At 59.5% G+C, this 67,451-nt stretch overlaps 4 protein-coding genes across 5 annotated transcripts; 1 reads left to right on the top strand and 3 right to left on the bottom strand.

Annotated features, from left to right (window-relative positions):
• Positions 1–11,281: 11,281 nt before the first annotated feature.
• LOC144248006 (uncharacterized) lies at positions 11,282–24,237 on the bottom strand. Its single transcript, XM_085564609.1, has 7 exons — positions 22,512–24,237; positions 22,314–22,435; positions 21,246–22,101; positions 18,286–20,837; positions 16,257–16,303; positions 13,201–13,371; positions 11,282–12,243 (listed from the first exon to the last, which is right to left on the bottom strand). The coding sequence occupies exons 1-4, from the start codon at positions 23,020–23,022 to the stop codon at positions 20,581–20,583; spliced, it is 1,746 nt and encodes a 581-aa protein (XP_085420735.1). The 5' UTR covers positions 23,023–24,237; the 3' UTR covers positions 11,282–12,243; positions 13,201–13,371; positions 16,257–16,303; positions 18,286–20,580.
• A 589-nt stretch (positions 24,238–24,826) lies between these two features.
• On the bottom strand, positions 24,827–28,356 carry CD79A (CD79a molecule). The gene is made up of 5 exons (XM_085564608.1): positions 27,743–28,356; positions 26,107–26,532; positions 25,759–25,877; positions 25,228–25,296; positions 24,827–25,112 (listed from the first exon to the last, which is right to left on the bottom strand). The coding sequence occupies exons 1-5, from the start codon at positions 27,831–27,833 to the stop codon at positions 25,002–25,004; spliced, it is 816 nt and encodes a 271-aa protein (XP_085420734.1). The 5' UTR covers positions 27,834–28,356; the 3' UTR covers positions 24,827–25,001.
• A 1,094-nt stretch (positions 28,357–29,450) lies between these two features.
• Positions 29,451–55,954, top strand: ARHGEF1 (Rho guanine nucleotide exchange factor 1). 2 transcript variants are annotated; one of them, XM_085564607.1, is made up of 31 exons: positions 29,451–29,603; positions 29,916–29,965; positions 30,769–30,840; positions 30,933–31,046; positions 31,301–31,399; positions 31,492–31,534; positions 32,077–32,182; positions 32,741–32,881; positions 33,609–33,638; positions 33,792–33,894; positions 35,878–35,959; positions 36,160–36,198; positions 36,794–37,142; positions 37,687–37,698; positions 38,174–38,311; positions 40,073–40,248; positions 41,674–41,820; positions 41,938–42,020; positions 42,987–43,112; positions 44,069–44,183; positions 46,248–46,348; positions 47,304–47,381; positions 47,809–47,884; positions 49,526–49,693; positions 50,593–50,680; positions 51,223–51,330; positions 53,541–53,599; positions 54,021–54,152; positions 54,344–54,508; positions 54,905–55,005; positions 55,416–55,954. In XM_085564607.1, exons 2-31 carry the CDS (start codon positions 29,939–29,941, stop codon positions 55,470–55,472), a joined length of 3,135 nt encoding a protein of 1,044 aa, XP_085420733.1. In that variant the 5' UTR covers positions 29,451–29,603; positions 29,916–29,938; the 3' UTR covers positions 55,473–55,954. The 2 variants fall into 2 exon arrangements, with proteins under 2 accessions (XP_085420733.1, XP_085420732.1); XM_085564606.1 differs by lacking the exons at positions 37,687–37,698; positions 38,174–38,311 and having other exon boundaries at positions 29,583–29,603.
• A 1,147-nt stretch (positions 55,955–57,101) lies between these two features.
• On the bottom strand, positions 57,102–64,259 carry ERFL (ETS repressor factor like). The gene is made up of 5 exons (XM_085564539.1): positions 64,196–64,259; positions 62,520–62,754; positions 60,695–60,872; positions 59,384–59,528; positions 57,102–57,469 (listed from the first exon to the last, which is right to left on the bottom strand). The coding sequence occupies exons 1-5, from the start codon at positions 64,257–64,259 to the stop codon at positions 57,102–57,104; spliced, it is 990 nt and encodes a 329-aa protein (XP_085420665.1).
• Between the last annotated feature and the right edge of the window lie 3,192 nt (positions 64,260–67,451).

The following is a 67,451-nucleotide window of genomic DNA, read 5'->3' as shown; positions in this document are numbered from 1 at the left end:
TGTGCTGCCCTGAGAGACCCAAGGGAGCCCTACAAACTGACATCAGGAACCTGGACTGCTGAGTTTTCTTTCCCAGGGAAAATGGCCAAAGGATGTGCCCAGGGGCCCGTCGCCCTGGGCAGGGCCCTCACTTCAAGAAATCCTTATATCGAAGGATGGACCCCACACCGAAGTTGTCCCCACCTCAAACTTGTGCTGCCCTGATACACCCAAGGGAGCCCTACAAACTGACATCAGGAACCTGGACTGCTGAGTTTTCTTTCTCAGGGAAAATGGCCAAAGGGTGTGCCCGGGGGCCCCTGGCCCTGACTGCAAAAAATCCTTATATCGAAGGATGGACCCCACACCAAAGTTGTCCCCACCTCAAACTTGTGCTGCCCTGATAGACCCAAGGGAGCCCTACAAACTGACATCAGGAACCTGGACTGCTGAGTTTTCTTTCCCAGGGAAAATGGAAAAAGGATGTGCCCAGGGGCCCCTGGCCCTGGGCAGGGCCCTCACTGCAAAAAATCCTTATATCGAAGGATGGACCCCACACCGAAGTTGTCCCCACCTCAAACTTGTGCTGCCCTGATAGACCCAAGGGAGCCCTACAAACTGACATCAGGAACATGGACTGCTGAGTTTTCTTTCCCAGGGAAAATGGCCAAAGGATGTGCCCGGGGGCCCCTGGCCCTGACTGCAAAAAATCCTTATATCGAAGGATGGACCCCACACCGAAGTTGTCCCCACCTCAAACTTGTGCTGCCCTGATACACCCAAGGGAGCCCTACAAACTGACATCAGGAACCTGGACTGCTAGGTTTTCTTTCCCAGGGAAAATGGCCAAAGGATGTGCCCAGGGGCCCCTGGCCCTGACTGCAAAGAATCCTTATATCGAAGGATGGACCCCACACCGAAGTTGTCCCCACCTCAAACTTGTGCTGCCCTGATAGACCCAAGGGAGCCCTACAAACTGACATCAGGAACCTGGACTGCTGAGTTTTCTTTCCCAGGGAAAATGGAAAATGGTTGTTCCCAGGGGCCCCTGAGCCTGGGCCCCTGACCCTGACTGCAAAGAATCCTTATATCGAAGAATGGACCCCACACCGAAGTTGTCCCCACCTCAAACTTGTGCTGCCCTGATAGACCCAAGGCAGCCCTACAAACTGACATCAGGAACCTGGACTGCTGAGTTTTCTTTCCCAGGGAAAATGGCCAAAGGATGTGCCCGGGGGCCCCTGGCCCTGACTGCAAAAAATCCTTATATCGAAGGATGGACCCCACACCGAAGTTGTCCCCACCTCAAACTTGTGCTGCCCTGATAGACCCAAGGGAGCCCTACAAACTGACATCAGGAACCTGGACTGCTGAGTTTTCTTTCCCAGGGAAAATGGAAAAAGGATGTGCCCAGGGGCCCCTGGCCCTGACTGCAAAGAATCCTTATATCGAAGGATGGACCCCACACCGAAGTTGTCCCCACCTCAAACTTGTGCTGCCCTGATACACCCAAGGGAGCCCTACAAACTGACATCAGGAACCTGGACTGCTGAGTTTTCTTTCCCAGGGAAAATGGAAAAAGGATGTTCCCAGGGGCCCCTGAGCCTGGGCCCCTGACCCTGACTGCAAAGAATCCTTATATCGAAGGATGGACCCCACACCGAAGTTGTCCCCACCTCAAACTTGTGCTGCCCTGATAGACCCAAGGCAGCCCGACAAACTGACATCAGCAACCTGGACTGCTGTGTTTTCTTTCCCAGGGAAAATGGCCAAAGGATGTGCCTAGGGGCCCCTGGCCCTGGGCAGGGCCCTCACTGCAAAAAATCCTTATATCGAAGGATGGATTCCACACCGAAGTTGTCCCCACCTCAAACTTGTGCTGCCCTGAGAGACCCAAGGGAGCCCTACAAACTGACATCAGGAACCTGGACTGCTGAGTTTTCTTTCCCAGGGAAAATGGCCAAAGGATGTGCCCAGGGGTGCCTGGCCCTGACTGCAAAAAATCCTTATATCGAAGGATGGACCCCACACCGAAGTTGTCCCCACCTCAAACTTGTGCTGCCCGGATAGACCCAAGGGAGCCCTACAAACTGACATCAGCAACCTGGACTGCTGAGTTTTCTTTCCCAGAGAAAATGGAAAAAGGATGTGCCCAGGGGCCCCTGGCCCTGGGCCCCTGGCCCTGACTGCAAAGAATCCTTATATCGAAGGATGCACCCCACACCGAAGTTGTCCCCACCTCAAACTTGTGCTGCCCTGATACACCCAAGGGAGCCGTACAAACTGACATCAGGAACCTGGACTGCTGAGTTTTCTTTCCCAGGGAAAATGGCCAAAGGATGTGCCCAGGGGCCCGTCGCCCTGGGCAGGGCCCTCACTTCAAGAAATCCTTATATCGAAGGATGGACCCCACACCGAAGTTGTCCCCACCTCAAACTTGTGCTGCCCTGATACACCCAAGGGAGCCCTACAAACTGACATCAGGAACCTGGACTGCTGAGTTTTCTTTCTCAGGGAAAATGGCCAAAGGGTGTGCCCGGGGGCCCCTGGCCCTGACTGCAAAAAATCCTTATATCGAAGGATGGACCCCACACCGAAGTTGTCCCCACCTCAAACTTGTGCTGCCCTGATAGACCCAAGGGAGCCTAACAAACTGACATCAGGAACCTGGACTGCTGAGTTTTCTTTCCCAGGGAAAATGGAAAAAGGATGTGCCCAGGGGCCCCTGGCCCTGGGCAGGGCCCTCACTGCAAAAAATCCTTATATCGAAGGATGGACCCCACACCGAAGTTCTCCCCACCTCAAACTTGTGCTGCCCTGATACACCCAAGGGAGCCCTACAAACTGACATCAGGAACCTGGACTGCTGAGTTTTCTTTCCCAGGGAAAATGGCCAAAGGATGTGCCCGGGGGCCCCTGGCCCTGACTGCAAAAAATCCTTATATCGAAGGATGGACCCCACACCGAAGTTGTCCCCACCTCAAACTTGTGCTGCCCTGATACACCCAAGGGAGCCCTACAAACTGACATCAGGAACCTGGACTGCTGAGTTTTCTTTCCCAGGGAAAATGGAAAAAGGATGTGCCCAGGGGCCCCTGGCCCTGACTGCAAAGAATCCTTATATCGAAGGATGGACCCCACACCGAAGTTGTCCCCACCTCAAACTTGTGCTGCCCTGATAGACCCAAGGGAGCCCTACAAACTGACATCAGGAACCTGGACTGCTGAGTTTTCTTTCCCAGGGAAAATGGAAAAAGTATGTGCCCAGGGGCCCCTGGCCCTGGGCCCCTGGCCCTGACTGCAAAAAATCCTTATATCGAAGGATGGACCCCACACCGAAGTTGTCCCCACCTCAAACTTGTGCTGCCCTGATAGACCCAAGGGAGCCCTACAAACTGACATCAGGAACCTGGACTGCTGAGTTTTCTTTCCCAGGGAAAATGGAAAAAGGATGTGCCCAGGGGCCCCTGGCCCTGACTGCAAAAAATCCTTATATCGAAGGATGGACCCCACACCGAAGTTGTCCCCACCTCAAACTTGTGCTGCCCTGATACACCCAAGGGAGCCCTACAAACTGACATCAGGAACCTGGACTGCTGAGTTTTCTTTCCCAGGGAAAATGGAAAAAGGATGTGCCCAGGGGCCCCTGGCCCTGGGCAGGGCCCTCACTGCAAAAAATCCTTATATCGAAGGATGGACCCCACACCGAAGTTGTCCCCACCTCAAACTTGTGCTGCCCTGATAGACCCAAGGGAGCCCTACAAACTGACATCAGGAACCTGGACTGCTGAGTTTTCTTTCCCAGGGAAAATGGAAAAAGGATGTGCCCAGGGGCCCCTGGCCCTGACTGCAAAGAATCCTTATATCGAAGGATGGACCCCACACCGAAGTTGTCCCCACCTCAAACTTGTGCTGCCCTGATAGACCCAAGGGAGCCCTACAAACTGACATCAGGAACCTGGACTGCTGAGTTTTCTTTCCCAGGGAAAATGGCCAAAGGATGTGCCCGGGGGCCCCTGGCCCTGACTGCAAAAAATCCTTATATCGAAGGATGGACCCCACACCGAAGTTGTCCCCACCTCAAACTTGTGCTGCCCTGATACACCCAAGGGAGCCCTACAAACTGACATCAGGAACCTGGACTGCTAGGTTTTCTTTCCCAGGGAAAATGGCCAAAGGATGTGCCCAGGGGCCCCTGGCCCTGGGCCCCTGGCCCTGACTGCAAAGAATCCTTATATCGAAGGATGGACCCCACACCGAAGTTCTCCCCACCTCAAACTTGTGCTGCCCTGATACACCCAAGGGAGCCCTACAAACTGACATCAGGAACCTGGACTGCTGAGTTTTCTTTCCCAGGGAAAATGGCCAAAGGATGTGCCCGGGGGCCCCTGGCCCTGACTGCAAAAAATCCTTATATCGAAGGATGGACCCCACACCGAAGTTGTCCCCACCTCAAACTTGTGCTGCCCTGATACACCCAAGGGAGCCCTACAAACTGACATCAGGAACCTGGACTGCTGAGTTTTCTTTCCCAGGGAAAATGGAAAAAGGATGTGCCCAGGGGCCCCTGGCCCTGACTGCAAAGAATCCTTATATCGAAGGATGGACCCCACACCGAAGTTGTCCCCACCTCAAACTTGTGCTGCCCTGATAGACCCAAGGCAGCCCTACAAACTGACATCAGGAACCTGGACTGCTGTGTTTTCTTTCCCAGGGAAAATGGAAAAAGGATGTGCCCAGGGGCCCCTGGCCCTGGGCAGGGCCCTCACTGCAAAAAATCCTTATATCGAAGGATGGACCCCACACCGAAGTTGTCCCCACCTCAAACTTGTGCTGCCCTGATAGACCCAAGGGAGCCCTACAAACTGACATCAGGAACCTGGACTGCTGAGTTTTCTTTCCCAGGGAAAATGGAAAAAGGATGTGCCCAGGGGCCCCTGGCCCTGGGCAGGGCCTTCACTGCAAAAAATCCTTATATCGAAGGATGGACCCCACACCGAAGTTGTCCCCACCTCAAACTTGTGCTGCCCTGATAGACCCAAGGGAGCCCTACAAACTGACATCAGGAACCTGGACTGCTGAGTTTTCTTTCCCAGGGAAAATGGCCAAAGGATGTGCCCGGGGGCCCCTGGCCCTGACTGCAAAAAATCCTTATATCGAAGGATGGACCCCACACCGAAGTTGTCCCCACCTCAAACTTGTGCTGCCCTGATAGACCCAAGGGAGCCCTACAAACTGACATCAGGAACCTGGACTGCTGAGTTTTCTTTCCCAGGGAAAATGGAAAAAGGATGTGCCCAGGGGCCCCTGAGCCTGGGCCCCTGACCCTGACTGCAAAGAATCCTTATATCGAAGGATGGACCCCACACCGAAGTTGTCCCCACCTCAAACTTGTGCTGCCCTGATACACCCAAGGGAGCCCTACAAACTGACATCAGGAACCTGGACTGCTGAGTTTTCTTTCCCAGGGAAAATGGAAAATGGTTGTTCCCAGGGGCCCCTGAGCCTGGGCCCCTGACCCTGACTGCAAAGAATCCTTATATCGAAAGATGGACCCCACACCGAAGTTGTCCCCACCTCAAACTTGTGCTGCCCTGAGAGACCCAAGGGAGCCCTACAAACTGACATCAGGAACCTGGACTGCTGAGTTTTCTTTCCCAGGGAAAATGGCCAAAGGATGTGCCCAGGGGCCCCTGGCCCTGACTGCAAAGAATCCTTATATCGAAGGATGGACCCCACACCGAAGTTGTCCCCACCTCAAACTTGTGCTGCCCTGATAGACCCAAGGCAGCCCGACAAACTGACATCAGCAACCTGGACTGCTGTGTTTTCTTTCCCAGGGAAAATGGCCAAAGGATGTGCCTAGGGGCCCCTGGCCCTGGGCAGGGCCCTCACTGCAAAAAATCCTTATATCGAAGGATGGATTCCACACCGAAGTTGTCCCCACCTCAAACTTGTGCTGCCCTGATAGACCCAAGGGAGCCCTACAAACTGACATCAGGAACCTGGACTGCTGAGTTTTCTTTCCCAGGGAAAATGGCCAAAGGATGTGCCCAGGGGTGCCTGGCCCTGACTGCAAAAAATCCTTATATCGAAGGATGGACCCCACACCGAAGTTGTCCCCACCTCAAACTTGTGCTGCCCGGATAGACCCAAGGGAGCCCGACAAACTGACATCAGCAACCTGGACTGCTGTGTTTTCTTTCCCAGGGAAAATGGAAAAAGGATGTGCCCAGGGGCCCCTGGCCCTGGGCAGGGCCCTCACTGCAAAAAATCCTTATATCGAAGGATGGACCCCACACCGAAGTTGTCCCCACCTCAAACTTGTGCTGCCCTGATAGACCCAAGGGAGCCCTACAAACTGACATCAGGAACCTGGACTGCTGAGTTTTCTTTCCCAGGGAAAATGGCCAAAGGATGTGCCCGGGGGCCCCTGGCCCTGACTGCAAAAAATCCTTATATCGAAGGATGGACCCCACACCGAAGTTGTCCCCACCTCAAACTTGTGCTGCCCTGATAGACCCAAGGGAGCCCTACAAACTGACATCAGGAACCTGGACTGCTGAGTTTTCTTTCCCAGGGAAAATGGCCAAAGGATGTGCCCGGGGGCCCCTGGCCCTGACTGCAAAATATCCTTAAATCGAAGGATGGACCCCACACCAAAGTTGTCCCCACCTCAAACTTGTGCTGCCCTGAGAGACCCAAGGGAGCCCTACAAACTGACATCAGGAACCTGGACTGCTGAGTTTTCTTTCCCAGGGAAAATGGCCAAAGGATGTGCCCAGGGGCCCCTGGCCCTGGGCAGGGCCCTCACTGCAAAAAATCCTTATATCGAAGGATGGACCCCACACCGAAGTTGTCCCCACCTCAAACTTGTGCTGCCCTGATACACCCAAGGGAGCCCTACAAACTGACATCAGGAACCTGGACTGCTGAGTTTTCTTTCCCAGGGAAAATGGAAAAAGGGTTTGCCCGGGGGCCCCTGGCCCTGACTGCAAAAAATCCTTATATCGAAGGATGGACCCCACACCGAAGTTGTCCCCACCTCAAACTTGTGCTGCCCTGATAGACCCAAGGGAGCCCTACAAACTGACATCAGGAACCTGGACTGCTGAGTTTTCTTTCCCAGGGAAAATGGCCAAAGGATGTGCCCGGGGGCCCCTGGCCCGGACTGCAAAATATCCTTATATCGAAGGATGGACCCCACACCAAAGTTGTCCCCACCTCAAACTTGTGCTGCCCTGATAGACCCAAGGGAGCCCTACAAACTGACATCAGGAACCTGGACTGCTGAGTTTTCTTTCCCAGGGAAAATGGAAAAAGGATGTGCCCAGGGGCCCCTGGCCCTGGGCAGGGCCCTCACTGCAAAAAATCCTTATATCGAAGGATGGACCCCACACCGAAGTTGTCCCCACCTCAAACTTGTGCTGCCCTGATACACCCAAGGGAGCCCTACAAACTGACATCAGGAACCTGGACTGCTGAGTTTTCTTTCCCAGGGAAAATGGAAAAAGGATGTGCCCAGGGGCCCCTGGCCCTGACTGCAAAGAATCCTTATATCGAAGGATGGACCCCACACCGAAGTTGTCCCCACCTCAAACTTGTGCTGCCCTGATAGACCCAAGGGAGCCCTACAAGCTGACATCAGGAACCTGGACTGCTGAGTTTCCTTTCCCAGGGAAAATGGCCAAAGGATGTGCCCAGGGGCCCCTGGCCCTGGGCAGGGCCCTCACTGCAAAAAATCCAAATATCGAAGGATGGACCCCACACCGAAGTTGTCCCCACCTCAAACTCGTACTGCCCTGATAGACCCAAGGGAGCCCTACAAACTGACATCAGGAACCTGGACTGCTGAGTTTTCCTTCCCAGGGAAAATGGAAAAAGGATGTGCCCAGGGGCCCCTGGCCCTGACTGCAAAAAATCCTTATATCAAAGGATGAACCCCACACCGAAGTTGTCCCCACCTCAAACTTGCGATGCCCTGATAGACCCAAGGGAGCCCTACAAACTGACATCAGGAACCTGGACTGCTGAGTTTTCTTTCCCAGGGAAAATGGAAAAAGGATGTGCCCGGGGGCCCCTGGCCCTGACTGCAAAAAATCCTTATATCGAAGGATGGACCCCACACCGAAGTTGTCCCCACCTCAAACTTGTGCTGCCCTGATAGACCCAAGGGAGCCCTACAAACTGACATCAGCAACCTGGACTGCTGAGTTTCCTTTCCCAGGGAAAATGGAAAAAGGATGTGCCCAGGGGCCCCTGGCCCTGGGCAGGGCCCTCACTGCAAAAAATCCTTATATCGAAGGTTGGAACCCAGACCCATGTTGTCCCCACCTCAAACTTGTGCTGCCCTGATAGACCCAAGGGAGCCCTACAAACTGATGCCAGGAATCTCGGCTTCTGAATTTGCTTTCACTATATAGATTACCCTCATTCATTGGCAGGGCCCTGCGATCCCCTTGGTTTTCAGGTCTCACGTTTCCTTTTGCCTCCTCAATGTCAAAACCTCACTGGATTTCCCTCATCTTGCATCTCCCACCCCCAAGTACTCTGGGATTTTTTTTTCATGCCGAATACCTGTTGTAATCTGACCATACAAAGCTTCGGCTTGATTTTTTCTGTGCTGGATTTCTCCTTGGGAAATCTGCCACCATATAACCCTAACCACAACCACTTTGCTTTGCTCAGAATTCACAACCTTCAGACCAGCATCATGGCACCTTACCCTCTGGCCCTCCACTGGCACCTTCCCAAAGCATTCCAGTAATACTCCACATTTTCAGTGGGCATCCTGTCTCACCCTCATCCTGACCATAAAAATACACCAAGGAATTCTAAAATAGCCATTAGGAAGGTATAACAATTCTCTAAAAGATGCCAGAGAAAGCCTTCAAAAATCCCCTAAATATTCCTAATAGCCCTGCAAAAAAAAAAACACTCAAGGAAGCCTGCTCTGCCTCCAAACCCCTTCCTGTTGCCCTCTAGCCCACAGATGTCATCCCTACCTTTTCGCAGCAGGTCCTGTTGTCCTCTGAGGGTTCTGGCGTTGTCCTGGTGCGAGGGTCGCTGCCCTGTCCCACTGGGAGGCTTCCGGTGTGGTCTCGCTGTCAGGCTTGCTGTGCTGCTGTTGTTAGGGGTGAAAAGGGAAATGGCTGCTTAGGGTGAGGTTAGGGCTGGGTGAGGGGTGCCGCACCTGTACCCTAACTTGCCTCCTAAGCTGTACCCTGTAGCCCTGATCTCCACTGGACTGTCCAGCCCTCAGACCCTCTCCCTTCACCCCTGACCCCTCCCTCAGCCCCCCAGCCTCAGGCTCTGGCTGTCACCCTTGAACCCCCCTTTGCCCCTCAAGCCCCTCTCAGCTGCCCCTCAGCTCCTGTGTGCCACCCTTAATCCCTCTCCTCTGCCCCTCAGCCCCCAGCTTCTCTGTGTCACCCTCCAGCTGCCCCTGCCCCCCTCAGCATCTCTCTGTGTCACCCACTGTCCCCTCCCCTGTTCCCCCCTCAGCTCCCAGCCTCTGTCACCCTCAAGCTGTCCCTCAGCCTCTATGCCATGAAAAGACCCTAAAAAACCCACAAAAATGCCCTAAAAAACCCCTCATCTTCAAAATGTCTTAAAACCCCGACAAAAACATGAAAATAGCCTCAGAATGCCCTTAAAATACAATAAAAATACTCTACTTTAAAAAGCCCCTAAAACACCCCTAAAAACCCCCAAAGAACCTTTAAAAAATATCTCTAAATATTCCTAGAAGAGCTCTAAAAATAGCCCCAAAATCCTTAAAACACATTGATGAGACCCTAAAGAAACACCGCAGCGAGGAAGGCTGGAGAACGCGAAGCCGCGCTCCCGGCCCCGGGTGCAGCGCGGCTCCGGCAGGAAAGCGGCTCCTCCGGCAGGCAGAGGCGGCGCCGCGCCGGGAGACCCCCGCCCGCTGCCCCCGGCCCGGCGGGGCCGGCACCGGGCCCGAGGGGCCCCGGCAGCGCCCGAGCCCCGCGCCCGGAGCGGACGGAGCGGCGGCACCAGCCGGCACCGGCGCGGCGCCCGCGCCGCCTCCCCCGCCCGCCAGCCCGGCCAAAGCTCCGCTCGGCTCCGCACGGCTCGCACCGGCGCGGCTCCGGCGGGCCCGCGGCAGCCCAGCCGCGCCCAGCTCCCCTTCCACCCCGGCCCTGCCGGCAGGGCTCCGCGCCGGACCCTTTGCTGCCGGGCCGGGGGCAGAAGAAGCGCCCCGAATGCAGCGGCACAGCCCGATCCCCGCCCTGCCAGCGCTGCCACGGCTGCAGCTCCCTTCCTCTGAAGCCCCGACACTGATGCCACGCTCCGGCGCTCACCTCACCCCAACAAGGGAAAAGAAATGTAGGCTTCCCTTCAATCGTGTCCCCTAGAAGAGAAGAAAAGAAGTGGCTTTCCTCAAATGATGGCAAAAGGGGGCTTTTTACATCAGTCCAAACCCCTTAAAAGGTGGGACCACAGGACTGCCCCCTCCAATTCAACCCCAGGATGACGAAATTTCAAAGGGAAAGGAGAAAAGTCCCCGCTATAAAGGCACAGCACCGGCTCACCTGCTTGGCTGCTGCTTCTCGGCACAAAGGTTTGTCCCTGGGCTCCTCCTTTGAGCAATGCTCCACGTATCCAAGTGGGGATCCAGGTGATCCCCCGGACCCTGTCCGAAGCGCTCACCGTCCTTCCAGGAGACAGCCCCGCGAGCCCCCCACAAACTCCTCTTCTCCAGCAGCTCTGTGCAAAACCCGGCTGAGGCAAAGCCTCACCCTTAAATAACCTCCCCCCGGAGGGACCCGCCCCTCCTCCTCATCATCTTAACAGCTCGCACCTGTGCCTGCTCTGAGCCCTCATCATGCTAACAGCTCGCACCTGTGGCTGCTCTGAGCCCTCATCAACTTAACAGCTCACACCTGCTGCTGTTGCCACTCTCCAACAGCGTCTCTTGGTCTCTCCCTCTCCAGCACACAGCCCACTTCTCACAGACACAGATCCAACAAAAATCTGCTACAGGTGTCGGCTTTTCTTAATCCACCTGTTTACACGATTAAAACACATATATGCATTGATGGTCATTGAGAGAAAGCTTTCCCCTGGAGAAAACAGTCCTTTTGCTGGCACACTTTGATACACCATGGCAAAAAGCAGAATCTGCACCAAATCCTAAGACCCCTGCCGAGGAACCCAGCCCTGCCTGGGACACCCAAAGCAGCAGACCTCGAAAAAGGAGGGGAAAAGTCAAGCTTGGAGTGGAAAAAGAGGATAGAAGTACAGCAGCCTTTAAAAATGCCTGCACAGAGCAATAGTGGGAACCAGACACATTTATTCTTTCCTTGCTTTCTGTGATGACATAAATAGGAAGTAAGAACACGTTAAACAAAAGGCAGAGCTAGGATTTTACAGGTCTTTATTTTGGCAGGCTGCATGACAAACGCCTCTTCCAGGACTGCGATGCCTTTTGGGGAATGGCAGAGAACGGAGGCAAAAGGTGCCGGGAGCCCTTTCTGTTCCCTTCAGCCCCTGCAGCTGCTCCGCTGGTTTCAGGGCACTCGCTTGGTTCGTTCCTAGAGAAAAAGGCTAGGGCATGATTTTCAAAACTACTGCCCGTCCCCAGTCAGAGTTTCCTACATTCCTGGGTACAAATGAGTGGATGGAGAGAGTGGATGGATGCTGTCCAGCAGTGTCCCCAGGGGCATCTGGAGTGTTCACACTGCTGAGCTGAGAAAAACTCACCAAACCCAGCCCAGGGGCCTGTGATCCTCCACCCACCCGGGGGAACTCCGGTCGCTGTAAACAGAGGCCACAGCACACACCAGGCTCTGCTGTGCCCGGTGAGGAGTCTCTGTATGAGCCCTGAGCCCTGGCATCGCCTCCCAAACACCACCGAGACCTCTTGTGTCATCAGAGAAAAGCCCTGGAGCAAACGTGTGTCCCCAGCACGATCAACAAGAGATGCAGAATTACCTCCTCAATAAAAACACTGTTTCTGATGGAAATGTTACCTCTGTCAACTGTGAGGATTTTATAGGAATACTGGCCCAAGAATTCAGTGACTTCAGGGATTCCATACCACAGGTGCCTGGGACTGCTTGGGCATCCAGAGTCTATAGTATTGGTTAAACTGGTAGAGCTGAGGATACTTAGCAGCTTTCAGGGACTCGGGATCTTTGTCACAGAGCTGGAACGTCACGCAGGGAGCAAGGGGTTCTCTCGGAGAGTGCAGGAGGCCAGTGAAAACAGCACCAAGGTCCTCCACGACGTCTGCTCCTAGAAAAGCCAAATAAATTAAACTATTGACATGAGCACGGACACTGGGGCAACCTTCCTTACTTTGGGCCTTGCCAGCAGCCCACAGAGCCTCACGCAGAAAAGAACTGATCGAGATCAAAAAGTGTTCCTAGTGACCTAGACAGGTGCTCCTGGCCGCTGAGGTACCTGAAAAACCCTCCAGACATCATCAGCTCTTGCTGAAGCAAATAATCCACCTTCACTGTGTTGTGCCAAAAACACGCCCGGCCCTTAACAGGGAGAGACCCTGCCAGGCACCGCCTCAGAGAAGAACCGAGCTGTACTGGGGGGACACACCCAGCCAACGTGTACGAGTTAAACAGAATTTTCTCTCAGAACTGGGACTTTCAGCACCCCCCAGGTGCTACTCGACTGCCACAGACACACAGAGGGCTTCGTGAGGTGCTCTGGGGTTGGCCAGTCCTGCTCCAAGCCCTGCTGATGCCCCGGTGGTTTTAAGGATGTCCTCAAGGAGGTGGTAGAACCTCACAGTGTTTGCCCCTGGAGCTTAATTTCTGAAGTTTTCCTTGGGAAACGCATCCACTTCCTACTTAGCAATGCAGTCCCCTCTCCCTGATCTCGGGAAGAGCTGCCCACAGGCACGGGAACCACCTTCCTCTCCTGATCGCCACGCTCTGCCCTTAAAACGCTGTGTTACTGAGGCCAGCTACTTCCACACCAAGACTGTCCATGCAGGGACAGTGTCCCTTCTCTTCAGGGTCAGGGAAAAAGGGCAGAAGCACCTACAGAGCTACAATGCCCCTCTTGAGCACAAAGCACCGTGAATCTGAACCTCCTGCTGCCTGCAGGGAAGATAATAAAATGCCTCAAGGTAAAAAATTATAAACGGTAAAAAATTATTACAAGAGGGTAGAAGTGATGCCGCTTTCACTCCACTGCTAGAAATGACACATAAAACAAAAAAAAAACCTGTACCTGTTCCGTTTTCAGACTGAAACAACAGCATATTCCTGGCTGCTCATGCAGCAGGGACAACAGCACTGAAGGGAAATGTTTGGATAATCACGTCTTCATTTAAAGAAAACCCAATTCCTTCATCTAAGCCATCACTGCCCTCCATCAGAACAGCCAGCACATCCATGACATCTAATAAGTGAAGGAAAAAATGTAAGCAGAGGATCCAGACTGACTGGGAAAACAACAGAGGTAGAATGCAACATTCCAGGAACACAAGGTAGCTTTTTAGTCACAAAAAAATGAAAAAAAAAAAAAAAACCACCCAAAAAAACTAAAAAAAAAAAACCCAAAAACCCCCAAAGGCACATTTGCCAGGCAATACAATGTTAGGGGCAGCACAAAAATCACAGCTGTACTTCACTCTGCCTTTCAAAGCTGCTGTCCAGCACAGGTTGCCCACAGAAGCTGTGGCTGCCCCCGGATCCCTGGAAGTGTCCAAGGCCAGGCTGGACAGGGCTTGGAGCACCCTGGCATGGTGGAAGGTGTCCCTGCCCATGGCAGGGGTGGAACGGGACGAGCTTTAAATAAAGGTGCCTTCCCATCCAAACCCTTCTGGGATTCCACGATTCTGTGAGCAGCCCCAGGCAGAAGGACTAGATTTCCATTGTGGTTCGGAAATGCTGCTGCAAGAGCACAAACAGATTTCAAATACTGTTCAAGTGGCACAACCACATCAAAAATTACGTCTGGGGGTAAAGTGGCAACTCTGCAATTCCAGCCTCTGATACCAAGGACACATGGAGGGCTGAATCCGGGGGGAGTTCGGGGTCCGAGTCGGGGTCGTCTTCATGAGCCACCAGCCTGGGGACCCAAAAATTGAAAGGAACCCCAAATCATGGGGGGGACCCAAAATTGGGGGGGTCCTGGGGGGCTCTGGAAGGTCTTTGGGGCATCCCAGGAGGAATTTTGGGGTGTCAGGGGGTTTTTGGGGAGTCATGAAGGGAATTTAGGGGGTCTCAGTGGAGTTTTGGGGCTCCCAGGAGGAATTTCAGGGACCCTGATGGGAATTTTGGGGGTCCCAGGGGGGCTTGTGGTGTCCTGAGGTAAATTTTGGGGGTCTCGGGTTTTTTGGAAGGAATTTTGGGGGTCCCGAGTAGAATTTTGTGGGTCCTCGGGAGGGGTCTGGGGTTCTGAAGGGAATTTTGGGGGTCTCAGGGAGTTTTTGGGGGGTGCCAGGAGGAATTTTGGGGTCCTGAAGGGAAATTTGGGGGTCCCAGGGGGGGTTTTGGGGTCCGAAAGGAAATTTTGGGAGTCCCAGGGGGGGTTTTGGTGTTGTGAAGGGAATTTTGGGCTTCCCAGGGGGTTTTTGGGAGGAATTTTGGGGGTCCTAAGTAGAATTTTGTGGGTCCTAGGGGGGGTTGGGGTCCTGAAGGGAATTTTGGGGGTCTCAGGGGGTTTTGGGGGGTCCCAGGAGGAATTTCGGGGACCCTGATAGGAATTTTGGGGCTCCTGGGGGGGGTTTTGGGGTCCCGAAGAGAATTTTGGGCGTGCCAGGGGGGTTTTGGAGTCCTGAGGAGAATTTTGAGGATCTCAGGTGGTTTTTGGGGGGAATTTCGGGGGTCCCGAGTAGAATTTTGGGGGTCCTTGGGGGTGTGGGGTTCTGAAGGGAATTTTGGGGGTCCCAGGGGGGTTTTTGGGGTCCTGAAGGGAATTTTGGGTGTTCCAGGGGGAGTTTTGGAGTCCTGGGGAGAATTTTGAGCGTCTCAGGGGGTTTTTGGGAGGAATTTTCGGGGTCCCGAGTAGAATTTTGGCGGTCCCAGGGGAGGTTTTGGGGTCCTGAAGGGAATTTTGGGCGTCCCATGGAAGGTTTTGAGGTCCTGGAGAGGTTTTTGGGGGGTTCTCAGGGAGTTTTTGGGGTCCCAGGAGCAATTTCAGGGGTCCTAAAGAGAAATTTGGAGGTCCCAGTGTGGAGTTGCGTTATTTGTATGTTTTATTATCCCTGTATTATGTATTGGTTTATTCCTTTGTACCCCCATGTACAACTTGGTTTATCCCCAGTTTTCCCGCCTTGTCCTCCCTTCCCGCCTTCCCAGTATCTATCCATCACCCTGAAAGAGGCATTTTACCCCCCCCAGGTGCCTTGTCTATCACTCAGTGCCCCTTCCCATCCATCCAGAAGCTTCTACTCAGGGCACCGGGTGATTGGGCGAGGACCTGGGGCTCCCCCCATATCCTTCCCCCATTGGACCCCACCATATTCCCCCATCCCGGAGCCACCCCCTATCCCTATCCCCATTGGTCGTTGGATACCCCTCCCTTACAGTTTATAAGCCAGTGCAAGCACCTTGTGCTTGTTCCTGTTGGCTGGCACCGTTCTAGGACATTTGGCCCCGTTGGGCTACAATAAACTCGGACTTAGCCCCCAGCAGGATCCGCTCTTCATTTACCACCGCGAGGCTTGCTAGCGCTGCTCGGGGCCCACAAAGGCACTCTCCAAACCCCAGCTGGGAGCGGCGGAGGGTGCCTCCATCGCCCGCCCTCGCCCCACAAGAGCTAGCCGGGGCTGAGAGAAAAGGGATTTGGGGCGGGAGCGCGGCAGCTGGCGCCCAACGTGCGGCCCCGTTTTCGCGGTGTTGGACCCCTCATTTGAGGATTGTAGGGTCGTGCGGACCCGAAGATCCCAGGACGTGTTTTGGGGTCCTGAAGGGAACTTTGGGGCTCCTGGAGAGGTTTTGGAGTCCTAGGGAGAATTTTGGGGGTCTCAGGGGCTTTTTGGGAGGAATTTTGGGGGTCTCGAGTAGAATTTTGGGGATCCTGAGGGAGGTTTGGGGGTCCTGAAAGGAATTTTGGGGATCTCAGGGGGTTTTTGGGGGTCCTAGATGGAATTTCAGGTGTCCTGGGGCCTATTTTGAGGGTCCCAGTGGGGTTTTGGGGGTCCCAGGGCGATTTCGGGGTCCCGAGGCTGATTTTGGGGGATCCTGCTGGGTTTTTCTGGGGGTCCCGGGAGTGTTTTTGGGGGATCCCGCTGGGTTTTTTTGGGGGTCCCGAGAGTGTTTTTGGGGTCCCCCTCTCACCAGTCCATGGCCGGTTCCACTCCCTGGTTCCCGGTCAGCGCCAGGGCCTTCGCCCTGCGGGACCGGAGGGCTCCCGCTTATTTTTGGGGGGGTTTTTGGCCTTTTCCCCATTTTTTGCCTTTCCCACATTTTTGGGCTCCTAAACCGTTTCTTTGTGTGATTTTCCCACATTTTCAGATCTTTTTCCCACTTTTCGGCTTTCGCCGACTTTGGTCACTTCCCCCCCATTTCCAATCCCATTTTCGCCCTTTCATCCCCAATTTTTGGGCTCTTTTCCCATTTTTAGTCACTTTCCCCCCATTTCCGCGTTCTCCCATCCCGACTCCGGGTTCCTTTTCCCGCTTTTTGTCCTTTTTTTCCCGTTTTTTCACTTTTTTCCCACATTTTTTTGGGCACTCTCCTGGCGCAGTTCCCGCGTCCGGTCCCTCGTGGCAGCTGCGCACGCGCAGGAGCCACCACAGAGACAGTCCATAGAGATGAATGGGAGGTCCTCCAGGAGCATAGAGACGAGCCGGAAGTTCCATGAAACCATAGAGATGAACAGGAAGTCCTCCAGAAACCATAGAGATGAACCGGAAGTTCCATAAGATCATAGAGACGACCAGGAAGTCCTCCAAAAACCATAGAGATGGGCTGGAAGTTCTATAAAACCATAGAGATGAACCAGAAGTCCTCCAGAAACCATAGAGACTAACCGGAAATTCCATAAAACCATAGAGATGAGCCGGAAGTCCTCCAGAAACCATAGAGACGAGCCGAAAGTTCCATTTTTGTGGAGAAATGATGGGAAACAAGCCCATTCTATAATGTCAACAAGTTTCAGTTTATTCCAAGCACACATGTACAGTTATACCCGTTATAATGAAGCTCATACATATTGCAAAACTGAGGGTCCTCATTGGTGTCTCTAGAACAGGTCAACCCCGCCTTTGGGGCTTTCTATGCTTGCTTTGTTTTCCCTCACACTTATCTCTTTGCTGACCATTCTGCTGCTGGGAACCAGCTCACCCAAGGACGTAAGGCGCCACCGCTGAGCTGCCTGCAGCCCAAAACCCACCCAAAAATACCCAAAAATTGTCCTAAAAACACCCCCAAAAAACCCACCCAAAAATACCCAAACCCTCCTAAAAATACCCAGAAAACTCACTATAAAATCCCCAAAACCAGCCCAAAACCCTCCCAAAAATACCCCAAAAAATCCACCCAAAAATACCCTAAAACCCACCAAAAAATACCCCAAAGCCATCTCAAGAATACCCAAAAACCCTGCCCAAAACGACCCTGAAACCCCAAATTAACCACTCTGAACCCCAAAATATCCCTGAGCTCCCCAAACCCCAAAATTTCTTCCCCAAACCCCAAAATTCACCCCTGACCCCCAAAATTCACTTCTGGGTCTCGTCCTCGGGGGCCGGTGGCTGCCGGGGCCCCCCCAGGCCCGAGGGCAGCGCTCCGAAACCCGGCGGGAGTTTGGGGTCCGAGTCGAGGTCATCCTTATGAGCCACCAGCCGGGAGACCCAAAAACCTGGGGAAACCCCGAATTGGGGGGGGACCCAAAATGGGGGGGGGGGGGGGGGGGGCGTGGGGAGTTCTGGAAGGTCTTTGGGGCATCCCAGGAGGAATTTTGGGGTGTCCAGGGGTTTTTGGGGAGTCGTGAAGGGAATTTTGGGCGTCTCCGGGAGTTTTTGGGGGGACCCAGGAGAAATTTCAGGGGTCCTAAAAGGAAATTTGGAGGTCCCAGGGGGTGTTTTGGGGTCCCGAAGGGAATTTTGGACCTCCCAGGGGGCGGTTTCGAGTCTTGGGGAGAATTTTGGGGGTCTCAGAGGGCTTTTGGGAGGAATTTTGGGGGTCCCGAGTAGAATTTTGGGCTTCCCGGGGGGCTTTTGGGGTCCTGAAGGGAATTTTGGGGGTCTCATGGGGTCTTTGGGGGTCCCAGGGGGGGTTTGAGATTCCAAAGAGAATCTTGGGGGTCCCAGGGGGATTTTTGGGGCTCCTAAAGGGAATTTTTGGCTTCCCGGTCAGCGCCAGCGTTGCGGTACGGACAGCTGCTGGCGCGGGACAGAAATCCGCAACGCGTGGTGGCATGGACAGTGGCCGGCGAGGGACAACAAGCCTCCCTCGCCGCTGCCATCCTTCTCCGGCGCCGCCGCTCAGCCGCCTTCAGCCCTCCCCTCTACTCACAGACTCGCCGCTCGCTCCCGCCCCTCGCCCGTCCCGGTGGTTTGGGGGTCGTGCCGGCTGCGGGGCTGCAGTACCACCCTGTGTCCACAAGGCGGCAGCACTTGTCCAGAGGGTCCGCGACAAGATGGCGGCCCGTGGGGACCTTGACGGAGAGAGGTGTTTTTTGCCGATGCCTGTCAGCTCCCGCCAAAAACCCGCACGCTCGCGGCGCTCCTGACCCCACAGCCCGTGTGCACGGCATCGGAACCGCCGCGGAAAATCCCGTCGGGGGGCGCCGGCGGTGCGGGCAATTCAGGCGGTGTAAAAAACAGACACGGGTCCTCGAATTTCAACGTCCTCGCCACTCCCAAGATGGCGGCCGCGGGCGGCGGGCTGCAGTGCCGCTCTCTTCCCACACGGTGGCAGCACTGCGCCGTCAGCAGCGAATGCCCCAAAGATCCGCGCGGGAAAGAACGGAACAAAAAACCTGCCTCGGACCCGATAGGAACCGAAAGAAAAAACCTTTCCTCTTAAACTGCATTTCAACAGAGTTTATTTTTACATTTTCACATTTATATTCACATTCGGATTTGTAATGTGTATTGATGTATAATTGTATTTTTATAATTTCTTACATTTATTCCTATTATATTTTATTCCATTTTATATTTTTATACGTATGTTAATATATTGCTTACATATTTCTATAGTTATATTTGTATTTCTAAAAGGTCAGTTATTGAGTTAAAAGGGAAAATAATCCCTGCGTCCTTTCTTAATCGGACAGTTTAGTCTTGAAAAGACCTTGCAACAAGAGTTAATTAGCTGTTTTGTGCCTTGCTAAGGGAAAAGCTGCCGAACTCGGGGCTGTGAGATGGTGTCACTGGTGGGAAATAATAAACACCCGAGTCCCAACACGGAATGCGACTCCCAGCCAGAGCCCTGGCAGCTTTCATGCTGGAGAAATGTGGAGAAATCCTGGAGAAATGTGGAAAATCCTCCAAAATCCTGGAGAAATGTGGAGAAATCCTGGAGAAATGTGGAAAATCCTCCAAAATCCTGGAGAAATGTGGAGAAATCCTGGAGAAATGTGGAAAATCCTCCAAAATCCTGGAGAAATGTGGAGAAATCCTGGAGAAATGTGGAGAAATCCTGCAAAGCCGGCAGGTTCAGGAGGCAGAGTGGCCCAAGGGACAGGGACAGGGCTCCTCCTGTCCGTGTGCAGCAGGAGAAACCTCCACGTCCAGTGGGATGGACTGGGACAAACTGGGATGAACTAGGACGAGCTCCCTCCCCTTCTCCCTGCCTCTCCTGGTTTAGGGTAATTTTGGGAGAAAAACCTCCAAAGGGGCTTCCTCTGGAAAAACAAATTCAAGCGGCCCCTCCCGTCAAGCTGGTTTGGGAGAAAGATTTCCCTGGAGAAAAGTGGGGAAAAGCTGGTTGTTTCGCAGGTAAAGCATTCACCGGCACCCAAAAACCCTAAAAATATCAAACCAAACAATCTCTTGCCGCTCCAAAAGCGACGACAAGCCCAGAAACGTCCCCCAGTGTGCTGCAGCCCGGCTCGGCCTCTCATCAGTCCCTCAGGTGGGCCAGGTGTGAGGAGGGGATTTTAAGGGTTCTCTTTTGTCAGGGGTCTGGTTTTGTTATCGGTACATTTAATTAGTGACCCCAATTTATCTGCTATCCATAAATTTGATTAGTGACTGACTGGAGCCAGCTTTGCCCACAATGGTGTTTGTGTGGGAAGGGGCTTGAGGGGGTTTTGGCAGGAAGGATTGTTGGGGTGTATCGGGGGGGATTTGGGGGAGCTGAGGCTTCTTGGGAGGGATTTGGGGACCCCAAGCCAGAGGCACCGGGAGACGCAAGGGCGGTTTGGGGGGGATCTGGGGGTCTCCAGAGTGTTTTGGGGGTGTCTCCGTGGAATTTGGGGTCACCGGGGCCTCGGGGGGAGCAGAAAGCACAGCAGGACCGCAGGGCGTGACTGAACAGCGTTTATTGGGGGGTGGTCGCCCCGTCACGGCCCCCCGTGACTGAGCAGGATTTATTGGGGGGTGGTCGCCCCGTCACGGCCCCCTGTGACTGAGCAGGGTTTATTGGGGGGTGGTCGCCCCGTCACGGCCCCCTGTGACTGAGCAGGGTTTATTGGGGGGTGGTCGCCCCGTCACGGCCCCCCCTCATCCCGACCCCCCCCCCCGCAGAGGCACCCGCAGCCCGGCGGGGCGGGGGGCGAGGGGGGTCGCCCCCCGACCCCTCCCCAGCCGGGGCGGCGGCGCTTCGGGGGCTGCGGGCAGCAGCGGGGCGGGTCGCGACAGCGACAGCGACAGCGCGGCTCGCGATGGAGAGCGGCGGGGCGGGGAGGGTCGCGATGGAGCGTGTCGCGATGGAGCGTGTCGCGATGGAGCGGGTCACGATGGAGCGGGTCCCGATGGAGCGGGTCGCGATGGAGCGGGTCGCGATGGAGCGGGTCGCGATGGAGCGGGTCGCGATGGAGCGGGTCCCGATGGAGCGGGTCCCGATGGAGCGGGTCGCGATGGAGCGGGTCCTGATGGAGCGGGTCGCGATGGAGCGTGTCGCGATGGAGCGGGTCACGATGGAGCGGGTCATGATGGAGCGGGTCGCGATGGAGCGGGTCGCGATGGAGTGGGTCGCGATGGAGCGGGTCACGATGGAGCGGGTCCTGATGGAGCGGGTCCCGATGGAGCGGGTCGCGATGGAGCGGGTCGCGACGGGCAGGGTCGCGATGGAGCGGGTCGCGATGGAGCGGGTCCCGATGGAGCGGGTCGCGATGGAGCGGGTCCCGATGGAGCGGGTCCCGATGGAGCGGGTCGCGATGGAGCGGGTCGCGATGGAGCGGGCGGCGCTGGGCTGTGTCGCGACAGAGCCGGCAGCAGCAGCATCGCGGCGGCTCCGCGTCCTGGGGGGCTCCGGGGGGCTCCGGGCTCCAGGGCCGGGGGTCCCAGGGGGGCTCCGGGCTCCAGAGCTGGGGGGTCCGGGGGGACCCGGCTGGGTCTAGGGGGGGCCAGGTGGGATCTGGGGAATCCCAGAGGGGTCCCGGGACACCCGCGGGGTCCTGGCGGGGTCTCGAGGGGTCCCAGGGGGGTCTCGGGGGCTCCGGGTCCCAGAGCTGGGGGGTCCGGGCGGGCCTGGGCAGCTCCGGGCTCCAGGGGCTGGGGTCCCACGGGGGTCTGGGGGGGTTCGGGGAGTCCCACGGGAATCTCGGGGCGTCCCACGGGGATCTGGGGCGGTTCGGGGGGTCCCACGGGGGTCGGGGGGGGACGGGGGGTGCCTTGCGGGGCTCGCGGCTCCAGAGCTGGGGGGCCCGGGAGGGTCTGGGAGGGGCTCGGGGTGGGTCCGGGGAACCCCAGGGCAGTCTTGGGGGCTCCCAGGGGGCGCGGGAGGGACCCGGGGGGTCCCAGGGGGTCTCGGTTCTCCAGATTTTGGGGGCCCGAGGGGGTCTGGGGGCGCGGGGGACTCTCCCGGGTGGAGGGTCCGGGCTGAAGGCTGGGGGGGCCGTGGGGGTCCAGCCTGCATCCCCCCCCATCTTCTCCTCCTCCTCTCCATGGGGCAGCTGTGGGGACCCCCAAAAGGGGGAGGGTGGCGGCGGGAGCCCCCCGGGGCCCCCCCAGGTCTGGGGGAGCCCCCCGGGGGTCTCATCCTCGGCTGAGCTCCAAGAGAAAGGGTTCTGGGGAGAGAGGGGGGCATCAGCAAAACGCCCCCAAAAGCAGTGGGGGCTCCCCCGGACCCCCCAAACCACACACTCACCTTCCACTCTCCGAGGGCTCCGAAAATGGGGCTGGGGGCGCGGGGGAGCTGCAGGGAGAGGTGGGGAGCAGTTTTAGGGGTAAATCTGGAGCAATTTGGGAGCGTTTGGGGGGCGCTTTTTGGAGCACTCACTGTATCCACAACACCGAGTGGGCTGGGGGTCCCAGCAGGGGGGTCCCCCGCATCCCACCCCCCCAAAATGAGCGCTGGGCCTGGGGGTCCTGGCCTCGCCTCTCCCTGCGGCGCGCCCTGACCTGCTGGAGACAACGCTTTATTTGGGGAGGGAAATACAAAGGTAAAAAAAACCCCTTTGTGGTAAAGACCCGGTACCTGGGAGCTGGGCGGGGGTCCGGTGGGCCAGCAAGACCCCCAGGTCCAGGGGTCCCCGCTGGTGCCTCCTGAGCGCGGCCACGAGCCCGCGGCGCCGCTCGCTCACCAGCTCCCGCCCCACGAACGCCCCGAAGCCCACCAGCAGCGAGCCCAGGCCGGCTGCCAGCTCCTTCAGCGGCTCGCCCGGGACCCCCTCCTCAATTTGGGGGGCTGGCGAGGGGCTGTCCCCGCTGGGGCTCAGCAGGCGCCGCACGTCCAGCGACTTGACCATGTGGTTAAACATGCCGCGGTGGGACAGGCGGTTCTGGGTGATCACCACGGGCTTTGGGGGGCGCAGGGGGCTCCCCAGGGCGAGACCCCTGCCCGGGCGGGGCAGCAGCCAGGGGGGGGCCCGCTGGGAACCCCCCACGGGCAGCCTGGGGCCAAACTTGGCGGCGTTGCGCTCCCGCTTGGTCCGCAGGCGCTTGGATTTGAGGGGGATTTTGGCCGGGGCGGCGAGCGGGCGGCTCATGGCGGCGGCTGGGGAAAAGATGGGAAAAAGGAGGTGTTTGAGGAGTTTTCACCCTTCAGGTGCCACCCACCGCCTCCAAGGATCCCCGTTCCCTCCATGGAGCCCCTTGGCACTCACAGGACACCAGTTCACCCAACAACCCAGGACCTCACAATTATTCCCCAGATTCCCCTCATTTCCACCTCAAAACCCATCATTTCCCCCTCAGATACCCCCCAAAATCCCCAGTACCCCCTGAAGGGCTCTCAGACCCCATTCCAACCCCCATTTCCCCCTCAGGGTCTCCCATTACCCTTAGGACGCAGAGTTCCCCTCAAAACCCCTCATTTCCACCTCAAAACCCCTCATTTCCCCCTCAGATACCCCCCAAAATCCCCAATACCCCCTGAAAGGTCCTCAGACCCCATTCCAACCCCCATTTCGCCCTCAGGGTCTCCTGTTACCCTTAGGACCCAGAGTTCCCCTCAAAACCCCTCATTTCCACCTCAAAACCCCTCATTTCCCCCTCAGATACCCCCCAAAATCCCCAGTACCCCCTGAAAGGTCCTCAGACCCCATTCCAACCCCCATTTCCCCCTCAGGGTCTCCCATTACCCTTAGGACCCAGAGTTCCCCTCAAAACCCCTCAGTTCCCCCTCAGACAACCCCAATACCCCCGAAGAGCTCTCAGGCCCCACTCCAACCCCCATTCCCCCTCAGATCTGCCCCCAGAGCCCCTCCATTCCTCTCCAGGACCCGTATTTCCCTTCAGCACTCCCAAATTTCCCCATTTTTCCCCCAATTCCCCCACCCCACCTGCCCCCCCCCCCCCCGCCTCACGGTGGGCGGGGCCAGCGCCGGCGGCCGTTAGGCGCTTGAATTTTCCCGCGCTTCGCTGCGATTGGTCCGCGGGCCCCAGGGCTCGGCCGCTGATTGGCTGAGGGCGCAGAGGCGGGAAAGGCGCTGCGAGGGAGGGGTCTCCGTGAGAACGGGGGGGGCAAGTCTGAGGGGAGTTGGGAAAAATGAGGGAAAAAAGGGAAAAAAATTAAAAATCGGGGGCAAAAGGGGAGAAATGGGGCGCAGTGAGGGAAATTTGGGGTAACTGAGAGGGAAAATGGGAGGAGAACAGAGAGAATGGGAAGTAATGGAAATTGGGGGAAAATGGGAGAATGGGGGGGTATGAAAAACGCCAATCACGTGCCTTTTTAAATTTTAAAAGTTTAATAATAATAAAATGGTTATAGAAATAGTAACATAATTAGAGTAATAAAGTTTAGAATTAGAATTAGAACAGAGAGAATGGGAAATAATGGAAATTGGGGAAAAATGGGAGAATGGGGGGGTATGAAAAACGCCAATCACGTGGCTTTTTAAATTTTAAAAGTTTAATAATAATAAAATGGTTATAGAAATAGTAACACAATTAGAGTAATAAAGTTTAGAATTAGGGCAACTACAAGGCAATAAAAAGCAAAGAATTACGGATGTCCGGATGATCAAAGTCACGAAAAGCACACCGTGTGAACAAAGGAATTACCCTTAAACTAATACACTTGTTGTATATTCATATATCTTTCATGGTTATGCATACATTCTATTTAAAACAAGAAACTTGGAGAAGGGAGCAAATGGGATAGAATGGGGGATTTGGGAATAATAGGAAAAATTGGGAGAAATGGGCGAAAAACCGGATAAAATGTGGGAAACTTTGGATAATGGGGTAAAATAGGGGGAAACATGATAATGGGGTAAAATGGGGAATTTTGAGGAAATTAGGGACAATGGGGGGAAACCAGTGGTCTCACCCTCATTATTTATTCACAACTTATTAAAGATTAATTAATTGTTTATTAGCGATTCATCAGCTCCAGTTTTATTTTGGGGAGGGGCTTGGCATCAGCGCCGCCTTGAGATACCAAAGCAAAGCCTTCGTGGGGTCGGGGGGCACACAGGGGTTTGGGGAGGGGTCTTTGGGACCCCCCCTCATTTTTGGGGGGCTTTTAAGGCTTCTCCAGGAGCCCGTCGGCAGGGGGGGTACCCACGTCCTGGTAGGTGGGCTGAACCCCCCGGGAAATGTCCTCGTACATGGAGCACTCATCCAGGTTCAGCCCCTGGGGAGGGAAATTGGGGTCAGGGGTTTGGTTTGGGGTGAAGGACCCCCCCCAAACACACCCCAGACCCTTTTTTGGGGGGTTCAGGGTGTCACTGCCCACCCCCCCAGGTCACCTCATAAAGGTTTTCCTCCTCCAGGGAGATTTTCTTGGGCTGGAGGAGCCGCTCATTGGCCCAGCGCTTCTGGGAGGGGGAAAAAAGGGGTACAGGGGGGTTTGAGGGGGGGATTTGGGGGAAAAAATGGGGATTTGGGGTGATGGGGGCAAAAAAAGGGGTACAGGGGGGTTTGAGGGGGGATTTGGGGGAAAAAGGGGTACAGAGGGGTTTGAGGGGGGGATTTGGGGTGATGGGGGCAAAAAAGGGGTACAGGGGGGATTGGGGAGGAATTGAATGGGAAACTGGGGGTCTTAGGGGGGGAATTAAGGGTGGCAGGGGGTATTTAGGGGCATCTGGAAGGGGATTTTGGGGAACCAGGAGGAATTGGGGTTGTCAGGACTGAAACATCAGGGACAGCAGGATCGGGACCAGGGATACCAGGACTGGGATTGGGGACACCAGGGCCGGGATTGGGGACACCAGGGCCGGGATTGGGGACACCAGAACCCCGAATTAGGGGCGGGGGTCCCCCCGGAGCCCCCTCCTCACCCTGAAGAGCAGCAGCAGCCCCGGCCCCGCAGCACACAGCAGCAGCAGCACTCCCTGCGCCGTCATGATCCTGTTCTTGGTGGCGTCTGCCAGGTCCAGGAACGGCACGGGCACGGGCTCTGCCGGAGCAGCCCGGCTCAGCCGCCCCGAAAACCTCCCCAAAACCCCCTCCGGGAGACCCCGCCCCAAAATCCCCAAGGGACCTCCGCCCCAAAACCCACCCCAAAATCCCCAGGGACCTCCGCCCCAAAACCTCCCCAAAATCCCCCCAAAATCCCCAGGAACTCTCGCCCCAAGAGCCCCCCGGGAGACCCCCACCCCAAACCCCCTCGGGAGCCCCCCACTCACCGAGGACCCTGACGAAGGTGCCGCAGGACTGCGCGGATGCATTCCTGAAGCTCACCCGGCAGAAGTAGAGCCCGCTGTGGTTGTGCTCCAGGTGCGCGAAGCTCAGCCTGGAGACCCCCGAGTCCCCCTGGCCCACCCAGCGCCCCCCGCCCTGGGCCGGCAGCTCCTGGGGCCAGGGGCACCCAAAGGTGCGGCCGCCGGGACACACCTGCAGCCAGGTGACGTCGGCGTCCGGCGGCTCGAAGCGGCACTCCAGGCTCAGGGACTCCCCGAGCTCGGCGGTCACGGAGGTGGGCACGGGCTGGACGTGGACCCCTCCCCCGGAGCCGCAGGAGAAGCCCCCGGGCCGGGTGGGCACCGTCAGCGCGGGGGTCTCCGGGCGTGAGGTGGGAGAGGCGAAGAAGGAGAGGTTGTGGCACTTGGAACCTGGGGGGACAAATTGGTGGGGGGGGTCGCTGAGGGGCGCTGACCCCGTTTGGGGAGGTCAGTGTGGACCCCCGTGTGTGGGGGTCTCACACAGGGGATCCCTGCACCCCCCCGTGGGTGGGGGTCTCCGGGCGTGGGGTGGGAGAGGCGAGGAAGGAGAGGTTGTGGCACTTGGAACCTGGGGGGGACAAATTGGTGGGGGGGGTCGCTGAGGGGCGCTGACCCCGTTTGGGGAGGTCAGTGTGGACCCCCGTGGGTGGGGGTCTCCGGGCGTGGGGCGGGAGAAGCGGGGAAGGAGCTGTTGTGGCACTTGGAACCTGGGGGGACAAATTGGGGGATCACGGAGGGGCGCTGACCCCGTTTTGGGGGATCCCTGCACCCCCCGTGGGTGGGGGTCTTACACGGGGACCCTGCAGGTGGCACCGGGGGGAACCCCAGCCCTGCTGCCCCCCAATTCCTGCTCTGCCCCCCCAGTTCCAGCTCTGCCCCCCCAGTTCCAGCTCTGTCCTCTCAATTTCAGCTCTGCCCCCCCAGTTCCAGCTCTGTCCTCTCAATTTCAGCTCTGCCCCCCCAATTCCTGCTCTGCCCCCCCAATTCCTGCTCTGCCCCCCCAGTTCCAGCTCTTCCCCCCCAGTTTCAGCTCTGTCCTCTCAATTTCAGCTCTGTCCTCTCAATTTCAGCTCTGCCCCCCCAGTTCCAGCTCTGCCCCCCCCCAAATTTCAGTTCTGCCCCCCCAGTTTCAGTTCTGCCCCCCCAGTTTCAGCCCTGGCTGGGGACGGAAGTTGGGGGGGGTCCCAGGGGTGACACCGGCCCAGGTGGCTGGGGGGAAGCACCCGGAGGTTGTTTTTGGTTTTGGGGTCCCCCTGAGACCCCCTAAGGGGTTCAGGAGGGACCCATGGCCGTGGGTAACAGGGGACCCGCCCTTAAGGGGGGTGGGCACAGGTGGGACCACCCAAAATCCCCAGACCCAAACCCTGAGACCCCGGAAGTCCTGAAACACCCCAAAAACCAGAGATGAGATCCTCAAGACCCCCAAGACCCCGGAAATGAGACCCTGGAACTCCTGAAACCCCCAGACCCAAACCCTGGGACCCCCAAGAGCCTCAGCCCCAAACCCCGACACCCCAGAACCCCTCAAACCCCCCCCAGATCCAAACTCAAACCCCGAGACCCCCGAAGCCCCCAGCCCCCCCATCCCCCCCAGCGATACCTGGGAGGAGGAGGAGGAGGCTGAGGGTGAGGAGGGGGCTCGGGACCCCCCGTTTTGGGGGAGCCCCCCGGATTTGGGGAGCAGCCGCCATCAGCTGCGTGCGCCCAGGCCCGGCAGGAGATTCGCCCCAGTGCCCCGGGGGGAGGGAAGTGGGGGCGGCCCGCCCCAAAGTCCCCAGGGACCCCCGCCCCAAAATCCCCCTCTAAAATCCCCAGGGAACCCGCCCCAAAATCCCCAGGGACCCCCGCCCCAAAATCCCCCCCCCAAAATCCCCCGGGACCCCAGAGGAGGGGACGGGGTGCGCGGGGGGCTTGGGGAATGGAGGATCTCGTGTTGGGCTCTCGGGATTTGGGTCTGGGGGCTCAGGAGTCCAGGGGTCTCAGCACCGGGATGTCACAGTCCGGCTCTGGGGGGTCTCAGGGGTGCCAAGATTTGGGTCAGGGGGCTCAGAGGATCCCCGAGTCACGGGCGTTCCTGGCACTGGAGTGGGGGTCTCGTTGGGGTGGCTCTGTGGGTCACACCCCGCGAGGGTTCCGTGGGTCCCACGCCATGGGGTTCTGTGGGTCCCACCCGTGGGTCCCACCCCATGGGGTTCCACCCGTGGGGGTTCCGTGGGTCCCACCCCATGGGGTTCTGTGGGTCCCACCCGTGGGTCCCACCCCATGGGGTTCCACCCGTGGGGGTTCCGTGGGTCCCACCCCATGGGGTTCTGTGGGTCCCACCCGTGGGTCCCACCCCATGGGGTTCCACCCGTGGGGTGGCTCTGTGGGTCCCACCCCATGGGGTTCTGTGGGTCCCGTGGGGGTTCCGTGGGTCCCACCCCATGGGGTTCTGTGGGTCCCGTGGGGGTTCCGTGGGTCCCACCCCATGGGGTTCTGTGGGTCCCACCCGTGGGTCCCACCCCATGGGGTTCCACCCGTGGGGGTTCCGTGGGTCCCACCCCATGGGGTTCTGTGGGTCCCACCCCATGGGGTTCTGTGGGTCCCACCCCATGGGGTTCTGTGGGTCCCGTGGGGGTTCCGTGGGTCCCACCCCATGGGGTTCTGTGGGTCCCGTGGGGGTTCCGTGGGTCCCACCCCATGGGGTTCTGTGGGTCCCGTGGGGGTTCCGTGGGTCCCACCCCATGGGGTTCCGTGGGTCCCACCCCATGGGGTTCTGTGGGTCCCACCCCATGGGGTTCTGTGGGTCCCACCCCATGGGGTTCTGTGGGTCCCGTGGGGGTTCCGTGGGTCCCACCCCATGGGGTTCTGTGGGTCCCGTGGGGGTTCCGTGGGTCCCACCCCATGGGGTTCCACCCGTGGGGGTTCCGTGGGTCCCACCCCATGGGGTTCTGTGGGTCCCGTGGGGGTTCCGTGGGTCCCACCCCATGGGGGCTCTGTGGGTCCCATCCCGTGGGTCCCACACCCCGGGGGGGATCCGTGGGTCCCACCCGTGGGTCCCACGCCACTTCCTGCAGGAAGCTCCTGCGACGCCCGGGAACGCCTTTTTCCTACCCAAAAATACCCGAACCCCCCCAAAAAACACACGAAACCACCCCAAACCCCCGACCCCGCCCCGGGAACGCCTTTTTCCGCCCCAAAAACACCCAAACCCCCCCAAAATCACCCGAATCCACCCCAAACCCTGAGCCCGCCCCGGGAACGCCTTTTTCCGCCCCCAAAACACCCAAACCCCCCCCAAAATCACCCGAGAACGCCTCTTTCCGGCCAGACCCGCCCCAAAAATACCCGAAACTAACCCAAATCCCCGGGAACGCCCTTTTCCGCCCCAAACCCACCCGAATCCACCCCAAAATCGCCGGCCCCGCCCCCCCCGGTCCCCCCCCCCCATTTCCTGGACCGTTTCTCCGGCGCGGAAACAGGTACGGGGGGGGGGGTGGGCGGGGGTCTCCTGGGCCCTCCCCGACCCCCCCCAAACGCCCCCCGAGTTCCCCTTCGCCCCCCGGGGTCGCCCCCCGGGTTCCCACGCGTGTCCCCCACCCCAAATGGGGTTTTTTGGGGGGGTCCGCCCTGGTGCCCCCCCGCCTCGAACGGCACCGGAGCCGCTCGGGGCGCGGCGCCGCCCCCTCCCCACCCGTGACCCCTCCCCAAAGCAGAGGGGGGTGCGGAGAAACCCCCCCCGACCCCTGGGACCCCCCCCCCAAATCTGAGACCACCTACCCAAACTGTGACAGGACGAACCCCCCCCGCGAGCACGATGGACCCCGAGGAGGGATTTAATGGGGTGAGCGGTGCCCCCCACCCTGGGGGTCCGGAGACCCCCCCCCCGAAATCCCGCGGGCGAGGGGGGTCCCGGGGGGCGCAGGGCCTCGCGGACCCCCGGTTCTGGGGGGCTCAGGGGTCTTGGAGAGCCCTGGGGGCCGAGATCGCGGGGGTCTGGGGGGTACTGGGGGTCTCGGGGGGGGATCTCGGTGTGTGGGGGTCTTGGAATGGAGGGGGGGGTCTCAGGGGTCTGGGGGTGCTGGAGGTTTGGAGGGGCCTGGGGTTCTCGGCGGTCTGGGGGTTTCTGGCGTCCTGGAGTCTCAATCTGGGGGTCTCGGGGGTCTGGAGGGGTCTCAGTCTGGGGGTCTCGGGGGTCTGGGGGGGGTCCTGGGTGTCGGGGGGGGTCTCAGTCTGGGGGTCTCGGGGGTCCTGGGTGTTGGGGGGTCTCAGTCTGGGGGTCTCGGGGGTCTGGGGGTGGTCCTGGGTGTCGGGGGGGTCTCAGTCTGGGGGTCTCGGGGGTCTGGGGGTCCTGGGTATCGAGGGGGGTCTCAGTCTGGGGCTCTGGGGGGTCCTGGGTGTTGGGGGGTCTCAGTCTGGGGCTCTGGGGGGGTCCTGGGTGTTGGGGGGTCTCAGTCTGGGGGTCTCGGGGGTCTGGGGGTTTGTGGCATCCTGGACTCTTAGTCTGGGGGTCTGGGGGCTCCTGGGTATCGGGGGCTCTCAGTATGGGAGGAGGGTCTCAGGGGTCTTGGGGTGCCTGGGGGGGTCCTGGGGGTGTCCGGGCAGTCTGGGGGACCCCCGAGCCCCCCAACCCCCGCTGCCCCCCAGCCCCTCCCCGGCCCCCCGGCCGCCGCCATCATCGGCGCCGAGGACGAGGACTTCGAGAACGACATCGAGCCCGTGAGTTTTGGGGAGGGGTCCCGGGTGGGGGGATCCCCTCGGCCGCGCCCCCCTCCCCAAATCCCAAACCTGACCCCGCGCCCCCCGCCCAGACCCCCGAGGAGCAGAGCAGCCACTTCCAGAGCCTGGAGGAGCTGCGGCAGCACCCGCTGGCCCTCGCGGCCTTCCTGCAGCATGTCGTGCTCCAGTTCGACTCCTGCCCCGTGGTGAGATGGGGAGGGGGCTTCGAGACCCCCACCCCAAAATTTTGGGGGGCAAAATTTCCCCCGGGGGGGGGCAGTGGAGGGTGGGGGGCTGTGGCCTCGGAGTAACTTCGTGTCTCTGTTCCCCCCTCCCTGCCGGCAGGGGCTGGAGCTGAGGTAAAACAGGGGAGGGGGAGGTTTGGGGGTGTAATTTGGGGAGGGGGCTTGGGGGGTTTATTTTGGGGGGGGTCAGCCCGTTTGCCCACCCCCCACCCCAGCTCTGCTACCTGCACGTGGACATGATGAAGAGGATGAACCCCAAGGAGGGCAGGAAGCAATTCCTGGAGTTCTGTCACTTGTTCCTGGACAAGACCGGGGTGAGACCCCTCCCCAGAATGCACCCCGGACCCCCTCCCCACCCCAGGAGTGATCCCCAAAATCCTGACACCCCCCCCCCCATCACTGACAGCTCCTGCGGGTGCCCGTCCCACACCACGTCCAGTTTGAGCTGGGTGAGTGAGACCCCCGACCCCCTCCTCATTTTCAGAGACCCCCAAACCCCCTCCTGCAAACTTCCAGGAACTCCCCGAGCTTGGGTGGGGGGCTTCGGGGGCACCCCAATTACCCCCCTGTGGGTCCCCCACCCCACTTATCCCCCCCATGGGACCCAAAGCCCCTTGCTCAAAGCGGGGAGGGGTCTCTCCCCCGCTGCCTCCCCCCAAAACCCCCTGTAAAAGTGGGGAGGGGTCTCTCCCCCGCTGCCTCCCCCCAAAACCCCCCTGCTCAAATCGGGGAGGGGTCTCTGCCCCCTGGGACCCCACTGCTCAAACTGGGGAGGGGTCTCTGCCCCCCTGGGACCCCCGCAGTGAATTTGGGGAGGGGTCTCTGTCCCCATGGGACCCCCCCACTCAAAATGGGGAGGGTCTCTCCGTTGCTGCCTATCCGTGCTCAAAGCGGGGAGGGGTCTCTGCCCCCTGGGATCCCTTTACTCAAATCGGGGAGGGGTCTCTGCCCCCCCGGGACCCCCGCAGTGAATTTGGGGAGGGGTCTGCAGAGCGGACGCGGCCGGAGCTGCTGCCCGAGGAGGCGCAGCGCCGCTTCCTGCAGGACATCCAGAGCTTCCAGGAGCCGGAGATCGCGCGGCAGCTGGAGGACTTCAGGTGCCCGATTTGGGTGGGTGGGCTCGGGCCGGGGTCGGGGCGGTGGGCGGGGGTCTTAGGACGCCCCCTCCCCAGGTCCAAGCGGCTGATGAGGGTCTCGGGGTGGTTGGGGGGCTCGGGGGTCTCAGGACGCCCCCTCCTCAGGTCGAAGCTGCTCATGGAGGGGTTGGGGTGGGCGGGGGTCTCAGGACGCCCCCTCCCCAGGTCCAAGCAGCTGATGGGGGTCTCGGGGGTGGGCGGGGGTCTCAGGACGCCCCCTCCCCAGGTCCAAGCAGCTGATGAGGGTCTCGGGGGGTCTCGGGGGTCTCAGGACGCCCCCTCCCCAGGTCCAAGCGCCTGATGGGGGGTGTGGGTGGGGGTCTCAGGGGGTGGGGGTCTCGGGGGTCTCAGGACGCCCCCTCCCCTGGTCCAAGCGGCTGATGGGGGGGGGTGGGGGTAGGCGGGGGTCTCGGGGGGTCTCAGGAGTCTCAGGACGCCCCCTCCCCAGGTTCAAGCACCTGATGGGGGTCTCGGGGGCGGGTGGGGGTGGGCGGGGGTCTCAGGACGCCCCCTCCCCAGGTCGAAGCGGCTGATGGGGATGACGCCGGGCGAGCCGGAGCTGGCGGAGCTGGAGCGGAGCCGGGCCCGGGACCCCGCGGGGGGCGAGGCCCGGGAGCGGCAGCTGGCCCAGAGCCTGCTGGCACGGCTGGAGGAGAGGCTGTGCGTGGGGAGGGGGCTGCGGGGCGTGGGGAGGGGGCTGGAGGAGAGGCTGTGCGTGGGGAGGGGGCTGCGGGGCGTGGGGAGGGGGCTGCGGGACGTGGGGAGGGGGCTGCAGGACGTGGGGAAGGGGCTGCGGGACGTGGGGAGGGGGCTGGAGGAGAGGCTGTGCGTGGGGAGGGGGCTGCAGGGGAGGCTGTGAGTGGGGAGGGGGCTGGAGGAGAGGCTGTGCGTGGGGAGGGGGCTGCAGGGGAGGCTGTGAGTGGGGAGGGGGCTGGTGGAGAAGCTGTGAGTGGGGAGGGGGCTGCAGGGGAGGCTGTGAGTGGGGAGGGGGCTGCAGGGGAGGCTGTGCGTGGGGAGGGGGCTGCAGGGGAGGCTGTGAGTGGGGAGGGGGCTGCAGGGGAGGCTGTGAGTGGGGAGGGGGCTGGAGGAGAGGCTGTGCGTGGGGAGGGGGCTGCAGGGGAGGCTGTGAGTGGGGAGGGGGCTGGTGGAGAAGCTGTGAGTGGGGAGGGGGCTGCAGGGGAGGCTGTGCGTGGGGAGGGGGCTGCAGGGGAGGCTGTGAGTGGGGAGGGGGCTGCAGGGGAGGCTGTGAGTGGGGAGGGGGCTGGAGGAGAAGCTGTGAGTGGGGAGGGGGCTGGTGGAGAAGCTGTGCGTGGGGAGGGGGCTGCGGCCGCGGGAGAGACCCCTCCCCAAATTCACTTTGGGGTGACCCCGCTCTCCCCCCCCCCAGCCCGACCATCTCGTCTGACGAGGAGAAAAGGTGAGGGGGGGGCTTGGGGGGGGGCTGGAGACCCCCGGGGGGCTCCGAGTGGGTCTGGGGGTTCTGCCATGACCCCCAAATCCCCCCTGGGACCCCCAAATCCCCCCCAAATCCCCCCAAAGCCCCCGATCCCCCCTGACCCCCCGCCCCCAGCTCTCTGATTTTCGGCGCCATCGTCTCCTACATGAAATCCCTGGGGGTCCGAGCCAAGGGCGGCGAGGCCAAAAAACCCAAATCCAACTTCTTCCGCAAGAAGGTGAGACCCCCCCCAAATCCCCGGGACCCCCGCCCAAATTCCCAGAGACACCCCCCCAAATCCCACCGAGAACCCCCCCCCCAAATCCCCCGGGACCCCCACCCCAAATTCCCCGAGACCCCCCCCCAAATCCCCCGGGACCCCCACCCAAATTCCCCGAGACCCCCCCCAAATCCCACAGAGAACCCCCCCCACCAAATCCCCCGGGACCCCCACCCAAATCCCCCGGGACCCCCCCAAATTCCCCGAGACCCCCCCCCAAATTCCCCGAGACCCCCCCCAAATCCCCCGGGACCCCCACCCATATCCCACAGAGGACCCCCCCCCCAAATCCCCCGGTACCCCCACCCAAATTCCCCGAGACCCCCACCCAAATCCCCCGGGACCCCCACCCAAATCCCCTGGGACTCCCCCAAATCCCCCGGGACCCCCGCCCCAAATTCCCCGAGACCCCCACCCAAATCCCACCGAGAACCCCCCCCACCAAATCCCCCGGGACCCCCGCCCCAAATCCCCTGGGACCCCCCCAAATTCCCCGAGACCCCCACCCAAATCCCACTGAGAACCCCCCCCAAATCCCCCGGGACCCCCGCCCCAAATCCCCAGGACCCCCGCCCCAAATTCCCTGAGACACCCACCCAAATCCCACCGAGAACCCCCCCCAAATCCCCCGGGACCCCTGCCCCAAATTCCCTGAGACACCCACCCAAATCCCACCGAGAACCCCCCCCCCAAATTCCCCGGGACCCCCACCCCAAATCCCCTGGGACCCCCCCAAATTCCCCGAGACCACCACCCAAATCCCACCGAGAACCGCCCCCAAATCCCCCAGGACCCCTGCCCCAAATTCCCCGAGACCCCCCCCCAAATCCCCGGGACCCCCACCCAAATCCCCAGAGACCCCCACCCAAATCCCCAGAGACCCCCGCTCCAAATTCCCCGGGACCCCACCCCAAATCCCCGGGAGCCCCGCCCCAAATTCTCCAAGACCCCCACCCAAATCCCACCGAGAACCCCCCCCAAATTCCCCAGGAGCCCCGCCCCAAATTCCCCGGGACCCCCACCCAAATTCCCCGAGACCCCCACCCAAATCCCCCTGGACCCCCACCCAAATTCACAGAGACCCCCCCCAAATCCCCCGGGACCCCCGCCCCAAATTCCCCGAGACCCCCACCCAAATCCCACCGAGAACCCCCCCCACCAAATCCCCCGGGACCCCCGCCCCAAATCCCCTGGGACCCCCCCAAATTCCCCGAGACCCCCACCCAAATCCCACCGAGAACCCCCCCAAATTCCCCGAGACCCCACCCCAAATTCCCCGAGACCCCCGCCCCAAATTCCCTGAGACCCCCACCCAAATCCCACCGAGAACCCTGCCCCCCAAATTCCCCGGGACCCCCACCCCAAATTCCCCGAGACCCCCACCCAAATCCCACCGAGACCCCCGCCCCAAATTCCCCGAGACCCCCACCCAAATCCCACCGAGAACCCCCCCCAAATTCCCCGAGACCCCTGCCCCAAATCCCCCAGGACCCCCGCCCCAAATTCCCCGAGACCCCCACCCAAATCCCCAGAGACTCCCACCCAAATCCCCAGAGACCCCCACCCAAATCCCCTGGGACCCCCCCAAATCCCCCGAGACCCCCCCAAATTCCCTGAGACCCCCCCCAAATTTCCCGAGACCCCCACCCATATTCCCAGAGACCCCCGCCCCAAGTCCCCCAGGACCCCCTCCAAATCCCACCAAGACCTCCCCCCAAAATTCCCCAGGACCCCCACCCAAATCCCCAGAGACCCCCACCCAAAATCCCCCCGAGATGCCCTCCAAATCCCCCCAAGACCCCCACCCTAAAACCCCCGCCCCAAAACCCTCCCCAGGACCCCCGCCCCAAAACCACCCCCCCCGGGACCCCCGCCCCAAAATCCCCCGAGACCCCCCCCAAAACCCCCCCAAGACCCCTCCTCACCTCCCCCTCCCCGCAGATCTCTGGCAGGGACCCCCCGGGAAAGGCCCGGAGGGGTTTCAGCCTCCCCGGGGCCGCGCTGTGGGGCCGGGACCCCCACGGTGAGTGGAGACCCCTCCCCAAATTCTGGGGGGTGGGCTACAGGGGCTGGGAGACCCCTCTCCAAATTCTGGGGTGGGCTACGGGGGGTGGGAGACCCCTCCCCAAATTCTGCAGGGGGCTACGGGGGTGGGAGACCCCTCCCCAAATTCTGCAGGGCCCCACCGCGGTGGGAGACCCCTCCCCAAATTTTGTTCTGTAGGTGCTGAGATCAGGCAGAGCAAAGGCCCTGAGGGTGAAGGTACCCCCGGACCCCCTCCCCAAATATCCCCCCATGGGACCCCCCACCCCAAATATCCCCCCTGGGATCCCCACCCCATTTATCCCCCTGAGACCCCCACCCCCTTTATCCCCCCTGTGGGACCCCCACCCCATTTATTCCCCTGGGACCCCACCCCATTTATCCCCCTGGGACCCCCACCCCCTTTATCTCCCCTGTGGGACCCCCACCCCATTTATCCCCCATGGGACCCCCACCACATTTCTGAGTCCCCCACCCCATTTATCCCCCTGAGACCCCCACCCCATTTCTGAGTCCCCCACCCCATTTATCCCCCTGAGACCCCCACCCCATTTATCCCCCCTGGGACCCCCACCCCATTTATCCCCCTGGGACCCCCACCCCATTTATCCCCTGTGGGACCCCCACCCCATTTATCCCCCCTGGGACCCCCACCCCATTTATCCCCCTGGGACCCCCACCCCATTTACCCCGCCCCAACCCTCCCAATTGGGGGTCCCCAATTTTCTGGGTGGGGGGGGTTCCCTCACCCCTCCCCCCCAATTTTGGGTCTGGGGTCTCTCCCCCTGACTCCCCCCTTTCTCCCCCCCCAAAGCCGAGAAGCCCCCCCACCCCGAGCGGAGGGGCCCGAGGGGGAGTGAGGTGGGGTCCTCCCGCCCCCCCCGCGGGGGGGGGGTCCCGGCTGGGACCCCCGACCCCCCCCCGGGACCCCCGCCCACCGCCGCCCCCCCCCCGGGCGGGGACAGCGCCGAGGCCGAACCAGGTGAGGGGGGCAGGGGGGATTTTTGGGGCGGGGGTCTCACTCCTGCAGCCCCCCACCCTAAATCCACCCCCCCCACAGGAACCGACCCCCCTGGACCCCCGGAATTGGGGGAGCCCCTCCTGGAGCCCCCCCCGGGCGAGCAGCCCCCGGCAGAGGAGGGGGGGCCTGAGAGCAGCGACAGGTGGGTGAGACCCCTCCCCAAATTTCATGTGCGACCTCCCCCAATTTAGATTGAGACCCCCCCCAAATTTAGGGTGAGACCCCCCCCAAATTTCATGTGAGACCCCCTCCAAATTTAGATTGAGACCTCCCCAATATCAGGGTGAGACCCTTCCCCAAATTTCATGTGAGACCCCCCCCAAATTTAGATTGAGACCTCCCCAATATCAGGGTGAGACCCTTCCCCAAATTTCATGTGAGACCCCCCCCAAATTTAGGGTGAGACCCCCCCAAATTTAGATTGAGACCCCCCCAAATTTAGGGTGTGACCCCCCAACCCAAAATGTGCCCCTCCCACCACCCCATGGTGACCCCAGACCCCAAATTACCCACCCAAATTAACCCCCCCTAATTAACCACCCCCAATCACCCCTCCCTGATTGCTTTTGGGAGCCGGAAGCCCCCCCCCAAAATTAACCCCCCCTCCCCTAATTAACCCCCCCCCCAATTAACCCTGAATGCCTTTGGGGGCTGGGACCCCTCCCCAAATTCGCTTCTCTCCCCAGACGCCGCCTCAGGTTGGTGCCCTCCCCCCTTGCATGACCCCTGGGGGGGGGTCTCAGCGTCGCCCCCCCCCCAAATTAACGAGCTAAGTACCCCCCCTCCCCTCCCCCACCCCGCACGGGCGAGACCCCTCCCCAAAAATCGCTCACGGCTTTTCTCCCGCACGCCCCCTCCCCAAATTTCTGTCTCTGTCCTTGTGCCCCCCACCTTTTTATTTTTGGCTTTTTTGGGAGCCCCCCCCTCAATTTCCATCTCCGTCCTTGTCCCGTCCGTGCCCCCCCCATTTTTTGGGACCCCCTCCCCAATTTTGTCTCCGTCCTTGTCCCGTCCGTGCCCCCCCCATTTTTTGGGACCCCCTCCCCAATTTTGTCTCCGTCCTCGTCCCGTCCGTGCCCCCCCCATTTTTTGGGACCCCCTCCCCAATTTTGTCTCCGTCCTTGTCCCGTCCGTGCCCCCCCCCCGTATTTCGGCTTTTTTGGGGCCCCCCAGGATCCCCCCCCGGCTGGGGCGCTCCGAGAGCCTCCGGGCCCCCCCCGAGCGGCGCCGCTCCCAAAAATCGGGTGGGGGTCGCCAGCCCCTCCCCCCCCGCTCCCGCAGCAACGCCGACCTGCAGGGACCCCCCCCCACGTAGGTTGTGGGGGTTTGGGGTAAAAACAACAGGATTGGGGTGGGAAAACAGGATTGGGGTGGAAAAACAGGATTTGGGGTAAAAACAACAGGATTGGGGTGGGAAAACAGGATTGGGGTGAAAAAACAGGATTTGGGGTAAAAACAACAGGATTGGGGTGGGAAAACAGGATTGGGGTGGAAAAACAGGATTTGGGGTAAAAACAACAGGATTGGGGTGGGAAAACAGGATTGGGGTGAAAAAACAGGATTTGGGGTAAAAACAACAGGATTGGGGTGGGAAAACAGGATTGGGGTGAAAAAACAGGATTTGGGGTAAAAACAACAGGATTGGGGTGGGAAAACAGGATTGGGGTGGAAAAACAGGATTTGGGGTAAAAAACAACAGGATTGGGGTGGGAAAACAGGATTTGGGGTAAAAACAACAGGATTGGGGTGGGAAAACAGGATTTGGGGTAAAAACAACAGGATTGGGGTGGGAAAACAGGATTGGGGTGAAAAAACAGGATTTGGGGTAAAAACAACAGGATTGGGGTGGGAAAACAGGATTGGGGCGGAAAAACAGGATTTGGGGTAAAAACAACAGGATTGGGGTGGAAAAACAGGATTTGGGGCGAAAAAACAGAATTTGGTGGGGTAAAACCAACAGTATTGGGGTAAAAAAAACTGGATTTGGGGTATAAAAACAGGATTGGGGTCAAAGCAACCCAGAATTGGGGTGAAAAAACAGGATTTGGGGTATAAAAAACAGGATTGGGGTGAAAAAACAGGATTTGGGGTAAAAACAACAGGATTGGGGTTAAAACTCCAAGATTTGTGGTGAAACCCCCCAGGATTTGGGGTTAAACGCCAGGATTTGGGGTTACACCCCCAGAACCGGTGTTAAACCCCCCCAGTTTGGGATTTGGGCCAGGATCAATGTGAGACCCCCCCCAATTTGGAATTTTGGGATGTGGGGGGGGGTTCCCCTCTCCCATTTTGTAATTTTGGGATGTGGGGGGGGTCCCTCCCCCAAATTTGGAATTTTGGGATGTGGGGACCTCCCCCAATTTGTAATTTTGGGATGTGGGGGGGGTCCCTCCCCCAATTTGGAATTTTGGGATGTGGGGAGGGTCCCTCCCCAAATTTGGGATTTTGGGATGTGGGGGGGTCCCCTCTCCCAATTTGGAATTTTGGGGGGGGTCCCCTCCCCCAGTTTGGAATTTAGGGGGGGGTCCCTACCCCAATTTGTAATTTTGGGATGTGGGGGGTCCCCTCTCCCAATTTGGAATTTAGGGGGGGGTCCCCTCCCCCAATTTGTAATTCTGGGGGAGGTCCCTCCCCCAATTTGTAATTCTGGGGGGGGTCCCTCCCCCAATTTGTAATTTTGGGATGTGGGGGGGGGTTCCCCTCCCCCAGTTTGTAATTTTGGGATGTGGGGGGGTCCCCTCTCCCAATTTGGAATTTTGGGATGTGGGGGGGTTCCCCTCCCCCAGTTTGTAATTTTGGGATTTGAGGGGGGGTCCGTCCCCCAATTTGTAATTCTGGGGGGGGTCCGTCCCCCAATTTGTAATTTTGGGATGTGGGGGGGTCCCTCCCCCAATTTGTAATTCTGGGGGGGTCCCTCCCCCAATTCGTAATTTTGGGATGTGGGGGGGGGTCCCTCCCCATAGATTCCCATGTCGGGGGCTCCCTGCAGCAGCGCCCCGCGGGATCTGGGGGTCCCCACCCCAACCCCTGCCCTGCCCCGCTCACCCTTTCCCCCTCCCCCGTTTCGGGCAGCCCGGAGCCGGGGGGGCCCGGCGGGGGCGACCCCCCCCCCGGCGGGGGTGCGGAGGGGGCCGCGGGGCAGCCGGAGCCGCCGGAGCAGGAGCCGCCGGCCTGGCGCGAGCGCGCGGCGCCCGAGGCGCTGCTGGGGCTGCCGCAGCGCGAGGTGCGGCGCCAGGAGGTGCTCAACGGTGAGAGCGCCCCAAAACACCCCAAAACACCCCAAAAACCCCCAAAACACCCCAAAAACCCCCCAAAAACCCCCCAAAACACCCCAAAAACCCCCCAAAAACCCCCAAAACACCCCAAAACCCCCCAAAACACCCCAAAAACCCCAAAACACCCCAAAAACCCCCAAAACACCCCAAAACCCCCCAAAACACCCCAAAAACCCCCAAAACACCCCAAAAACCCCCCAAAAACCCCCCTAAACACCCCAAAAACCCCCCAAAACCCCCAAATCGCCTTCCCCGCGGCGCCAGGAGGTGCTCAATGGTGAGAGCGCCCCAAAACCCCCCAAAACACCCCAAAAACCCCCAAAACACCCCAAAAACCCCCCAAAACACCCAAATCCCCTTCCCCGCGGCGCCAGGAGGTGCTCAATGGTGAGAGCGCCCCAAAACACCCCAAAACCCCCCAAAAACCAGGCTGCAATACCCTCGAATCCACCCCAAAAACCCCCAAAACCCCCCTGAGACCCCCAAATCCCCTTCCCCGCGGCGCCAGGAGGTGCTCAACGGTGAGAGCGCCCCAAAACACCCCAAAACACCCCAAAACCCCCCAAAACCCCCAAATCCCCTTCCCCGCGGCGCCAGGAGATCCTCAATGGTGAGAGCGCCCCCAAATCGGGCTGGAACACCCCCAAAAACGCGGCTGGAATCACCCAAACCCACCCCAAAACCTGCCCCAAAACCTGCCCCAAAATCTGGCTGAAATACCGCAAAACCTGCCCTGAAACCCAGCCCAAAATCCCCCCCAATCCCCCCAAATCCCTCCAAATCCCCCCCAAATCCCCCCCAAATCTCCCCAAATCCCCCCCAATCCCCCCAAATCCCCCCCAAATCTCCCCAAATCCCCTCAAATCCCCTCAAATCCCCCCAAATCCCCCCAAATTCCCCCAAACTCCCCCAAATCCCCTCAAATCCCCCCTAATTCCCCCAAATCCCCCCTAAACCCCCCCAAATGTCCCCAAATCTCCCCAAAGTCCCCCAAATCCCCCCAAACCCCTCCCAAATCCCCTGAAACCCCCCCTAATCCCCCCAAATCCCCCCTAAAATCCCCCCTAAACCCCCCCAAATCTCCCCCAAATGTCCCCAAATCCCCTCAAATTCCCCCTAATCCCCCCAAATCCCCCCTAAACCCCCCCAAATCTCCCCCAAATCCCCTCAAATCCCCCCAAACCCCCCCCAAATCCCCCCAAAATCCCCCCAAATTCCCCCCTAATCCCCCCAAATCCCCTCTAAACCCCCCCAAATTCCCCCCAAATCCCCCCAAATTCCCCCCAAATCCCCCCTAAACCCCCCCAAATCCCCCCAAATTCCCCTCTAATCCCCCCAAATCCCCCCTAAACCCCCCCTAATCCCCTCAAATCCCCCCAAACCCCCCAAACCCCCCAGAGCTGTTCCTGACGGAGCACGCCCACGTCCGCATGCTGCGCGTGCTGCTGGAGCTCTTCTACCAGCCCATGCTCCGCGAGGGCTTCTTCGACGAGCAGGAGCTCTCCACCATCTTCCCCAGCCTGGAGGACCTGGTGGAGGTGCACAGTGAGTCCCTGCCGGGGCTTTTTGGGGTTTTTTTGGGGTTTTTTGGGGGGTCTTGGTGATTTTTTGGGGTTTTTTTGGGCTTTTTGGGGGGTTCTGATGATTCTTTTGGGTCCCCAGCTGCGTTCCTGGACAGCCTCAAGAAGCTGCGGGAGGAGAGCGGCTTCATCATCGCCGAGATCGGGGACGTGCTGCTGGCCAGGGTGGGCTTCTGGGGGGTCCTGGGCTTCTTTTGGGGGTCCTGGGCAAGTGGGGGGGTCCAGGGGGTCACGGGGAGAAAAGTTGGGGGGGGGGTCTTGCGTCTGTGGTCGCCAAGATCAGGAGTGGGTTGCTGGGGGAGATTGGGGGGTCCCCGAGGGGGTCTGGGGTCCTTTTTAGGGGTCTGGGGTCCCTTTTTGGGGGGCTGGAGGCTTTTTGGAGGGGCTGGGATCCCTTTTTGGGGGGCTGGGGTCCTTTTCGGTGGGCTGACGGCCTTCCAAGGAGTCTGGGCTCCTTTTTGGGGAGCTTGGAGGAGGCTCCGGGAGGGTTTGGGGGTCCCGAGGTCTCGGGGTGGAATTGGGGGGCTCGGGGGGTCTCTGTGGGTCCGAGGGAGCGCAGGGGGGGGTCCCGTGTTTTGAGTCTGGGGTCCCTCACCTTCTGGGGGTTCCCCGTTTTTCTGTGGGGGTCTCAGTGGCAGTTTTGGGGTTCCCCGGTTGTCTGAGGGGTCTGAGCGTTGGTTTTGGGGTTCCCCGGTTTTCTGTGGGGTCTCAGTGTTGGTTTTGGGGTCCCCCGGTGTTCTGAGCGTCGTTTTTGGCGTCCCCCTGTTTTCTGAGTGTTGTTTTTGGGGTTCCCCTGGTGTTCTGAGCGTTGTTTTTGGGGTTCCCCTGTTTTCTGAGTGTTGTTTTTGGGGTTCCCCTGTTTTCTGAACGTTGGTTTTGGGGTTCCCCACCGGGGAGGGGTCTCAGTGTTGGTTTTGGGGTCCCCCGGTGTTCTGAGTGTTGTTTTTGGGGTTCCCCTGTTTTCTGAGCGTTGTTTTTGGGGTTCCCCTGTTTTCTGAGCGTCGATTTTGGGGTTCCCCACCGGGGAGGGGTCTCAGTGTTGGTTTTGGGGTTCCCCTGGTGTTCTGAGCGTCGTTTTTGGGGTTCCCCTGTTTTCTGAGCGTCGATTTTGGGGTCCCGCTGCCCCCCCAGTTCGAGGGCACGGAGGGCAGCTGGTTCCAGAAGATCTCGGCGCGGTTCTGCAGCCGCCAGAGCTTCGCCCTGGAGCAGCTCAAGGCCAAGCAGAGGAAGGACACGAGGTTCAGCCAGTTCATCCAGGTACCCGAAACACCCAAAACCAGCCCAAAACCAGAGAAAAACACGCTGAAACACCCCAAAAACATCCTGAAATACCCCAAAACACCCCGAAATACCCTAAAACACCCCAAAACCATCCTGAAACACCCCAAAACATCCTGAAACACCCCAAAACACCCCGAAATACCCCAAAACACCCCAAAACCATCCTGAAACACCCCAAAACATCCTGAAACACCCCAAAACACCCCGAAATACCCCAAAACACCCCAAAACCATCCTGAAACACCCCGAAACACTCAAAAACATCCTGAAACACCCCGAAACCACCTTGAAATACCCCCAAACACTCCAAAACCATCCTGAAACATCCCAAAACACCTAAAAACATCCTGAAACCACCCCAAAACAGCCCAAAACACCCCGAAAATATCATGAAACACCCAAGACACCCTGAAAACATCCTGAAACACCCCAAAACATCCTGAAACACCCCAAAACACCCCGAAATACCCCAAAACACCCCAAAACCATCCTGAAACACCCCAAAACACTCAAAAACATCCTGTAATATCCCAAAACCACCTTGAAATACCCCAAAACACCCCAAAACCATCCTGAAACATCCCAAAACACCTAAAAACATCCTGAAACCACCCCAAAACAGCCCAAAACACCCCGAAAATATCATGAAACACCCGAGACACCCCGAAAACATCCCGAAACACCCCTGAAACACCCAAAAACAGCCTGAAACAGCTGAAAACATCCTGAAACCACCCTGAAACACCCCAAAACCACCCTGAAACACCCCAAAACATCCTGAAATGCCCAAAACCACCCAAAAAACACCCTGAAAACACACCGAAGCACCCCAACAACACCTCCCAGGTACCCCAAACCCCCCGGGACCCCCCAAAATCCCCCCGGGACCCCCCAAAATCCCCCCGGGACCCCCAAAATCCCCGTCCCCGCAGGAGGCGGAGAGCCGGCCGCGCTGCCGGCGGCTGCAGCTCAAGGACATCATCCCCACCGAGATGCAGCGGCTGACCAAGTACCCGCTGCTGCTGCTCAGCATCACCAAGTGCACGGGTAGGGCTCCCCGAAACCCCCCCGACCCCCAAAAACCCACCCGGCATCCCCAAAAAACCCCCCGACCCCAAAAACCCACCCGGCACCCCCAAAAACCCCCTGACCCCAAAGAGGAACACAAAAACCAGCTCGGAACCACCAAAAATCAGCCCTGAACCCCAAAAATCAACGCAGAACCCCGCTTGGAATGCCCAAAAACCCCCCCCGACCCCAAAAATCCACCTGGCACCCCCAAAAACCCCCCGACCCCAAAAATCCACCTGGCACCCCCAAAAACCCCCTGACCCCAAAGAGGAACACAAAAACCAGCTCGGAACCACCAAAAATCAGCCCTGAACCCCAAAAATCAACCCAGAACCCCGCTTGGAATGCCCAAAAAACCCCCCCGACCCCAAAAATCCACCCGGCACCCCCAAAAAACCCCTGACCCCAAAGATCAACACAAAAACCAGCTCGGAACCACCAAAAATCAACCCCGAACCCACCTGAACCCTAAAATCCCCCAAATCCCGCAGAGGAGGTGGGCGAGCGCGCCAAGGTGCCCCAAAACCACCCAAAAATCCCCAAAATCCCCCCAAAATCCCCCAAATCCCGCAGAGGAGGCGGGCGAGCGCGCCAATGTGCCCCAAAACCACCCAAAAATCCCCCTGAACCCCAAAATCCCCCAAATCCCGCAGAGGAGGCGGGCGAGCGTGCCAAGGTGCCCCAAAACCACCCCAAAAATCCCCAAAATCCCCCAAATCCCGCAGAGGAGGCGGGCGAGCGCGCCAAGGTGCCCCAAAACCACCCAAAAATCCCCAAAATCCCCCCAAAATCCCCCAAATCTCGCAGAGGAGGCGGGCGAGCGCGCCAAGGTGCCCCAAAACCACCCAAAAATCCCCAAAATCCCCCCAAAATCCCCCAAATCCCGCAGAGGAGGCGGGCGAGCGTGCCAAGGTGCCCCAAAACCACCCAAAAATCCCCAAAATCCCCCAAATCCCGCAGAGGAGGCGGGCGAGCGCGCCAAGGTGCCCCAAAACCACCCAAAAATCCCCAAAATCCCCCCAAAATCCCCCAAATCCCGCAGAGGAGGCGAGCGAGCGCGCCAAGGTGCCCCAAAACCACCCAAAAATCCCCCCAAAATCCCCCAAATCCCGCAGAGGAGGCGGGCGAGCGTGCCAAGGTGCCCCAAAACCACCCAAAAATCCCCAAAATCCCCCCAAAATCCCCCAAATCCCGCAGAGGAGGCGGGCGAGCGCGCCAAGGTGCCCCAAAACCACCCAAAAATCCCCAAAATCCCCCCAAAATCCCCCAAATCCCGCAGAGGAGGCGGGCGAGCGCGCCAAGGTGCCCCAAAACCACCCAAAAATCCCCAAAATCCCCCAAATCCCGCAGAGGAGGCGGGCGAGCGCGCCAAGGTGCCCCAAAACCACCCAAAAATCCCCAAAAATCCCCAAAATCCCCCAAATCCCGCAGAGGAGGCGGGCGAGCGCGCCAAGGTGCCCCAAAACCACCCCAAAAATCCCCAAAATCCCCCAAATCCCGCAGAGGAGGCGGGCGAGCGCGCCAAGGTGCCCCAAAACCACCCCAAAAATCCCCCTGAACCCCAAAATTCCCCCAAAATCCCCCAAATCCCGCAGAGGAGGCGGGCGAGCGCGCCGAGGTGCCCCAAAACCATCCCAAAAATCCCCAAAATCCCCCAAATCCCGCAGAGGAGGCGGGCGAGCGCACCAAGGTGCCCCAAAACCACCCAAAAATCCCCAAAATCCCCCAAATCCCGCAGAGGAGGTGGGCGAGCGCGCCAAGGTGCCCCAAAACCACCCAAAAATCCCCAAAATCCCCCAAATCCCGCAGAGGAGGCGGGCGAGCGCGCCAAGGTGCCCCAAAACCACCCAAAAATCCCCCTGAACCCCAAAATCCCCCAAATCCCGCAGAGGAGGTGGGCGAGCGCGCCAAGGTGCCCCAAAACCACCCAAAAATCCCCAAAATCCCCCAAATCCCGCAGAGGAGGCGGGCGAGCGCGCCAAGGTGCCCCAAAACCACCCAAAAATCCCCCTGAACCCCAAAATCCCCCAAATCCCGCAGAGGAGGCGGGCGAGCGCGCCAAGGTGCAGCGCGCGGCCGAGTGCTGCCGGCAGATCCTGAACCGCGTCAACCGCGAGGTGCGCGACATGGAGAACCTCATGGTACGGCCGGAATTCCAACGGGACCCCGAAATTCCCAATGAGAACCCCAAAATTCCTAATGAGAACCCCAAAATTCCCAATGCGAACCCCCTGGGACCTCAAAATTCCAATGGGAGCCCCGAAATTCCAAAGGGGAACCCCAAAATTCCAAGGAAACCCCGAAATCCCAACGGGGACCCCGAAATTCCAATGGGAACCCCAAAAACCAGCGGAGACCTCAAAATTCCAATGGGAGCCCCGAAATTCCAATGGGAACCCCAAAATTCCCAATGGGAACCCCCTGGGACCCAGAAATTCCAATGGGAACCCCAGAATTCCAATGGGAAGCCCAAATTCCCAATGGGAACCCCAAAAACCAGCGGGGACCCCAAAATTCCCAATGGGAAGCCCGAAATTCCCAATGGGAACCCCAGAATTCCAAAGGGGACCCCAAAATCCCAAACGGGACCCCGAAATTCCCGGAGGGGACCCCGGAATTCCAACGGGAACCCCAAAATTCCAATGGAAACCAACCTGGGAACCCCGAAATCCAACGGGGACCCCAAGATTCCCAATAGGAACTCCAAAATTCCAGTGGGAACCCCAAAATTCCCAACAGGAATCCCTCGGGAACCCCAATATCCAACAGAAACCTCCCAGGACCCCAAAATTCCACTGGGACCCCCAAATTCCCGATGCGAACCCCAAATTCCAGCCGGGACCCCCCCAGAATCCCACCGGGAACCCCAGAATTCCTACCGGGAACCCCAAAATCCAAATGGGACCCCAAAATCCAAATGGGACCCCAAAATCCCCCGGGTTACTCCCAAAATTCCCACCGGGACTCCCCAAATTCCATCCAGGACCCCCCTGGATTCCCCAAATTCCCACTTGGGCCCCCCAGGGCACCCCAAAATCCCCCTGGAACCCCCAAAATGCCCCAAAATCGCCCCAATCCCCCCGAAATTCCCCGCAGAAGCTGAAGGATTACCAGCGGCGCCTGGACCTGTCCGGGGTGAAGCAGAGCTCCGACCCCCTCCTCAACGAGTTCAAGGTCGGGGGGGGCCCGGGACCCCCAAATCCACCCCCAAATCCTGCCCAGCTTCACCCCAAAAACCTCCCGAGGCCTGGGGGGGTCCAGCGCCCCCGATCCCGGCTCTGACGGCACCAAAACCCCCCAAATTCCTCCCAAATCTTCTCAAATTTCCCCCAAAAACTCCCCCCGGATCCCCAAAAATCCTCTCCCAAATTCTCCCCAAATTCCCCCCCCCAAACTCCCCCCGGATCCCCAAAAATCCTCCCAAATTCCCCCCCAAATCCCCAAAAATCCTGTCCCAAATTTCCCCAAAAATCCTGTCCCCAAACCCCCCACAAACCCCGCCACATCCCCTCCAAACCCCCTGAAATCCTCCCCAAACCCCCCGAAATCCTCCCAAATTCCCCCGAAATCCCCCCAAATTCCCCAAATCCCCCCAAAACAGAACACGGACATCACCAAGCGCACGCTGGTGCACGAGGGGCCGCTCACCTGGCGCGTGGCCCGCGACAAAGCCGTGGGTGAGCCCCAAAATCCCCCCAAACCCCCCCAAACCTCCCCCAAATCCCCCCAAACCCCCCCAAACCTCCCCCAAACCTCCCCAAACCCCCCCAAACCCCCCCAAATCCCCCCAAATCCCCCCAAACCTCCCCGAAACCCCCCCAAACCCCCCCAAATCCCCCCAAACCTCCCCCAAATCCCCCCAAATCCCCCCAAACCTCCCCGAAACCCCCCCAAACCCCCCCAAACCTCCCCCAAATCCCCCCAAACCTCCCCCAAACCTCCCCAAATCCCCCCAAATCCCCCCAAACCTCCCCCAAACCCCCCCAAACCCCCCCAAATCCCCCCAAACCCCCCCAAACCTCCCCCAAACGTCCCCCAAACCCCCCCAAATCCCCCCAAACCTCCCCCAAATCCCCCCAAACCCCCCCAAATCCCCCCAAACCTCCCCCAAACCTCCCCCAAATCCCCCCAAATCCCCCCAAACCCCCCCAAACCCCCCCAAACCTCCCCCAAACCCCCCCAAATCCCCCCAAACCCCCCCAAACCTCCCCCAAACCCCCCCAAATCCCCCCCAAACCTCCCCAAAACCCCCCCAAGTCCCCCCAAACCTCCCCCAAAACTCCCCCAAACCCCCCCAAACCCCCCCAAATCCCCCCAAACCTCCCCCAAACCCCCCCAAACCCCCCCAAACCCCCCCAAACCTCCCCCAAACCCCCCCAAACCCCCCCAAACCTCCCCCAAATCCCCCCAAATTCCCCCAAACCTCCCCGAAACCCCCCCAAATCCCCCCAAACCCCCCCAAACCTCCCCCAAACCTCCCCCAAACCCCCCCAAACCTCCCCCAAACCCCCCCAAACCCCCCCTAATCCCCCCAAACCCCCCCAAACCCCCCCAAACCTCCCCCAAATCCCCCCAAACCCCCCCAAACCCCCCCAAATACCCCCAAATCCCCCCAAACCTCCCCCAAACTCCCCCAAACCTCCCCCAAACCCCCCCAAACCCCCCCCAAACCCCCCCAAACCTCCCCCAAACCCCCCCAAAACCCCCAAACCTCCCCCAAACCCCCCCAAAACCTGCAAACCTCCCCCAAACCCCCCCAAACCCCCCCAAACCCCCCCAAATACCCCCAAACCCCCCCAAACCCCCCCAAACCTCCCCAAACCTCCCCCAAACCTCCCCCAAACCCCCCCAAAACCCCCAAACCCCCCCCAAACCCCCCCAAATCCCCCCAAACCCCCCCAAACCCCCCCAAATCCCCCCAAACCCCCCCAAACCCCCCCAAACCCCCCCAAACCTCCCCCAAACCCCCCCCAAACCCCCAAACCTCCCCCAAACCTCCCCCAAACCCCCCCAAACCCCCCCAAACCCCCCCAAACCCCCCAAACCTCCCCCAAATCCCCCCAAATCCCCCCAAACCCCCCCAGATCCCCCCAAACCCCCCCAAACCCCCCCAAACCTCCCCCAAACCCCCCCAAACCCCCCCAAACCTCCCCCAAACCCCCCCAAACCCCCCCAAACCTCCCCCAAACCCCCCCAAACCCCCCCAAACCCCCCCCAAACCCCCCCAAACTCCCCCAAACCCCCCCAAACCCCCCAAACGGGGGTTCTGGGGGCCGGGACCCCCCGGTCCCCCCCAACCCGGGCTCGGGGGGCTGCAGAGGTGCAGGTGCTGCTGCTGGACGATCTGCTGGTGCTGCTGCAGCGGCAGGAGGAGCGGCTGCTGCTGCGCTGCCACAGCCGCGCCCTGGCGCCCGCGCCCGACGGCAAGCGCCTGCTGAGCCCGGTGATCCGGCTGCGCTGCGCCATGACCCGCCAGGTGGCCACAGGTGCGGCTTTTGGGGGGCCGAGCCCCTTTTTGGGGGGCTGAGCCCCATTTTGGGGGGCTGAACCCCTTTTTGGGGGGCCGAGCCCCTTTTTGGGGGGCCGAACCCCTTTTATGGGGCTGAACCCCTTTTATGGGGGGATGAACCCCTTTTATGGGGGCCGAACCCCTTTTATGGGGGCCGAACCCCTTTTTGGGGGGCTGAACCCCTTTTTGGATGGCTGAGCCCCTTTTATGGGGGGCTGAGCCCCTTTTTGGGGGGCCGAGCCCCATTTTGGGGGGCTGAGCCCCTTTTTGGGGGGCAGAACCCCTTTTTGGGGAGCAGAACCCCTTTTTGGGGTGTTTCTGGGGGGCAGAACCATTTTTGGGGGGCAGAACCCTTTTTTGGGGGGCAGAACCCCTTTTTGGGGTGTTTCTGGGGGGCAGAACCATTTTTGGGGGGCAGAACCCTTTTTTGGGGGGCAGAACCCCTTTTTGGGGTGTTTCTGGGGGGCAGAACCATTTTTGGGGGGCAGAACCCCTTTTTGGGGAGCAGAACCCCTTTTTGGGGTGTTTCTGGGGGGCAGAACCATTTTTGGGGGGCAGACCCCCTACTCGAGGCCAGTTTGGGGCCAATTTGGGCCCTTTTGGGGCCGACTTTTGTGGCCAGGGTCCCCCCGAGCCCCCAGTCTCATTTCTGGGGGGTCCCGGGCTGTGTTTTGGGGGTCCCGGGCTCTGGTTTTGGGGATCCCAACCCGGGGTACCCCCATCCCCCCCAGTCTCATTTCTGGGGGTCCCGGGCTGTGTTTTGGGGGTCCCTGGCTGTGTTTTGGGGGTCCCAGGCTGGTTTTTTGGGGGGTCCCTGGCTGGTTTTTGGGGGTCCCGGCCCGGGGTACCCCCAGCCCCCCGATTTTGGCCCCCCAGACCACAAGGCGTTCTACGTCATCGCCAGCTGGGAGGACGGGGCCCAGATCTACGAGCTGGTGGCGCCCAGCGTGGCCGACAGGAAAACGTGAGGAGGGGGCCGGGGGATTTGGGGGGGTTTGGGGGCATTTTGGGGTGAATTTGGGGCGATTGGGGTGCCCTGTTGGTTTTAGGGCAGATTTGGGGGTTTGGGGGGTCCCGTGGGTCTGGTTTTTTGGGGGATTTGAGGGTCTGGGGTCCCTCCAGGGCACTGACCCCCCCTCCCAGCCTGTGCAGCATCACCATTTTTGGAGGGGATTTCGGGTTTTGGGGGTTTTGGGGGGGATTTGGGGGTTTGGAGTATCCTATGGGATTATTTTTAGGGGATTTTGGGGGGATTTTGGGTGGAATTTAGGGAGGATTTTGGGGAGGATTTTGGGGGGATTTCGGGAGGATTTTGGGGGGATTTTGGGCGGATTTTGGGGGGGATTTTGGGTGGAATTAGGGAGGATTTTAGGGAGGATTTTAGGGGGGATTTCGGGGGTATTTCGGGGGGATTTTGGGGGGATTTTGGGTGGAATTTAGGGAGGATTTTAGGGAGGATTTTGGGGGGATTTTGGGGGGATTTTGGGCGCTGACCCCCCCTCCCAGCTGGTGCAGCATCATCACCGACGCCGCCGGGTCCCTGAAGCTGCCGGGGACCCTCCGGGCCAAGGGGGCGCAGCCCGGGGGGGGGCACGGCCCCCCGGCCCCCCTGGAGTGAGTATGACCCAAAAAACCCCAAAAATTACCCCAAAATTACCCCAAAACCCACCCAGACACACCCCGGCCCCTCTGGAGTGAGTATGAGCCCAAAAACCCCAAAAATTACCCCAAAATTACCCCAAAACCCACCCAGACACCCCCCGGCCCCTCTGGAGTGAGTATGACCCAAAAAACCCCAAAATCACCCCAAAATTACCCCAAAACCCACCCAGACACCCCCCGGCTCCCCTGGAGTGAGTATGACCCAAAAAACCCCAAAATCACCCCAAAAATTACCCCAAAACCCACCCAGACACCCCCCGGCCCCTCTGGAGTGAGTATGACCCAAAAAACCCCAAAATCACCCCAAAATTACCCCAAAACCCACCCAGACACACCCCGGCCCCTCTGGAGTGAGTATGTCCCAAAAAACCCCAAAATCACCCCAAAATTACCCCAAAACCCACCCAGACACCCCCCGGCCCCCCTGGAGTGAGTATGACCCAAAAAACCCCAAAATTACCCCAAAATTACCCCAAAACCCACCCAGACACCCCCCGGCCCCCCTGGAGTGAGTATGACCCAAAAAAACCCCAAAATCACCCCAAAAATTACCCCAAAACCCACCCAGACACACCCCGGCCCTCCTGGAGTGAGTATGACCCCAAAAAACACCAAAATTACCCCAAAATTACCCCAAAACCCACCCAGACACCCCCCGGCCCCCCTGGAGTGAGTATGACCCAAAAAACCCCAAAATTACCCCAAAATTACCCCAAAACCCACCCAGACACCCCCCGGCCCCCCTGGAGTGAGTATGACCCAAAAAAACCCCAAAATCACCCCAAAAATTACCCCAAAACCCACCCAGACACACCCCGGCCCTCCTGGAGTGAGTATGACCCCAAAAAACACCAAAATTACCCCAAAATTACCCGAAAACCCACCCAGGGACCCTAAAACCCCACCCCAAAACCTTCCCAAAAGCCCCAAACACCCCAAAACTCCCCAAAACCCCCCAAACCTTCCCAAAACCCCCCAAACCCACCACTGAACCCCCCAAAAATCCCAAAATCCCCCAAACCACCCAAGCCCCCCTCCCGTTCCCCCCCAGCTCCCAGCGGGATTTCTGGGGGATTTTGGGGGATTTCGGGAGGATTTTGGGGGGGATTTGGGGGGATTTTGGGAGGATTTGGGGGGATTTTGGGAGGATTTTGGGGGGGATTTCAGGAGGATTTCGGGAGGATTTTGGGAGGATTTGGGGGGGGTTTTGGGGGGATTTTGGGGGAGGATTTTGGGGGATTTCGGGAGGATTTTGGGGGGATTTCGGGAGGATTTTGGGGGGATTTCGGGAGGATTTTGGGGGGGATTTTGGCGGGATTTCGGGAGGATTTTGGGGGGGATTTCAGGAGGATTTTGGGGAGGACTTTGGGGGGATTTCAGGAGGATTTCGGTAGGATTTTGGGGGGGATTTCAGGAGGATTTTGGGGAGGACTTTGGGGGGAGTTTTGGGGGGATTTTGGGGAGGATTTCGGGAGGATTTTGGGAGGATTTGGGGGGGATTTCGGGAGGATTTTGGGGAAGATTTCGGGAGGATTTTGGGGGGGATTTCAGGAGGATTTTGGGAGGATTTGGGGGGGATTTCGGGAGGATTTTGGGGAGGATTTTGGCGGGATTTTCGGGGGATTTTGGGGGATTTCGGGAGGATTTTGGGGGGGATTTTGGGGAGGATTTCAGGAGGATTTTGGGGAGGACTTTGGGGGGAGTTTTGGGGGGATTTTGGGGAGGATTTCGGGAGGATTTTGGGGGGATTTCGGGAGGATTTTGGGGGGCATTTCAGGAGGATTTTGGGAGGATTTTGGGGGGATTTCGGGAGGATTTTGGGGAGGATTTTGGGAGGATTTTGGGGAGGATTTGGGGGGGATTTCGGGAGGATTTTGGGGAGGATTTTGGCGGGATTTTCGGGGGATTTTGGGGGATTTCGGGAGGATTTTGGGGAGGATTTCAGGAGGATTTTGGGGAGGACTTTGGGGGGAGTTTTGGGGGGATTTTGGGGAGGATTTCGGGAGGATTTTGGGGGGGATTTCAGGAGGATTTTGGGAGGATTTGGGGGGGGTTTTGGGGGGATTTGGGGGGGGTTTTGGGGGGATTTTGGGGAGGATTTCGGGAGGATTTTGGGGGCTTTTGGGGTCTCCCCGCTGACCCTCACCCCTCTCCCCCCACAGTTACCGGGACCCCTCCGAAAATGGGGGGGGGTCCCTGAAGGAGCCGCTGCCCCTGGATGGTGAGGGGGGGTCCTGGGGGGTTTTTGAGGTTTTTTGGGGTTTTGGGGTGGTCTGAGGGTGGTTTTCGATTGTTTTTGGGGTGGTTTAGGAGTTGGTTTTGGGGCTGTTTTTGGGGTGCTTTTGGGCTGGTTTTGGGCTGGTTTTGGGGCTGGTTTTGGGGTGATTTTGGGGGGGTTTTGGAGCTGGTTTTGGGGCTGGTTTTGGGCCTGGTTTTGGGGGTGGTTTTGGGGCTGTTTTTGGGGTGCTTTTGGGCAGGTTTTGGGGTGGTTTTGGGGCTGGTTTGGGGCTGGTTTTGGGGTGTTTTCAGGGGTGTTTTTGAGGCTGTTTTTGGGATGTTTTTGGGGTGATTTTGGGGGTGTTTTGGGCTGTTTTTGGGGCTGTTTTTGGGGTGTTTTCGGGGTCTCAGCGCTGCCCCCCCAGAGCGCGACAAGGACGGGGCCGTGGAAGGCACCGAATTTGGGGACCCCCCCGAGCAGGGGGGGCTGGGGGGGCTCCCCCGACCCCCCCGCGGCCCCGATGGGGGGGGGCTGGCGGCCGCCGCCCTGCAGAGAGGTGAGACCCCCCCCCCAAATCAGCTCTGACCCCCTAATCCCTCCTAAATCCTCCCAAATCCCCCTGGAGCCCCCCAAAACCCACCCCAAACACCCAAAATCCCCCAAATTCCCCCAAATTATCCCCCAAATCCCCCCCAAACCCCCCTAAACTCCCCCAAATTCCCCCCTAAATACCCTCCCCCCCCCCAGTCTCGGCGCTGCGGCGGCGGCTGCGGGTGGGGGAGGGTCCGGCGCCGCCCCTCCCCCCCGGGCAGGATTTGGGGGGGGGTCCCGGCGCGACCCCCCCCGAGCAGGAGCGGCGGCACGCGGGGGATGGGGCCGAGAGCGACGGGGACCCCCCCGAGGGGGCGGCAGGTGGGGAGGGGGAATTTGGGGAGGGGGCGGCAGGTGGGGAGGGGGAATTTGGGGAGGGGGCAAAGAAATGGGGGGGGAGAGAATTTGGGGGCGGAGAATTTGGGGGGGGAAGGAGAGGGGGTAAAAAGGGGAGGGGGCAGAAAATGAGGAGGGGGTAAAAAAATGGGGGAGGGGGTGAAAAATGGGGAGGGGGCAAAAAAAATGGGGAGGGGGCGAAAAATTTGGGGAAGCGGGGAAAAGGGGAGGGGGGAAAAGGGAGGGGTAAAAAATGGGGAAGGGTAAAAAATGGGGAGGGGTAAAAAATGTGGAGGGGTAAAAAGAGGCGAGGGGTGAAGTAGAAGGGGGCGGAGCGCAGGGGTTAATTTGGGGAGGGGTCCCTGACCCCCTTCTCCTTAGGGGGGGTCCCGAACGGCCCCGCGGAGGGAGGGGCGCCGAGCCCCCCGCCCTGGCTGGGGGCGGAGCTGGGGGCGCTGGAGGAGGCCCTGAGGGGGCTGCAGGTGAGAATTTGGGGAGGGGGCTCGGGGAATTTGGGGAGGGGGCTCAGGATCCTGGGAGGGGTCCCAGGGACTGGGGAGTGGTCCCGGCGGGAATTTGGGGTTTTTGGGGGGGGGGTTCAGGTAGGAATTTGGGGAGGGGTCCCGGCGGGAATTTGGGGTTTTTGGGGGGGGGGTTTAGGCAGGAATTTGGGGAGGGGTCCCGGCGGGAATTTGGGGTTTTTTTGGGGGGGTTTTGGGGAAGCTGTACAGGAATGTGACCCCCCCCCTCCCCAATAGTGAGTGGGTCTGGGGTCTTCGCCTCGCCCAAAAAGGGGTGTGGGGGAAGGGTGTGGGTGGTGGGGGTGGGCTGGGGGCGTGTGTGTGGGGGGGGTCTCGCCGCGAAGACCCCTCCCCAAATTCCACCCCCCCAGGAAATGGAGGAGCATTACTGGCAGCTCTTCCTGGCCAAGCCCGAACTCTTCACGTGAGCCCAGGTGAGGGGGGGGCCGCGACCCCCGCCCCAATTTGGGGAGGGGTCCCGGGGGTCTCCCCTGACCCCCCCCCACAGGAGGATTCGCGACCCCCCCCAAAATTCGAGGCTGCAGTTGCGGGAGCCGCCACCGGGGGGCGACAAAGACCGCGCGATTTCGGTTTTGGGGAGGGGTCCCCGCGCCCCTTCCCCTCCCCCCCCTTCGCACCCCAAATTTGGGGAGGGGTCCCCCCACACCCCCCCCGCCGCTCCCCCTCCTCCCGCGCGGTTCGTTCTGTTTTTACCGATTTCCTGCGATTTTATACCAATTTATACCCGTGTGGGGAGGGGGAGACCCCTCCCCATTTTACCGCTGGGGGGGGGTATGTACATAAATTTGGGGAGGGGGCGTCACACCAAAGATTTCCCCCCCCCCGCCCCCAATTTGGGTGGAAAACCAAAGAATTTGGGGAAAAACCAAATAAAGTCGCTTCTGTTGTAGTTGGGGTTTTTTTTTGGGGAGGGGGCGCAGGGCGGGGACCCCTCCCCAACCCACCAGGACCCCCCCCCTTCCCGAGACCCCTCCCCAAATAAAACGAGGCCGAGCGCGGGGGTCTTTTATTGCTTCAGCAGCCGCCGGGGGGAGGGGGCGGCGGGGGGGGGGGCAGGAATTTGGGGAGGGGTCTTTGGGGTGGTGGGGGTGGAGCGGGAATTTGGGGAGGGGTCTTTGGGTGGGGGAGGGGCTCCATCACAACGACACGGGGGGGGGGAGGGGCACAACCATATTGCACTTCCAAAGGGGGGGGGGCGTAAAATGGGGAGGGGGCGCCGGGCGGACCCCTCCCCAAAATCAGGGGAAAAAGGGAGGGGGCGGGGCTGGGTGGGACCCCCCCTCAATTCAGGGGCGGTGGGGGCTGGATGGGACCCCCGCCCCAATTTAGAGGGAGTCGGTGTCCTACATGGGACCCCTCCCCAATTTAGGGGATGTTGGGTTTGGGGACCCCTCCCCAAATTAGGGATAGTCGGGGCCGGGTTTGGGAACCCCTCCCCAATTCGGGGGGGTCAGGGCTGGGTTTTGGGACCCCTCCCCAATTCAGGGCTGGGTTTAGGGACCCCTCCCCAATTCGGGGCCGGGTTTAGGGACCCCTCCCCAATTCAGGGCCGGGTTTGGGGACCCCTCCCCAATTCGGGGGGGTCAGGGCTGGGTTTAGGGACCCCGCCCCAATTCAGGGCTGGGATTGGGGACCCCTCCCCAGTTCAGGGCTGGGTTTGCAGACCCCTCCCCAATTCGGGGGGGTCAGGGCTGGGATTGGGGACCCCTCCCCAATTCAGGGCTGGGTTTGGGGACCCCTCCCCAATTCAGGGCTGGGTTTGCAGACCCCTCCCCAATTCAGGGGGGGTCAGGGCTGGGTTTGGGGACCCCTCCCCAATTCGGGGCTGGGTTTGCAGACCCCTCCCCAATTCAGGGCCGGGTTTGGGGACCCCTCCCCAATTCAGGGGGGGTCAGGGCTGGGTTTGCAGACCCCTCCCCAATTCAAGGGGGTCAGGGCTGGGTTTGGGGACCCCTCCCCAATTCGGGGCTGGGTTTGCAGACCCCTCCCCAATTCAGGGCCGGGTTTGGGGACCCCTCCCCAATTCCGGGGGTCTCTCAGGTGCGGGCGGGGCCCTTCCCGCGGGCGGGGGTCTGCGGCGGGGGGGGGGTCCGGGCTGGGGGGGGGGTCTCGGCCTCGTCCCCCGAGCTCGCCCCTCCCCCATCCGTCACCTCCAGCTCCGAGTCCGACCCCTCCCCCGCCCCTCCCCCCCCCCCGGCCTGGGGGGGGTGGGCGGGGGGCGCGGGGGGAGGGGGCGGCAGGTAGAAAGGGGGGGGGTAGAGACCCCCGGGCGGGGGGGTCAGCTTGGCGGGGGGCGGGGGCAGCGGCAGGTACGACCCCCACCCCCAGGGGTACTCGGGCAGGGGGGGCCGCGCGAAGCCCCCCGCCCCAAAAAGCGCCGGAGCCTTCGAGTAGCCGGAGAGACCTGCGGGAATTGGGGAGGGGGCTTCGGTTTGGGGCGGAATCGGGGAGGGGGCTTCGGTTTGGGGTGCAGGGGCGGGAATTGGGGAGGGGGCTTCGGTTTGGGGGGAAATCGGGGAGGGGGCTTCGGTTTGGGGGGAATCGGGGAGGGGACTTCGGTTTGGGGGGGGATTGGGGAGGGGGCTTCGGTTTGGGCGGGAATTGGGGAGGGGGCTTCGGTTTGGGGGGGAATTGGGGAGGGGGCTTCGGTTTGGGGGGAATCGGGGAGGGGACTTCGGTTTGGGGGGGAATTGGGGAGGGGGCTTCGGTTTGGGGGGGAATCGGGGAGGGGGCTTCGGTTTGGGGGGGAATTGGGGAGGGGGCTTCGGTTTGGGGGGGAATTGGGGAGGGGGCTTCGGTTTGGGGGGGAATTGGGGAGGGGGCTTCGGTTTGGGCGGGAATTGGGGAGGGGGCTTCGGTTTGGGGGGGAATTGGGGAGGGGGCTTCGGTTTGGGCGGGAATTGGGGAGGGGGCTTCGGTTTGGGGTGCAGGGGCGGGAATTGGGGAGGGGGCTTCGGTTTGGGGCGGGAATTGGGGAGGGGGCTTCGGTTTGGGGGGGAATCGGGGAGGGGGCTTCGGTTTGGGGGGGAATTGGGGAGGGGGCTTCGGTTTGGGGTGCAGGGGCGGGAATTGGGGAGGGGGCTTCGGTTTGGGGCGGGAATTGGGGAGGGGGCTTCGGTTTGGGGGGGAATCGGGGAGGGGGCTTCGGTTTGGGGGGGAATTGGGGGGGGGGCTTCGGGTTGGGGTGCAGGGGCGGGAATTGGGGAGGGGGCTTCAGTTTGGGGGGGAATCGGGGAGGGGGCTTCGGTTTGGGGGAGAATTGGGGAGGGGGCTTCGGGTTGGGGTGCAGGGGCGGGAATTGGGGAGGGGGCTTCATCCCCCATCCCCATTTCGGGGGTCCCACCCCTGATCTCCCTATTTGGGGAGGGGTCCCATCCCGGATCCCCACTTCGGGGTGCCCTCGGGGGTCGCCGCCCCCTCCCCTAATCCCCATTCCGGGGGTCGCCCCCTCCCCTAATCCCCATTCCGGGGGTCCCACCCCAGATCCCCATTCCGGGGGTCGCCCCCCTCCCCTAATCCCCATTCCGGGGGTCGCCCCCCTCCCCATTTCGGGGGTCGCCGCCCCCTCCCCTAATCCCCATTCCGGGGGTCGCCGCCCCTTCCCCTAATCCCCATTTCGGGGGTCGCCCCCCTCCCCATTTCGGGGGTCGCCCCCGGGGGTCGCCGCCCCCTCCCCTAATCCCCATTTCGGGGGTCCCACCCCAGATCCCCATTCCGGGGGTCGCCCCCTCCCCATTCCGGGGGTCGCCCCTTCCCCTAATCCCCATTCCGGGGGTCGCTGCCCTCCCCATTCCGGGGGTCGCCCCCTCCCCATTCCGGGGGTCGCCCCCTCCCCTAATCCCCATTCCGGGGGTCGCCCCCTCCCCATTCCGGGGGCCGCCCCCTCCCCTAATCCCCATTCCGGGGGTCGCCCCCTCCCCATTTCGGGGGTCGCCGCCCCCTCCCCTAATCCCCATTTCGGGGGTCCCACCCCAGATCCCCATTCCGGGGGTCGCCCCCTCCCCTAATCCCCATTCCGGGGGTCGCCCCCCTCCCCATTCCGGGGGTCGCCCCCTCCCCATTCCGGGGGTCGCCCCCTCCCCTAATCCCCATTCCGGGGGTCGCCCCCTCCCCATTCCGGGGGTCGCCGCCCCCTCCCCTAATCCCCATTTCGGGGGTCCCACCCCAGATCCCCATTTCGGGGGTCGCCCCCTCCCCATTCCGGGGGTCGCCCCCCTCCCCTAATCCCCATTCCGGGGGTCGCCGCCCCCTCCCCTAATCCCCATTCCGGGGGTCGCCCCCTCCCCATTCCGGGGGTCGCCGCCCCCTCCCCACGTACCGGGGCCCAGGAAGGGCGGGGCCGGCTCCAGCCGCGGCTTCCCGGGGGTCGCGGGGGTCGCGGGGGTCTCGGGGGGTCTCTGGAACGGGGGGGGGCGCGCGGGGGGCTCGGGGGGGCGGGGGGCGCAGAACAGCGACTGCAGCGTCTGGGGGGGCGGGGGGAATTTGGGGAGGGGGCTACGGAGACCCCCGACCCAATTCCAGCCCCCGGCAGCGCGGGGGGAGCGCGCAGGGACCCCCCGGTAAAGGGGGGTGGCTGGAGACCCCTCCCCAAATAACTCCCGGTAAAGGGGAGGGGCTGGAGACCCCTCCCCAATTCCCTCCCGTCTGGCTGAAGCCCCCTCCCCAATTCCCCCCGTATCTCGCTCCGAACCCCTCAGACGCGGCCCCCAGCGAAGCCCCCTCCCCAATTCCCCACAACCCGAAGCCCCCTCCCCAATTCCCCCCAACCCGAAGCCCCCTCCCCAATCCTCTCCAACCCGAAGCCCCCTCCCCAATTCCCCCCAACCCGAAGCCCCCTCCCCAATTCCCCCCACCCGAAGCCCCCTCCCCAATCCTCTCCAACCCGAAGCCCCCTCCCCAATTCCCCACAACCCGAAGCCCCCTCCTCAATTCCCCCCAAACCCGAAGCCCCCTCCCCAATTCCCCCCACCCCGAAGCCCCCTCCCCAATTCCCCCCAACCCGAAGCCCCCTCCCCAATCCCCCCACCCGTTGCCCCCTCCCCAATCCCCCCACCCGAAGCCCCCTCCCCAATCCCCCCCAACCCGAAGCCCCCTCCCCAATTCCCCCCAACCGAAGCCCCCTCCCCAATTCCCCCCAACCCGAAGCCCCCTCCCCAATTCTGCCCCAACTCGAAGCCCCCTCCCCATTTCCCCCCACCCGAAGCCCCCTCCCCAATTCCCCTCCAACCCGAAGCCCCCTCCCCAATCCCCGCACCCGAAGCCCCCTCCCCAATTCCCTCCCCAACCCGAAGCCCCCTCCCCAATCCCCCCACCCGAAGCCCCCTCCCCAATCCCCTCCAACCCGAAGCCCCCTCCCCAATTCCCCACAACCCGAAGCCCCCTCCCCAATTCCCCCAACCCGAAGCCCCCTCCCCAATTCCCCACCCGAAGCCCCCTCCCCAATTCCCCCAACCCGAAGCCCCCTCCCCAATTCCCCCCAACCCGAAGCCCCCTCCCCAATCCCCCCAACCCGAAGCCCCCTCCCCAATTCCCTCCCCAACCCGAAGCCCCCTCCCCAATTCCCCCCACCCGAAGCCCCCTCCCCAATTCCCCACCCGAAGCCCCCTCCCCAATTCCGCCCCCGCCGCACCTCGGGGCTGAGGGGGGCGCACTCGGGGCCGGGGCAGGGGGCGGGGGTCAGCAGGAGCGGAGCCCCCCCCCCAAATTCCAGGAGCGGGCAGTTGACCAGCACCACCTTGCTGAAGTTGAATTTGTAGGTGAATCTTTTGCCCTTGGTCTTGTGCAGGATCCGCTTGTTGTAGTAATACCTGGGGGAAAAAAACCAAAATCCCAAATTTTCATGGAGAAAAAAAAGAGGAAACAACTCAAGATTCATAGGAAGGAAAGGGGGGAAAAATCCCCAAGATTCATGGGGGCAGAAAGGGGGAAATTCTGAATTTTCAAGTGGAAAGGAAAGGAAAAAACCCCAAAATTAATGGGAAAAATTCCAAGATTAATGGGGAAAAAATGGGGGAAAATTGGAAAAAATCCAAAATTAATGGGAAAAAATGGGGAAAATCACAAAATTAATGGGGAAAAAATGGGGAAAATTTCCCAACTCCTGGATTTTGGGAGTTCATGTGCGGCTTGCACTTGCGCACGCCCCAGAGCCGCGCCCAAACCCCAAATTGTGAAGGGAAAATCCCCAAAATCCCAAATTTTCATGGAGAAAAAAAAGAGGAAACAACTCAAGATTCAAAGGAAGAAAAGGGGGGAAAAAGGGGAACAAAATCCAAGGATTCATGGGGGGAAAAAGGGGGAAAATTCTGAATTTTCAAGGGGAAAAAAAGGGAAAAAAAAAACAAAATTAATGGGGAAAAATGGGAAAAGTTCCAAAATTAATGGGAAAAAATGGGGAAAAATGGGGAAAATCCCAAAATTAATGGGGAAAAAATGGGGAAAATGGGGAAAATCCCAAAATTAATGGGAAAAAATGGGGAAAAATGGGAAAAATCCCAAAATTAATGGGAAAAAATGGGGAAAATCCCAAAATTAATGGGAAAAAATGGGGAAAAACCCAAAATTAATGGGAAAATCGGGAAAAAATGGGGGAAAATGGGGAAAATCCCAAAATTAATGGGAAAAAATGGGGAAAATGGGGAAAATCCCAAAATTAATGGGGAAAAAATGGGGGAAAATGGGGAAAATCCCAAAAGTAATGGGGAAAAAATGGGGGGAAATGGGGAAAATCCCAAAATTAATGGGGAAATAATGGGGGAAATGGGGAAAATCAAAAAATTAATGGGAAAAAATGGGGAAAAACCCAAAATTAATGGGAAAATTGGGAAAATATGGGGGAAAATGGGAAAAATCCCAAAATTCATGGGAAAAAATGGGAAAAAATGGGGAAAATCCCAAAATTAATGGGAAAAAATGGGGGGAAATGGGGAAAATCAAAAAATTAATGGGAAAATTGGGAAAAAATGGGGGAAAATGGGAAAAATCCCAAAATTAATGGGAAAAAATGGGGAAAATGGGGAAAATCCCAAAATTAATGGGAAAAAATGGTGAAAAATGGGAAAAATCCCTAAATTAATGGGGAAAAAATGGGGGAAAATGGGGAAAATCAAAAAATTAATGGGAAAATTGGGAAAAAATGGGGGAAAATGGGACAAATCACAAAATTAATGGGAAAAAATGGGGAAAATCCCAAAATTAATGGGAAAATTGGGAAAAAATGGGGGAAAATGGGAAAAATCACAAAATTAATGGGAAAAATGGGGAAAATCCCAAAATTAATGGGAAAAAATGGGGAAAAACCCAAAATTAATGGGAAAATTGGGAAAAAATGGGGGAAAATGGGAAAAACCCCAAAATTAATGGGGAAAAAATGGGGAAAAATGGGAAAAACCCCCAAATAGACGGGAAAAAAGCGGGGAAAGTGCCGAGTGTCGGGTTTTTGGGTGCGCCCGTACCGGAGGGCGCGGCTGAGCTTGTCGTAGTTCATGTGCGGCTTGCACTTGCGCACGCCCCAGAGGCGCGCCACCTCGTCGGGGTCCTTGATGACGAACTCGCCGTAGTCGCCCTGCCAGGCGATGACCTCGCGGTAGCGCTCCTGCCGCAGCAGCTCCAGGATGAAGTGCCACAGCTGGATCTGCCGCGAGCCGGGGCTCGACTCCGCCTTGTACGCCCACTCGGGGAACGCGAAACCTGCGGGGCGACGGCATCGGTGTGACGTCATCACTGTGACATCATCATGGTGACATCATCACGGTGATGCCATCGGTGTGACGTCATCACTGTCACTGCCGTGTGACATCATCACTGTGACATCAGCACTGCCCCTTGTACGCCCATTCGGGGAACGCGAAACCTGCGGGGCGACGGCGCGGTGACGTCATTGGTGACGTCATCGGTGTGACGTCATCTGTGTGACATCATCACTGTGACATCATCACTGTCACTGCCGTGTGACATCATCGCTACCACCTTGTACGCCCACTCGGGGAACGCGAAACTTGCGGGGGGCGCGGCGACGTCATCGGTGACGTCACGGTGACATCATCACGGTGACATCAGCACGGTGACATCATCACTGTGACATCATCACTGTGACATCAGCACTGTCACTGCCGTGTGACGTCATCACTGTGATGTCATCACTGCCCCTTGTACGCCCACTCGGGGAATGCGAAACCTGTGGGGGGCAGCAACGTCATCGGTGACGTCAGCACTGTGACGTCATCACTGTGACATCAGCACTGTGACGTCATCACTGTGACATCAGCACTGCCCCTTGTACGCCCACTCGGGGAACGCGAAACCTGCGGGGGGCGGCGCGGTGACGTCATTGGTGACGTCATCTGTGTGACATCATCACTGTGACGTCATCGCTGTGACATCATCACTGCCCCCTCGTACGCTCACTCGGGGAACGCAAAACCTGCGGGGGGCGTGGTGATGTCACGGTGACGTCAGCACTGTGACGTCGTCAGTGTGACATCATTGTGACGTCATTGGTGTGACGTCATCTCTGTCCCCTCCTCTGTCCGTGACCCTGCAGGGACACCGGCGCCATCGCCTGGATCTCAGGTGGGGCGGCACTCGGGGGGCCCAGCTGTGCCCAGCTGTGCCCAGGTGTATCCAGGTGTGCCCAGGTGTATCCCAGGTGTGCCCCAGCTGTGCCCAGCTGTGCCCAGGTGTATCCCAGGTGCATCCAGGTGCATCCAGCTGTGCCCAGCTGTGCTCAGGTGCATCCAGGGGTATCCAGCTGTGCCCAGCTGTGCCCAGCTGTGCCCAGGTGTATCCCAGGTGTATCCCAGGTGTATCCCAGGTGTATCCCAGCTGTGCCCAGCTGTGCCCAGGTGTATCCCAGGTGCATCCAGGTGTATCCAGCTGTGCCCAGCTGTGCCCAGATGTATCCCTGGTGCATCCAGGTGTATCCCAGCTGTGCCCAGCTGTGCCCAGGTGTATCCCAGGTGCATCCAGCTGTGCCCAGCTGTACCCAGGTGTGCCCAGGTGCATCCAGGTGTATCCAGCTGTGCCCAGCTGTGCCCAGGTGCATCCAGGTGTATCCAGCTGTGTCCAGCTGTGCCCAGGTGTATCCCAGGTGCATCCAGGTGTATCCAGCTGTGCCAGCTGTGCCCCGTACCTGGGCTCCAGAGCGCGGGCAGCGGCGCCGTCAGCAGCAGGTCGGGCACGCAGGTGCACTCCATGGCCGGGCTCACACCTGGGGGGATTTTGGGGTCAGTTCGGCCATTTTGGGGTCAGTTCACAGATTTTGGGGTAAGTTTGGGCATTTCGGGGTCAGTTTGGGGATTTTTGGGTCAGTTCGGGCATTTCGGGGTCTGTTCGGGCATTTTGAGGTCCCTTTGGGCATTTTGGGGTCTGTTCGGGCATTTTGGGGTCAGTTCGGGCATTTTGGGGTCCCTTTGGGCATTTTGGGGTCACTTCGGGCATTTTGGGGTCCCTTTGGGCATTTTGGGGTCCCTTTGGGGATTTTTGGGGTTATTTTAGGGTCACAAAGCGGATTTTTGGGGTTTACAGACACAGGAGCAGATTTGGGGTCACAAATCGGATTTTTGGGTGATTTTGGGGTCACAAAGCGGATTTTTGGTAACAAAGTGGATTTTTGGGGGTTTCAGACACAGGAACGGTTTTAGGGTCACAAAGACGATTTTTGGGTGATTTTGGGGTCACAAAGAGGATTTTTGGGGCTTTACAGACACAGGATCAGATTTTTGGCCACAAATCGGATTTTTGGGGCGATTTTTGGGGCTTTACGGACACAGGATCAGATTTTTGGCCACAAATCGGATTTTTGGGGCGATTTTTGGGGCTTTACGGACACAGGATCGTTTTAGGGTCGCCGCCCCTCCCCCCCGCCCCTCCCCCCTCCCCCGCTGCCCCCCGGCCCTTCCCCCCCCCCCCCCCCTCCGTTCTTTGGGATTTTGGGATTTCGGGATCCGCCGCTTTTTTCCGGCGGCTTCGGGGATTTTTTCCCGTTTTTTCCTCGCTCGGCGCTAACGACCCGCGCGGGGAATTGGGGCCCGCAGCGCCCGGACCTATAGCGCGGCCCTATAGGGGCGGGGGGCTCTATAGGGGCTGGGGGCTCTATAGGGGCATGAAAAATTCTATAGGGGCATGGAAAATTCTATAGGGGCACGGGAAATTCTATAGGGGCAAGGGAAATCCTATAGGGGCACGGGAAATCCTATAGGGGCAGAGGAAATCCTATAGGGCTGGGGGACCTATAGGGGCATGGAAAATTCTATAGGGGCACGGGAAATCCTATAGGGCGGCCCTATAGGGGCGGGGGGCTCTATAGGGGCTGGGGGTTCTATAGGGGTTGGGGGGCTCTATAGGGGCTGGGGGACCTATAGGGGCATGGAAAATTCTATAGGGGCATGGAAAATTCTATAGGGGCACGGGAAATCCTATAGGGGCACGGGAAATCCTATAGGGGCAGAGGAAATCCTATAGGGCTGGGGGACCTATAGGGGCATGGAAAATTCTATAGGGGCACGGGAAATCCTATAGGGGCAGAGGAAATCCTATAGGGCGGCCCTATAGGGGCGGGGGGGTTCTATAGGGGCTGGGGGATTCTATAGGGGCAAGGGAAATCCTATAGGGTGGCCCCATAGGGGCAGGGGGGCCCATAGGGGCATGGAAAATTCTATAGGGGCATGGAAAATTCTATAGGGGCAAGGGAAATCCTATAGGGGCACGGGAAATCCTATAGGGCGGCCCCATAGGGGCAGGGGGGCCCATAGGGGCTGGGGGATTCTATAGGGGCACGGGAAATCCTATAGGGCGGCCCCATAGGGGCAGGGGGGCCCATAGGGGCAGGGGGAGCCCTATAGGGGCTCGGGAACCTTATAGGGGCACAGGAATCCTATATGGGCGTGGGGAGCCCTATAGGGGCGTGCAGAGTCCCCACAGACACACGGAGCCTTATAAACACACGGAGCCCCTATAGACACGGAGCCCCTATGGACACGGAGCCCCTATAGACACTGAGCCCCTATAGACACAGAGCCTTATAAACACACGGATCGCCTATAGACATGGAGCCCCTATGGACACGGAGCCCTAAACACACACAGAGCCCCTATGGACACAAATCCCCTATAGACACTGAGCCCCTATAGACACGGAGCCCGTATAGACACCGAGCCCCTATAGATACAAATCCCCTATAGGCACAGAGCCCCTATAGACACGGAGCCCCTATAGAAACAGAGCATTATAAACACAGGGATCCCCTATAGACACAAATCCCCTATAGACGCAGAGCCCTAAACACACACAGAGCCCCTATAGACACGGAGCCCCTATAGACACGGAGCCCTAAACACACACAGAGCCCCTATAGACACGGAGCCCCTATAGACACGGAGCCCCTATAGACACAAATCCCCTATAGACGCAGAGCCCTAAACACACACAGAGCCCCTATAGACACGGAGCCCGTATAGACACCGAGCCCCTATAGATACAAATCCCCTATAGGCACAGAGCCCCTATAGACACTGAGCCCCTATAGACACAGAGCCTTATAAACACACAGATCGCCTATAGACACGGAGCCCCTATAGACACAGAGCCCTAAACACACACGGATCCCCTATAGACACGGAGCCCCTATGGACACAAATCCCCTATAGACACTGAGCCCCTATAGACACGGAGCCCCTATAGACACTGAGCCCCTATAGACACGGAGCCCCTATAGACACAGAGCCCTAAACACACACAGAGCCCCTATAGACACGGAGCCCCTATAGATACAAATCCCCTATAGGCACAGAGCCCCTATAGACACAGTGCATTATAAACACACGGAGCCCCTATAGACACGGAGCCCCTATAGACACGGAGCCCCTATAGGCACAGAGCCCCTATAGACACAGAGCATTATAAACACACAGAGCCCCTATAGACACGGAGCCCCTATAGACACAGAGCATTATAAACACACAGAGCCCCTATAGACACGGAGCCCCTATAGACACAGAGCATTATAAACACACAGAGCCCCTATAGACACGGAGCCCCTATAGACACAGAGCATTATAAACACACAGAGCCCCTATAGACACGGAGCCCCTATAGACACAGAGCATTATAAACACACAGAGCCCCTATAGACACGGAGCCCCTATAGACACGGATCCCCTATAGACACGGAGCCCTAAACACACACACGGATCCCCTGTAAACACACACGGAGCCCTAAAACACACACAGATCCCCTATAGGCATAGAGCCCCTATAGACATGGATCCCCTATAGACACACACAGATCCCCTATAGGTACAGATGTCCTATAAGCACAGGGACCTAAAACACACACGGATCCCCTAAAACACACAAAAATCCCCTAAAACACACAAAAATCCCCTAAA

This window comes from Lonchura striata, chromosome 33 (assembly GCF_050655825.1).
Source record: "Lonchura striata isolate lonStrDom1 chromosome 33, ASM5065582v1, whole genome shotgun sequence".
Classification (NCBI taxonomy): Eukaryota; Metazoa; Chordata; class Aves; order Passeriformes; family Estrildidae; genus Lonchura; species Lonchura striata.
This window is presented reverse-complemented; position numbering and strand designations above follow the sequence as displayed.

Excerpts from the sequence above, each read along its gene's own strand:
- CD79A (XM_085564608.1), bottom strand. The coding sequence starts at position 27,833 with ATGGCGGCTGCTCCCCAAATCCGGGGGGCTCCCCCAAAACGGGGGGTC. Across the intron at positions 25,878-26,106 it reads CACCTTCGTCAGGGTCCTCG|AGCCCGTGCCCGTGCCGTTC; the intron begins GTGAGTGGGGGG and ends CTGCTCCGGCAG. Across the intron at positions 25,297-25,758 it reads GGCTGCTGCTGCTCTTCAGG|AAGCGCTGGGCCAATGAGCG; the intron begins GTGAGGAGGGGG and ends TCCCCCTCCCAG.
- ERFL (XM_085564539.1), bottom strand. The coding sequence starts at position 64,259 with ATGGAGTGCACCTGCGTGCCCGACCTGCTGCTGACGGCGCCGCTGCCC. Across the intron at positions 62,755-64,195 it reads GCCCGCGCTCTGGAGCCCAG|GTTTCGCGTTCCCCGAGTGG; the intron begins GTACGGGGCACA and ends GTCGCCCCGCAG. Across the intron at positions 60,873-62,519 it reads AAGCTCAGCCGCGCCCTCCG|GTATTACTACAACAAGCGGA; the intron begins GTACGGGCGCAC and ends TTTTTCCCCCAG.
- ARHGEF1 (XM_085564607.1), top strand. The coding sequence starts at position 29,939 with ATGGACCCCGAGGAGGGATTTAATGGG. Across the intron at positions 43,113-44,068 it reads GGTTCAGCCAGTTCATCCAG|GAGGCGGAGAGCCGGCCGCG; the intron begins GTACCCGAAACA and ends CCGTCCCCGCAG. Across the intron at positions 54,509-54,904 it reads CCCCCCCGAGGGGGCGGCAG|GGGGGGTCCCGAACGGCCCC; the intron begins GTGGGGAGGGGG and ends CCTTCTCCTTAG.
- LOC144248006 (XM_085564609.1), bottom strand. The coding sequence starts at position 23,022 with ATGAGCCGCCCGCTCGCCGCCCCGGCCAAAATCCCCCTCAAATCCAAG. Across the intron at positions 22,436-22,511 it reads GACCCCCGCCCAGCTCCCAG|GTCAGGGCGCGCCGCAGGGA; the intron begins GTACCGGGTCTT and ends TGTCTCCAGCAG. Across the intron at positions 22,102-22,313 it reads CACTCGGTGTTGTGGATACA|AACCCTTTCTCTTGGAGCTC; the intron begins GTGAGTGCTCCA and ends CTCTCTCCCCAG.